The sequence below is a fragment of the Cannabis sativa genome, chromosome 4 (genome assembly GCF_029168945.1).
Source record: "Cannabis sativa cultivar Pink pepper isolate KNU-18-1 chromosome 4, ASM2916894v1, whole genome shotgun sequence".
Classification (NCBI taxonomy): domain Eukaryota; kingdom Viridiplantae; phylum Streptophyta; class Magnoliopsida; order Rosales; family Cannabaceae; genus Cannabis; species Cannabis sativa.
Genome location: NC_083604.1, coordinates 44772229 through 44844317, shown reverse-complemented (window position 1 = coordinate 44844317; position 72089 = coordinate 44772229). Strand labels below are relative to the sequence as shown.

Here is a 72089-nt window from a genome sequence, read left to right as displayed (position 1 = left end):
TCTCACAGCACAGCTACAGTTGCTTTTTCCCACAGCACAGCTGTGCCAAACTGGCCCAAATAGGATACTTCAATTACTTATAATTGTTTCATAAAAAAAAACTTGTAATTGTAAAGTTATTTTGTAATAACTTAATTCAACAAACTTGTTAAATCAAAAAGACTATAAACTACAATTTTAGAGTGTTTGAAAATATTGGAGTTTGACTCAAATTATATATTTATTTATATTTGTAAAGTTGTAATTTCTTTTTAGGTAATTATTAATTGTCTGAAAAAAAAACTCTTGGTGGCCAAGTTTTGAAGAGTCTTCTTAAGAAAGCTTTAGAATGTCTTGGTCCCAAGTTGTCTTGGTGCCCAAGTTTTGTAACTTTATAAATATGTATTTTGTGTGTGAAAGAGGTGTGTGTGGAGAAAAATAGTGACTTATGAAAAGAGTATCTGCGAGTTTGTTGTGCAATGAGAGTGAGGAAGAAGCAAATGGCATATTGGGATTTGGGGTGGAGAGATTGAGATAGAGAGTAAATGTAATTTTGAAGTGAAATATATTTCTCTTTGTGGGTTTGGTAGTTATGCCAAATTGAGTAAATTATTTTGCTTCGTTTCTTCACTATTTACGCATGAAGTTTATTATTTTTCCCTAATTGGTATCAGAACCAAGGTTTAGATCTACACTGAAAATGTCAAAGATGGTGTCTTTCATAAAATTTGAGATCGAGCTTTTTGATGGGAGGAATAATTTCAATTTATGGCAAAGCACAGTGAAAGATGTGTTGATATAGCAAGGGCACTGTAGGGAAATAAGCTTGAGAGTATGACCGATGAGATTGGGAGGACTTGCAAGCGAAAGCAGTAAGCACTATTTGTTAACCTAGAAACTTTCCCTAGTGATGTGGACATCAATGTTTGACAAGTTACAAGAAGGATGATGTCACGAAGTTGAGTAGACCTGAGTCATAGCAATCGACCTGGGAAGGGACCCTAGCCCGGCGCCCAGGTTGACTTTGGGAGCTCAAGGATGAAAGTTCAGACTTCAATAACTTGAATCCAACTCACTATTTTTAGAAAAGATTAAGATTCAACTATTTTCATGGACTAAATAGAACTTCCAAAGGGCCATAATTGGGACCTAGCGCCCAGGTTGACACCTAGATCTGGGCCCAGCGCCCAAGTTGATATATTGTCAACCTGGGCTATTTCCAATCAAGTTTACAAAAAAGTATTCCTGGCATTTTTTCTGTCATCATAAATAATTAAGATTCAAGAAAACTTAGGGTAAAAACTACAAACCCGAGCCCCTGGAAATAGGGCCCAGTGCCCAGGTTGACCTCTTGCTAGGCCCAGCGTCCAGGTTGATAATCAACCTGGTGCGCTACTTTTGATTGCTCAAATACCAAATATAATTCAACGAATGAATCTGAAATGGTTAAAAATAAGGTAGGAGACCTCATCCTTAAGTTCAAGAACCTTGGAAGTATCAAAACAAGATTTCAAGAGCTCGAGAATGAGTACCCAATGCCTAGGTTGACAAATGACTTGGTACGTTAGGTTCTGCTTATTTGATCATTATTCTATTAAACCGTCCATCTAGTTTTTCACGGTAACTAAGATCCATGAAGTCAAATTTATAACTTTGCATTTTTCATTTCCAACTTGGGAAACTCACTCAGAAATGAAGAGTTTTGAGTCTCCCATTTCCGCAGAATAACATCTCTGAGAACTAGTGACCAGCTTTGCCAAACACACATAAATAGACTAAGTGATATAAAAAAATCACTTAGTCATCATAAAGTACATCCTTTGCACGTTTTTACACTTACCCAATGTCTAGGTTGACGTCATATGTCAACTTGGGCGCTGGATGTCAACCTAGGCATTTGGTCATGAACTTCCTTTAGTAAAATTGCCATAACTAACTCAATATTGATCTGATTGATACGATTCAACTTGACTTTTGAAGCTAATGAAATTCTCTATTAGGTCACGTCTCACACTTCAATCTCAATTCTAAAGCTATCGATACCAAATTTAACCCCCAAAAGAGTTACCAAATAAGCTCCAGGTTACCGGCCGTAGCAGGTACTGCGAGCTCTGAAAAATGACTATCACCATTAGAAGCTAGTTTTCACCATTAGATCATCATCTACAGTTGAAAAAATCTAATTTGTATTTTTTTTCTATTTTTGTGGGCCTCCTTCACCTATAAAAGGAGAGCTCCCTTAGCTCATTTTTCACTTTCAGAATAGTACCCACAAGGTCAGAGCTTCTCTCTTTAGAAATTGGAGCCTTTGCCACTTACCCTATTTTTGTAATACCATCTTGTGAGCAATAAAAACTCAAAGTAGACGTAGCTCTATTACTGTCGCGATACAGGGAGTGAACTATTATAAATTTATTGTATCTCTCTTATAATTACTTAACAACTATTTCATTTTCGCCAATCTAGCGAGTCGAGTGGGGTGGCTTAGAAGTCTAGTCCAGATTTCTGAGTCAATGCTATTCATTTAGATAAGACTTCTAAATTAAAGTATAGTGTATTGAATGAAACATGTCCGTCTGAGTTATAGAAAAAGTTAGAAAATCTTTATAAGTCAAAATCCCTAACAAATAGATTATATTTGAAGAAATAATTATATGAGTTGGTGATGATTGAAGGAGATGATGTTAGGGATCATATATATAGATTTAATAAGTGCATAACTCAATTGTTAATTGTAGATGTCAAATTGATGCAAAAGATAAAGCTATTAATTTGTTGGCTTCTTTACCAAAATCTTATGAGATACTAGTGACTACACTTTTTGTTGGAAAAACTACTTTGACTATGGACGAGGTGTCAACTGCTCTTTTGGAGACATATAATATCAAAAAACTAAGTGGTATGTCTCATACTGATCAAGTTCTTGTGAGAAGGCCAAAATCAAGTCGTCGTAGGAGTACATTAGGAGAAAGATATGATGACAAAAGAGACAATCGCGCTCATTCATGCTCTTTGAGGGAAGTGGAGTGCTACCATTTTCATAGAAAGGGACATATTAGGAGGAATTGTGAAGAGTTGACCAAGAATCTTGAAGCAATGAGGAATCAAGAATGTAAAGACACATTAGATTCCACAAAAGTTGCTGGTGAAGGCTTGAAAGTGACACTGATGTTCTCTCTGTCATAACTTATGAAAATTTTTCTGACACTTAGATTTTGGATTCTTGTTGTTTGTGTTAAAATTACTACACAATGAGCATGCTATCATCAACAATAATTAATACAAACTCATGCTCATATCACCAAAATCAAATATTTAATTTTAGAGCATTAACTTTACAATTAGTAAACATACCTTATTTAATATTTGGTATTGAATCTTCAAGAGCTATGAACTATTGTTGATTTCATAAACTTCTTTGATCTACTCACATAGAGCAAAAACAAGAAAGCTTGGGCATAATGAACATTACTCTTCTATTCTCTCACATACCATTATGCACACATATCTCACACCTTATTCACAAAATAAAGAGCACAACCCTTTTATAAGGAATCATGGGCCAATTAGGCTTACATGCCCAATGTGAGAGAATTAGTTTTCTTAGCCCAATGGGATGACCAAAGGCGCTTTGGAGCGTGTCCATGGACCTCAAGCGTGTTATTACTTTATGCCCATCCCATTATTTTTTAATGGTAATTCCATGCATTACCTATTATATAGTTATCATTATATGCTAATACCAACACTGAGTGAGCAACACTTAATTATGTTGGTCCACATAAAATATTCTGACATTCCTCCACTTGGACTACATAATTACACATATATGTGCTCTCACTATGCAATAGTGTCAACAGACAGAAATCTCAAGAAACACTAATGTCTACAAAAACTAATTATGCATCATATTATATCAATAGGATACAAATATAATACATAATGGGATATCTGATATTCATAAAATATGATGATAACTATTGATCTGGATCCACTCGACCATAGCATCGAGACAAATCCATTGGATTTCATCAACAAGTGTGAACACAAAACATCAAAGAGTTATCTAGAATATGCATGTACCATTATCTAGAGTTATCTGTGATAATATTAAAAAATCTACCAAAATAAAATATAGCAATAAATAGGATGACATTGCTAAAACTATATACAACAGTAAGTCAAAATACACATCAGGCACAACCCAAAGCAACCCTTGACAACTTAAGCATACAAGCCGGATAAGTCAATATGTACATTTGTCGGAGAAGACTGCCATCCTATGGCTACTCTAGTTTTCCCTTGTCCTTACCTGCACCACAAAGCACCCGTGAGTCATGAAGACTCAGCAAGAAAAGTGAAAACAAAAATCATATAATTCATCACACAAATATCACCATGTAAACTCACATCATCAAAATCAAACAATTGTACATTACTCATATATTTAAATATGGTCAGTATAGATACTCAAACACAATGAATATCAATATAAAGGTATAGAACTATACACAATTACCAGTCCAATGATAATAACTATAGCTGTTACTTCACAAAGTAATCATTCTCACCATTTTCTTAGGAAAACAACTCTGATTCCAAACCTGGCATACTAATGTCTTTGTCGTTGTTTAATAAAACAACCCTGATACTCAATCCCTGGTATCTAAATGTCATAGTTATTACTGAGCCAGGAAGCATGAATACCCAATCCCTAGTATCAAAATGTTACCGTCATTTTCAAACTAGACAACCCGTATACCACTCCCCAGTATTCATATCACTGCCACTACCTAAATAGGATCGTCGACTTATCACTGTTGTCTCACAAAAATAACCTGAATACCACTCCTCGGTATTCTTATATCCCTTTGCCTAATAAGGCAAGGCTGATGCCCTAACCCGACATCCATATATCTCATTGCCTAATAAGGCAAGTCAATGACCTAACCTGACATCCATATATCTCATTGCCTAACAAGGTAAGTCAACAAGTAAGAAACCTAACAATGGTTTCACTTGACGTCATGACTTTAATCCACTTTGTTATCCTATTTTTTGCACTATGACATCGCAATGACCTAGAAGACACGTGTCTTATATTTTCCTACTTGGGTGGAAGGAAGTACTCCTAGCGACCCTCAAAGGTTGATATAAATGTCTATTGTCAGTATATAGTAGGATGTCTAAGCAGAGTTATCAAGGGACATCCAACCAGAGTACAATCTCGTTATCAACCCACATGCACTGGGAAGGATATGTGAGTTGGAAATTTCAGAGATAAGCCTCATCGCTTCCAAGACACAAAGTTAGTCCCTACATTCGTGAGATTAGGTCAGAGAATAAAGGCAATATGCCTTGGTTTCCTATTATTTGCATTGTAATTATGGAATTATGTCATTTCCTATTTTATTTATTACATATTAAGGGAAACCACTCTTCATGTTTACTCATTGGATCTGGGTACCACCAAGATGTATCAGGATCTGAAGCCCCAATATTGGTGGTACAAAATGAAAAGGGATGTAGTGGATTATGTGACCAGATATTTAACATGCCAGCAAATCAAAGTAGAGCATCAGCGACTGGCATGATTACTTTAGCCATTAACATTTCCAAAATGGAAATGGGAAGACATTGCAATGGACTTTTAGTCGGTTTGCCCAAAACCACAAGAATGTACGACTCAGTTTGGGTCATAGTGGATCGCTTTACAAAGTCAAGACATTTCTTTCCTATAAAAGTAACATATACGGTGGAATAGTATGCTGACTTATATGTGAAAGAAATTGTTCGCCTTCATGGGGTACCAAAATCTATTATTTCAGATAGAGACCCTAAGTTTACATCAAAGTTTTGGATGAGCTTGCAGAGGGCCATGGGTACTAGTTTAAAGTTTAGTACGGTCTTTCATCCTCAAACAGACGGGCAGTCTGAACGAACCATACAAATACTTGAAGATTTGTTACGAGCTTGTGTCATGGACTTTGAAGGTTCGTGGAGCAAGTATTTGCCTCTCATTGAATTCTCCTATAATAATAGTTATGAAAGTACCATAGGAATGGCTCCTTATGAGCTGCTCTATGGCAAAAAATGTCGCTCCCCAATTTATTGGGACAAAATAGGAGAACATAAATACTTGGGCCCTGAGCTGGTCCAGAGGACAAATGAAGCAATGGATAAAATTAAAGCTCGGATGCTTGCTTTGCAGACCAGGGAAAAAAGATATGTAGATCCCAAGCGTCAGGACATTTCATTTCAAACAAGAGATCATGTCTTCCTGCGGGTTTCGCCAATGAAGGGTATTAGACGATTTGGAAAGAAAGGAAAGCTAAGTCCAATGTTTATCAAACCTTTTGAAATACTTGAAAGGATTGGACATATAGCATACCAGTTAGCCTTACCTCTAACATTGTCAGCTATGCACAATGTATTTCATGTCTCAATGTTGAGAAAGTACGTATCTGATCCAGTGCATGTCTTGAGTTATGAAGCATTGGAGTTACAACCAGATCTGTCTTATGATGAGCAGCCAGTGCAAATCTTGGATAGAAAGGAGAAAGTCCTTCGAAACAAAACCATAGCAATGGTTATGGTACTCTGGAGGAATAGCAAAGTGGAAGAAGCCACTTGGGAGTCAGACTCTGATATGAGGACTCAATATCCAAAGTTATTCAAGTTAGATTTCGAGGATGATATCTTTTTAACGGGGGGATAATTGTAAAGACCGCCTAAGTTCAATATACTGGATTATTAAATAATTAGGGTTAATTATGATATTGAATTATTAATTATGATTTACATTTCTGGAGATTTATTTAAATTTAGAATGTATTAATTATGTTATATATGTGAATTCCTTGTTTCTGTATTTGTGTTCGGTAGCAGTGGAATGCGACGTTGTGCCATTAGAGAGTCATACACTCATATGGTTTAAGATTTTTCTAATAACGAGACATTATGGTTAGGTTTTAGAAGTGTCGGGGATAGTCGGGAAATTAGAATAACCAAATTACCCTTGGAAGCCTTTAAATCTTTGAGTTATGCTTAGGGGGCAAAATTGTCTTTTCCTCTTAAATCCTTTGTCCTTTTATGGGATTGTGTTAAGTAAAATCTGATTTTTATTTAAGTAAAAAAAAAAATGCACATGTGTTTTTCATGAAGAACTTAGAAAACTCATTTCCATTCACCAGCTCTTTCTCTTTCTCTCTCGAAGCTTCTAGACCAGCTAGGGGTTGTAGATTTTTTAGTTCAATTCAGTGAATCTTAGCAGGATTTGAGAGCTTCACATCAAGGTATAACCTTTAGTCTCTCTTATCTTGGCTTTCTTAAGATTGAGCAAGGTTTTAATGTGTGATTTTCTAGGTTATGGTTATGTGTTGTGAAGTAATGTTTGAGTTTGTGTTCTAGAGTTAAATTGAGGTTGTTTGAGCTGAGATAGGTTAGGTTGCTTGGTTGTAGTGGTGATTTGGCACTTTGACCTCTAATGGTGAATTGAGGTTCTATGTATAAAACTGAGGTTTATTGCTTGAATTTAATTCATTATAGTATATACATGTATTCTGGAAGTTATTGTGGAGTTTAGAGTTGAATTGAAGTGTTGGGGACACTATTGGTGGTTCTTGCACTTAACTGGTCGACCGGTTCAGGGGAACCTGTAAAAACCATTCGACCGATTGGCCCACAAGAAACCCCATCGAACCGGAATTCTGGTTGGGGAACCAGTCTACAAATTAGGACAATTTTGGAACCCTAGTTTTTCCCATTTTTGTGTTATTTAGGGAATTTCCATGTTATTCATCTATAGGGATATTTCTAGTTTTGATTTTAAATCCCCAAAAATTATTTTAGCGTGTCTCTCAAAGTAATTTTGAATATTGTGGTTTAGGGCCCTGTAAAGCGTCGAGCTGCAGTTCCTCTCAGGTTGACTAGCACACTTGAGCAAGGAAATGAGTTAAGATAGCATAAAGTATATATATGTGAATGTATGTATGTTATTATTTGCTTACACTACTAGCACTGTTAAAGATGTAGTTATAAGGGTGTTAGTACAATGTAGAGTCTTAGGGTAGTTACAGTGTTACCAACACGAGTACCAGGGGGTACAGAGTGCGTATGGTACAACACTCAGTAACTCCCAGAAGTACAATAATGGTCCTACCAACACGAGTACAGAGTCAGTACTCTAGTGTATATGGTAAAGTGGTCATACTTCCGTTGAAAACGTTCTTAACCATTGGGTGAGCTTAGCAATTGGGCTCAGGACGGCTTAAGCTTAAAGTCGCGATAGCATTGCCTATATATATTTTACCAGGATCTAGATTTACTAACAAGTATGTTTCATTAACATCCTAATATGAATTCTAAAACAATGAAATAAACACATATAAAGTTTAGGAAACCTTACAATTGGTGCAGCGAAATATAATGACTCCTTACGTTCAGATATCTAGCCCTTGATTCCAATCTGTAGCAGAGCATTATCAATATCTGAACCTGGATCTCTTTCTCTCCTTCCTTTGATGCTGATTCTCCTTCTTGTTGGATGGTTTTTCACAGTCTTACACACTATGATTGAGATACCACTTGATGTGTGTGGGCACTCACTCATTCACTCAAGGATTTCGAAATTTAGAGAAGAAAAGAGAAGGGAAGAGGTTCGGCCTATAGAGAAAAGATAGAGGCTCAGTTTTCATCTGACAGAAGTTCACAAAAGTTCAAGTGTGAATGAGAGCCATCACTATCTATTTATAGGTAACCACCTAGGTTTAGGTTAGAATTATTTGGCATTAAAATAATGAAAAAATAAATGATAAAACCCATAAAGTGTGGCCGGCCATGGGCCTTGGATAATGGGCCTCACTTATGCAATTTTGTTGTTTTATCATTCCTGCATCTGATTTTCTCAAAAACGCCAATTTTCAAATTCAACCATTTAAATGCCAATTCTAATTATTTAATAACTGAAATTAATTATTAAATAATATTGTCATTTAATATATTTATTAATTAGACATATAAAGTCTCTTAATTAATTAATAAACCTAGAATCTCTTTTCTTTACAATTTCGCCATTGCTTAGTGAAAATTCACAAAGTTGACATAGTCTAACTTTAGAATTATAATTGATTAATCAAAATCAATTAACTGAGTCTTACAAGCAGTATGGTCTCAACTAGTATGGGGACCATGGGTCTATATATCCGAGCTTCCAATAAGTAGATCAAGAATTTATATCTTAAATTTACTGACTTATTAATTCTTCGTTGAATCCACGTATAGAACTTAGAATTGCACTCTCAGTATATAGAACGCTCTATATGTTCCACGATATAGAGACGTCATTAGTTATCCATTGTTATAACCCTAATGTGATCAATGATCCTCTATATAGATGATTTACACTGTAAAGGGATTAAATTACCGTAACACCATACAATGTATTTTATCCTTAAAACACTTAACCCTGTATAAATGATATTTCAGCTAAGTGAAATGAGATCTCCACCATTTATTTTTGTTTGGTTAAGCTCGAAGGAAATCATCCTTTACTTTCTATTTGCCAGATAGAAGCTATAGATTTCTTATTTATGTTAGCGCTCCCACTCAATTGCACTATCGTGTTCCCAAAATGTACGTATCACCCTGACCCAAAAGTAGGCTTAACTAACAAATCAGAGAACACGAATAACACTCTTGAGATTGAACCTAATCATATCAGGATTAAGATCATTTGATCTAGGATCAACAGGTGATATTGAATTGAATAGATATTACGGTAAATTCTAATATATCTAATCAAAGTTCAATATCGGTCCCTTCCGATGTATACTCCATACATTCGATGCTGGTAAACTTTGCCAATGTCCTGGAAATGACATAGCACTTATCCAAGGTGTAAGAATACCTATCGCTGATTATACCATGTCAGTCTAAATCCAGTGTTCTGACAAATCAGGGAATAAACTTTTGAACATATAATTAAGATTATATTCCACTGTGTTGACAACACTATAATCATTAACAAATTGATATATTTTGGACTTAAATAGGATTCATACATTATGTAAATAATCATGAAATAAATCATGTGAACCATGCAACATTAAATATTATTTCTGATCTATATTAATAAGTAAATCTGATTATATTAAAATGAGTTTTATTTAGGGCATAAAACCCAACACTTACTGAGTGGGTCGACTCATCAGTTTGCTACCTTGTGTAGGTAAGAGTAAAGCTAAGCTAGAGGAGCAGTGAGATGGGCTTGGCAAGGATTGTACATATCGCCGCCGTACAACCTGGAGGGTTTTGGTCTTTCAGCATTTTGAGTTATATTTTGTAGTTGCCTCGTAGTTTGTAAAAAAATGTATTACGTAACTTTTTATATAATACTTGTATTTTCAACAATGATTTTAAACTCAGGATCTCGATTTACGAGTTTATATAAATATAATATAATTAGATTATTTTTGAATTATCATGTTTTAAAATACGGGCATTACATTATGTGTGCCAGTTGGTCTTCTTGCTTGGTATACATCTTCCATACTGGAATCTTGAACTTGGGCTAGGGTAAGACATTAATATATGCCGAGAATGGTGATCCCCTTGAATTGTCTAGTTAAAGGTTTGAAGGTTTTGGGCCAGCTATGCCCTTGATCATGTCCCTTATTTTGTCCAATTATGCTTGCACATAAGGATCTATTACTGCAGGGACTTGGCTAATTGGCCTTCTTGAATGGGCTACAACCCTGAATGGGAAAAGGTCTGGTCAGCCACTCCTTGTAAGCTGGACTGACCTTGGTAGGCCAGCCCTATGCTGGGTAGGGTCTTGTCTCTTGTTCTCATCTGATAGGCTGGTGTAGCCTGTGCGTTGACAGAGAGTAGATCACACAAGTTGCTCGAGTTCGAAGGACCTAGATATTTGAAGTGACTAGACTCACTTCTCAAGTAGATTTCTTGGGTGGTTTTACCCATTCTCGGACCTAGCCGACTGAAGATTGGCCTCTTGGTTACTCGCTCCTAGAGGCCCTAGGACTAGAGTTCACCCTACTGGGCTGCCATGGGTATACCACCAAGGGGTGGCCGCTCAAAGGCTGACCAATTGGGGGTGTTGTAGAGCTTGAGATCCCTGGCTACCACCAAACCACTGGTTGTGGAGATCTGGCTGTTCGCGCCACTAGACCTTCGTAGCAAAGCTTGTCCTCCTTCAGGTAGGGGAAGATCTGTCCTAGTTCTTAAGGAACCTAGTTGGATAGTCTGTTGATTGACCCTCCCCAATCTGTCAACTAGTCTCCCTTAGAGAGGATCCACGATGAGATCCTAACCTCTTTCAGTAGTTCTCTCATTAAACTGCCTTATCAAGTCGCTAGCTTCTCTATTACGGCGATCTAGCTCTGCTTGGTGAGATCGAAGGATGTACTCTTGGTCATCCATCCATCTCAAAAATTTGCGTCTCTATTGTGAGAATACATCACAGCCAACAACGCGTGGTTCTTCAGTTTGGCCGACTTGGCACACGACTTCTTTAAGTCTTGCCAACTCGAGATCTTCTCCCAAGTTTACATGGGGCTCGTCGATTCCCGGCCATATCTCTCCAGCATAATATTGGGGACCAGATGCAGTTTTGGTGCTTGGGGGCTGCTCTATGTGGGTCCTTTCTTCACTAGAAGGCATCAGTGGAAGATCCTTTCTAGGAGGCATGGGTCGATTATTCAGACCCACAGGAATGGTTGTGTCGACCTAGCCAATTGTGGTGGCCAGGTTCGTGGTGCTTGTTGAGGTGGCAGGAGTGGCCAAATGTAACGTCCCCGCTTTAAGCCTCCATTGGGCCCTTACACCCTTGGAATGATGGCTTTTGTACACGAGTATGTCACTCTAGCTGCTTCATGGAATGATGACTGACCCTACAAACTAACACGAGTATTTTCAGCGTGCTTTGTCCTCACTGGCACACATCTTGGGAAAACTTACCAGGAGGTCACTCATCCTGAAATTACCCTAGGTCAAGCACGCTTAACCTGGAGTTCTTTCATGATGGGCTACCAAAAAATAAGATGCACCTTGTTGATATAGGTAGTACCAATCAATCCATTTAAGTCAACTTCAACTGTGTAGTCCCATACCTACACAGTCTCAGAATCATAACACTTGAACTTCCCAAAGCAATGTGGGATTGCACAGCTTACCCAGTATTTCCCCTTACGGATTACGACATTACTGACTGTCATAATCACCGCCCCTTACAGAGTCTGACATCCTCGTTGACCACACTTCTGGCTGGGTCAAGGCTCTACTACCATTTTGTAATGTCCCCGCTTCAAGCCTCGGGCCTTCCGCCACTGACTAATGGCTCTTATACACGAGTATGTCACTCTAGCTATTTCATGGAATGATGATTGACCCTACAAACCAACAAAATTATTTCCAGCATACTTTGTCCTTACTCGCACACTTTTTGGGAAAACTTCCTAGGAGGTTACCCATCCTAAAATTACCCCAGGTCAAGCACGCTTAACCGTGGATTTCTTTCGTTATGGGCTACCGAAAAATAAGATGCACCTTGTTGATATAGGTTGTATCAATCAATCCATTTAAGCCATCCTCAATTGTGTAGTCCCATACCTACACAGTCTCAGAATCACCACACTTGAATTTCTCGAAGCGATGTGAGATTGCACAACTTACATGATATATCACCTTACAGATCACAGGACTACAAACTGTCACACCACTTCTGTTGCGTTTGTGGAGATTCTAGTTGTGACTGGAACACGGATATCAGGGTCAACTGCCATAAGATCTTGAGGAAGACCCGAGGAGGCAGATGTCATAGCCGGAGTTCTCCTTGTGTTCACCATGATTTTTATCAGATAAATTAACAACTCGTTCCCAATGATAGCACCAAACTGTTGATCTCAGATTTGGTCAACCGACAGCGAAGTCGTATTTAATGCTAATGCTTGCCACGTGTTACACAATTAAAACAAAAAAGTAAATAGACATGAGATTTTATAGAGGTTAGACCACCTTAGTTAGCAAGTAACGACCTACTCCCATTTTAGTTGTATTGATACCAGAGATAATACCACTTAGATCAATATAGTATTGGGATTTGAAATGGCTCTCTTAAGATTACAGTGTGAGAACCAGAATTGGCAAATCTCAAGTGATAGAGATAGGTTATGCATGAGAGAGAGAGAGAGAGAGAGAGAGAGAGAGAGAGAGAGAGAGAGAGAGAGAGATTAGATGAGTTATCAGACTTAGAGCATAAGACTTAGAGTTTGAGACTTAGAGAGATCATTGTAAGAGCTTTCGAGAGAGAATAAGTCATTCTTATTTATTTTCTCACAAGTCAATACAACAAAATGGGAAGTAGGCTAATACCAACCATAAGGGACCGAATCTCTATAAATTCAGTATTTCCTTTACTTTATTTACTTTACTTTTTGTTTTTTAATTATTCTCAATTGTTTTAATTTGACTCACTGTCGTTGGCTAAAAGCGTGATCAACAGTATACTTTATGCAAATTTTTAGTGTGATTTGGTTAAGAATAAATAGAGAAGATGTAAGAGACGAGGGAGTGAAGAAAGAAGGAGAAGGGAAAGATGATGAACTTATGGCATGTTTGGTTTAGTGTAAAAGGAATTGTAATGGAATCATTATTACCATTACATTGTTTGCTTTGATTTTTAAACCTTTGTAATGACTTTATATTGTAATGGTCATTACACTACGCATTGCAATCCCCATTACATCATAAAACCAATATAATGATAATTACATTATTAGAAAATATCTCTTTTGCCCTTTTTTATTACTTTTTTTTAAAAAAAAAAATTTAAATATTAAAAATAATAAAAATAAAGGTATTTTTGTCACTATACAACTTATTTATTTAATTACAATGTTCATTATAGAGTTGAACCAACAGCATAATACCATTTTTATTACAATTCTTATTCCATTACATTACTCATTCATATTAGAGTATGGAAAAGTATTTTGAGGAGAGAGTGCATACCTATTCTACTAGTAAATTTTAACTCCGGCCTAATTTTTTATTTTTGGCGTAATATATACATAATTAATCAAATTTGCCAATACAATATTATATCATAAAAAACATATATCTATTTACATATTAAAAATATGAAAAAGTATATATAAACTCATTTTTTGATGGTGGTAGACGGTGCACCGTTCAAGGCTTTTTTTTTATTATTATTATTTAGAGTACTTTTGTAATATTTTACTCATATTATTGTTGTTATCTATAGTAGGACCCAATACTATTGAAGAATGGGACACATCATCACATTATTCTCGTCTTGGTCCAAACATTGTGAAATGGGCTGAATCGTGCTGACCGTTAGATTTTTTTTTTTTCTTTCATAAATAAGAAACTCATCGAGATCGGACCTTCATTACTTAGATGAGACCCACCTTTATCTCACTTCTAAAACTAGTAACTAAATCAAGACTGTAAAAGAAGTTGAACTGTGTGAGTCACTGAGTGGAGTCTCCAAGTCCAAGCTCACAATAACCCCATTCCATTAATGGCGGACTACGAAGCCAACCACCACCACCATCACCAACAGTCAATGATCCCCAAGGAGACAGCTCTCCAGGCCTTAAACACTATCATCCAGCTCCATTTCGAGAAGACCCTCGAAAAGAAACGAGCCATAGACCTTCAGAAGAAGGAGCTTCACAAGCTCTTCCTGCTTTTCTTCATCTTCTTGGGTCTCGTCTTCTTGGCCGAATCTCAGTCCCTTCGCCTCCAATGCCGCCATTGCTGGGTTCCCATTATCCTCCTTTCCTTGGCCCACCTTATCTTCTACGTCTCCGTGGCCCAGACCCTCAGATGCATCAATGGGTTCAAGTACCAGAGGCGATGCCACAAGCTCACCCTTGGACTCGCCACCGAAAAGCTCAGGGAGATGAAGATTAGAATTGTTAATGGCGGCGGGGGACCTGGTGGAGAGTTTGATGGAGTTGGGGACGATGAGTTCGAGATTCATTACCAGGAACCACCTGAGAGTTACTTTGGTAAGTTCAAGAGAAATTGGGCTCTGCATTTTGGTTTCTTGATCTTGATCTATGGGTTTATGGTTTCCTCTTCTGTTGTTCTTTTATGCTTTTAGATTATTTTTTTTTCCCTTTATTAATTGCAATTAGAGGTTAAAATTATTAAATGCCAATTGACATTAAAATTGGCATTTGATATTCTTTTTTCGGTTTTGGGTATGAAAGTTTGGGAAGGAACGGAATCCGACTTTGAAATTGAATGAAACAAAACATATTTGTTGGGAGTTATGTGTATTCCTTTTATTTAGAAGAATAATTTTATATATTTATGGATTTTTATTTAATTATAGAGAAAGTGGTAAGATTTTGTATGACAATGTCTTCTTGCTTTTGGATGGAGACTATTTCACACTAAAAAGTTAAGTAGCTTTCTTCTTACTTTTGTTGCAATATGGAACGAAACAGGCCCTTAAAAACGAAACACAGTCCATTTTGGTGACAATTGAAAATGAGAAATAGTTGGAGAAAAACTAAAATATGGAGTAATTTGGTCGGTTTAAATTTTGAAAGTGGTAGGTACATACATAACACAGTTTGGTGGTTTTTTACTTTATCACCCTTTCATTGTACCGGGGTCAAATACTCATGTTTTTAGACTTTCTTAAGTTTGTAGTGATTTAAATATGCACATATCATTATCAAAAAACCAACTTATGTAACAATCTGAGCCGTACATCTGAGTGACATACACACTTAGATTGTGCAGTCACAATCTGAGCCGTCCATCAGAGTGACATACATACACTTTTTTTTGATTGTGCAATCACAACTCACAACCCTATCACACACAGAACACCTGAATAGAGTAGAGAGTGGTTCATAATTGGTCAACGCAATAAAAAAAAAAGTTCATCAATTGAAGAGCTAAATGTGACAGCTGGGACTGAAGCTCAGCAGTGGTCCCCTCCTGCATGATGAGCTGTATGTAGAGTAGTTTAACACACACCCCCTCCCAGAGCAGCATCTACTATCTCCTACCAAATTATTTTCACTAGTTTTTAACCTAACAGAGGACTTTCAGAAGATCTAAAATAGTAATAGCCAAAAAAAAAATTAGATAAGAGGTAAACAAAAGTACTATTCTATAGACTATAGTGTTTAGCTACACGTAGAGAATAAATATTATATAATTTTTTAATTTTTTTAAAAATATGTAAATAATATTATTATATTTATTTATTTAATCTTTATAATAAATAAAGTATATTAAATGAAATCATTTTTAATTGATATAGAAAACATATGAAAAGTTAATGTATGGTATAATGTAAATGTCTGAGGTAAAATAAAAAAAAATAAAATTTTAATAAGGTATTATAAAAGATAGAGTATAGAAGTTAATGTGAGTGCTCTTAATAATTGCTTACATTTTTTTTTTAGGGAAAATTAATATATGATAACCTCACTTTTACCCAAGACACTGAGTCTTTAAAGCAATGAAATAATAATAATAATAATAATAATAATAATAATAAACATATATGAGCAATAAGAACACGAGAAAATTTATGGAGGTTCGTTCCTGTGATTATGGTAATAGTTTACTCTCCTTTGCTGTATTACTTAGAAGATTCTTAGGTCGCAAGGAGCTGGTCAAGTGAGTTACTCAACAATCTTATGAAATCTTACTAGTCTTTGACAACATAAGTGTTTTTTTCGAAAATATGAACTCGGGATCTCCAAAAGTGAAATGGTTCTACTATTTTTAGGGAAGATACAATGAATATTATTTCTTAAAATAATAGGAAAGGAAATAGGAAACTAACATTAATTCTTAAAAACTCTTCTATATGTAAAATAAGTCACATAAATGTACGAATTTAACCATGCTATAAATGAGGATATATTTAAGGACAATATCTTAAAGAATCTAAATTTACCGCATCATTCTTCGTGGAGGATTCTTCTTAGCTCGCTAAAGACATTCTGCTTGGAACATTACGCACAGGTCTAATCTAGTTTCTTGTTGAAGAATTTGACATAGTCAATTTTGAGTGTGGACTCTTCTGAACTCTAGCAATTGAGTCATGTTGAACTCTAGCTTGTTCATTACATAGTTTGTGGTGAAAGCTTTCAAGCAAGGAAATAGTGACTCAAGGTTCATACTCACTTGAGTCCTTTCGTCGATGATAGCCTCGTGTGTCTCTGCCTCATGCATTAGCTCAATCATGTGCAATACATGAATTCTAATAGGGACACCCTTCTTCATTTTACAATTCATGTTGCTACGAGTAGCATCATGCCTTGTTTGATTAGACTACTGCCCAAACACGACCTGTAGAGAATTCATTATTTGAGATGCATTCTCCATTTCTTCACGCATCTTACGCAAAATATTGTCCATGCTAACAGTCATAAAACATTTGGCCTTATTGTTGGATTGAATCTAAGCATCATATCTATCCCAAAAATTTTTTAAGGCATTGGTAGTTGGATCCTCACGACGCTCCTCAGTTAGGAAAAATTTGTTATTTTCACAAACTAGCATCAAATTCATATTAGATTTTCATTTCAAAGAATTTTCACCATTCAGTTTTTCAAGTGATAGTGAAGCAGTAAGAGAATTTCTCATAGTAGACATGACTGAAATAAATAAAGTGACATAGTGATTATACTTTAATAATAAATATCATTTTAGAATTACTTACAAACGTGATGCATGAGCGCATACAAGAAAAATACATAAAATCTTGTTTAAGTTATTCCACGATAAAATTCTTTGATAATTTGATCTCCGTCTAAAGGTCGGTATCGAGTCAATTTTATTGAGCCTATGAGACAATTCTCATCTTCATTGTTTTGAAACTTAAATATCTCATATTTCTTTTTTAAAATATAAGTACCGCTGTTTGGTCAAGTTAACAACTAACCACTATAAAGCTTAGTTGCACTTTGTGAGTGTAACCCATTATTTCAAATTTCATGACTTAACTTAGTAATGCCGCCTTAAGGTCAATATTATAATAAGATACATCTCTTCCTATTATCTTAGTCAAGAGATCAATCTTGAACAACAGTATAGACCAATACCTTTCTTAACTGGACAAAATAACGTCGTCTCGAGGCCAATCTATATTCCTTCGGTGTTGACCAATAATAAAGACTGTAAGTTACATTGACATGTACTCCTTCTCCCACTCACTATTTTAGGTTAATGTGTTTATTTTATTAATTCTCAAAATTAATACATATTAACTACTTTAATGATTATGATTAATTTATTTATAATAAAAACTTTAAATTATAAATAAATTTCCCATCATAATTATTAAATCTGAATTAACTTTTTAATTTATATTTTAAAACTAGTTTAAATGAATAGGTTAATTTTAAATTAATCTTAGCCAATTTGCATGATTTTGGTTTCAAAAACGGTAAATACATAAACACATAGGACAATTCTAATATATCATGTTTTTACTATGAGATGCATGATAATCTAACTATGTGGTATTTCTATATATGACATGTTATTCACTACATGAGTATGTTATTAATCAACTGTTAATGAATATTTATTTATAAGTAATAAATAGACAATGATGATGAATCGAGTAATAATTAGGTATTTTTAATTTTACAACCCTTAAAAAATTAGAAATTGAATTACAAAATTAATCCCCATCACTGCAATAGCATTATTGTAATTTTGTAGGATTGTCGCAAGCCACAAAATTAATTAAAATATTTTTTTAATTAATTAATTTTTTTTTTATGAATCAATAATTTCATTGCACAAACTTCTTTTTACAATCTAAGCACTCCTATGAAAGGATGTAAAATATCTATACAAACAATGTTTACAAACTATCAAACCACATCCTATCTTCTTGTTTGTTTTTCTTTGGTAACACACAAGAAATTCTTGTTTTGATTTGCCATTTAAGCTCCTGAATTTGTAGAGTTTTCAGGTTCGGCTGCCATAAGACTTCATTTCGTTACAGCCAAATAAAGTACACCAAACCAGCAATGACAACCGAGAGGACATGCTGCTGGAACTTGCTTCTTTTGGACCTGCTAATGCTTCGGATCAAAGCAGTCAGGTCAGATGCAGGGGCCTTCCAACCGATCCATTCTTTCACTTGTTGGAGCATGCTGCCTGTTCTGCTTCATTGAAAGAAAAGATGGTCTTTACTCTCTGTTTCATTGCTGCAAAAGCAACAGTCATCTACCTCTGTTATATGCATTCTTTTTAGTCTTTCTCTTGTCTTAAGTTTGTCCAACACAGCCATCTAAAGAATAAAAGTATGCTTAGGATGGTTGAGTCTAGACCAAACTTGATTACACCAGTGAATTCAGTCTTGAGGTTGCTGAAGCTTCTTCTATCCCTTTGAAATTTTATACTCCAAAGCATGAACCTGACTTGAATCCAATTTCTTCTCATCTCATCTTTTATTTCCACAAGCTTCCTCCAATACCAACTACTATACATGGAAGCCTTGTGGTTCCAACAATCTCCATTCTTCAAATAGACACTATGGATCCATTTGACCCATAAATTATCTTTCTTTACAGCTAGTGTCCATATATTCTTCATCAAGGCTGCTGACATTTAAAAATCCCATTCCACCTTCAGCTTTAGAAAGACAAATTTTCTCCCAAGCTACAGCTCCAGCTCCAATCATAGTATTGGAGCCTTTCCATAGAAAGCTCCTACAAATTCTTTCAATCTCAGCAACTACCCTCTTTGGCAATACTAGAATCTGACTCCAGTATGTGTGTATAGTGAGTAATACTGAGTTGATGAGAACAGCCCTACCTGCAAAAGAAATATGTCTAGAGCTCCAAGTTTTGATGCGAGTTGTCATTTTGTCAACTAGGGTATTCCACTCATTCTGTGAGATTCTCTTTGAGCAGATTGGTATCCCCAGGTTTTTAAAAGGAATTGAGCTTCGAGTAAATCTTGAAATCTGTGTCGCTTTTTGGATCTCTGGTTGAGACATTCCTGCACAGTAAATAGCAGATTTGCTATTATTTGGCCAGAGACTTGAAGATCTTGAAAAGAGTTTCAATCCTTGAAGCAACAATCTAATACTTTGCAGATCTCCTTTGCAAAAAAGGAGGACGTTGTAAAGCCCGCTTAGTTAATTTGGAAATTAGCAGTTATTTATGTTAATTATGAAATTATTTATAGCTATTTAAATAATTTATGATACTGTTATTTATGTTATTCAGTAGCTTGCATATTTTGCATTTCCGGTGTCCGGTATTTTGGAACTCGGCGTTTGGCTCAGTAGAAATCACAACTTAGTATGTTAGTAATTTGGGGACGGGTTTTAGACATTGGGAATGTCGGGAATGGCCGGGAATTTAGAATGTCCCAAAAATACCCCTTTAGTATGATTTATGTCATTTTATGGTGGAGGGGCAAAATGGTCTTTTTGCCCCAATGACTTTTTGTCTTTTAGTGACTTTTAAATGGAAATTAAATGTTATTTGGTTATTTTTAGTTGGCTGAAATAAGTTTATGTAAATGGCTTTTATTTCATTTTTCACACACTTAGCAAAAATAGAATTTTCAAAAAGAAACTCTCTCTTTCTTTCCCTTCCATTTTCGGCCAAGCTTTGAGCAGCAAGGAGTGGGTTTTCTCCTTTGATTTTGGCTTGTTGATTCATCATCTCTTAAGGTCCATTGCTAGCTAGGTTGGTTCTTGTCTCTCCTTCTTTAATTTCTTAAAAAAATGGTGAAAATTGATGAAATGCATGCATGATTTTGGTATATGTTGCTGCTGTGATTTTGTTGTTGATATATGTGATTTAAAGCATGTTATTTGATATTAATTGAGCTATGATGAAAGCATGTAGGTTAGATTGTTAAAGCTTTGAGTTTTCTTTGCAAAAATATGATTTTTGGAGGAAATTATAGTGATTCTGTTTCTGTATTGTTGCTGTAGTTTCTAATTGTTTTCAGTGATGATTTTATGCTAGTTTAAGTAGAATTAAGCTAGTGGAATGCATGTTTAGGTGGATTTGCTCAAGCTTGAGTTTGGAACTCAAAGCTTGAGCTCCAACGGTGATTTTTGTATATGTGGTTTCTGGGTGGTTTTGATGCTTTGGAATTGTTCTGGGGATAGTTTAGAACAGGTCTGGAAAGTTTGGGACCAATTGGGGTTGAATTGGTCGAGTTATGAGAATTTTAGTTGGCTGCCTGCGAGGAACCGGAATTCCGGTTGTGCATCCGGAATTCCGGATGAGGGTTCAGTAATTCCCAGAACCAGAATTCGGTTGGGCAACCTGGTCTGTAGGTTGGGGAATTTTTCCGAACCCTAGTTTTCCTCGTTTTTAGGTTTTTAGGGGTATTGCCATGCTTTTTATCGATAGGGAAACTTTTAGTTCTTAGTTTTAGTCCCCGGGAAGTGATTTAGCGTGTCACTTATAGCGTTGTGATTTTTATGGTTTAGGAGCCAGTAATCCGCCGCTCAGCTTCAGTTCCAGTCAGGTTGACCGGCACACCTGAAATCGGAATCCAGGTAAGATTAGTATAACAGTATGCATATGTAGATTACATGTTTAGCGTGCATGTAGGAAGCCTGTTAGATTACATTAGTTATGTATTTAGGCTTCGAACCATCCAACCCTGTCACGTCGGTACAGGCTGGAGTATGACCAGCAGCCGGAGTATGACCGGTTTGACCGATCAGGCTGACATTTGGTTGGTGGTTCAATGCTATTGACCTATCCCGTCGGTACAGGCTGGAGTATGACCAGCAGCCGGAGTATGACCGGTTCGACCGATCAGGAGGATACTTGTCAATAGTACCGTCCCCTGAACGTTCAAAACTCAGTACCATGTTGGACATGGCAGTAGTAGCTCAGTACCATGTTGGACATGGCAGTAGCGGGACTCAGTATCGTGTTGGACACGGCAGTTAGAATTATGTATGATATTATTATGCTTTTCTTACTGAGTCTGTCGACTCACAGTTTATGTTCATGTGTAGGTAAAGGCAAGGCTATAGCTGATGGACCGTGAGCGAGCTTATGAGATTGTACATGTCGGGGCGGTTAGGCCTGGAGCGTACGATCCTCGGGACAGCAAGGCTGAGATTTTTGTAACTGTCGTTAGACGACTTTAATTTTGATGTAATAGTTAAACAGTTAAACTTTTGTAAATATTTTTATAATCGGGATCCCGAGTCTTTTGTAATATGTTTTACAAGTTTAATCAAAAAGCAAAATTTTAATTAATCACGTTTTTCCATAAACCTCGTTGATTAGCAACGAGCTGCACAGTACGTTTAAAAATCACGTAATACGCCTAAGGTAGTTAGGGTGTTACAATTTGGTATCGTAGCCGCTGTGTTGTCTTCCGAAGATCGTCACGACATGTACAATCATCATCAGCAGTTAGCTCGGTTCACGGTTCAGTAAGCCTTTATTGCTTTAGTAGTTTATTTTATTCAGTTATGAAAAAAGAAAAGCCTGTTAGGAAGCATGTTAGTAGCCTGATAGTAGAATAGGCGCATGTTTCATTTCTAATTTCCAAATTAAGCGGCATTAGTAAGCTCGCCTTGAATACGACCTGATATGCCAACTCTTGGTTTCGCAGGCGGTTCTAACTAGATGGACGCCAGGCGGACTACCAGGAGTCAGGGCAACTCCGTAGGGTCGAATCAGGGACAGGGAGCTCAGTTTCCCCCACCTGCCAGGGGCCGAGGTAGAGGTCCCCGAGGCAGGGCTCGTGGCCGGGGTGATGAGAACCCGCCACAGGCTGCCCAGGCTCCCCCAGCCGATCAGGGAGCCCCGAATTGGGAGTTGCGGTTTGCGGAGATGCAAGCCCGGATCGAAGAGCAAGACCTCGAGATTCAGAGGTTGAGACAGCAGGGTGCTCCTGCAGTTCCTGTGCCCATAGTTCCAGTGGCACCTGCCCCTGCTGCCCAGGCCGAGATAGTGGTGGCGGCCCATAGGTTGGAACCATTGTATGAGCGGTTCCGAAAGCAAGCACCTCCGGTATTCCTGGGAGGTCCGGACGTGATGAAAGCCGAACAGTGGCTGACGGTGATCACCAAGATACTGAATTTCATGGGTGTCACCGGTAACGACAGAGTGGTGTGCGCCACGTTTCAGTTCCAGGAGGACGCCCTGGTATGGTGGGACATGGTGTCTCAGATCCATGACGTCACCACCATGACTTGGGAAAGGTTCCAAGAACTCTTCAACGCAAAGTATTACAATGAGGCGGTCAGAAGCGCCAAGAGGAAAGAGTTCGTTCACCTGACCCAGCGGGAGAACATGAGCGTCACTGAGTATACTACTCAGTTTGATCGGTTGGCGAGGTTAGCCTCGGGAATTGTGCCGACCGACTTCAGCAAGAAGGAGAAATATCTGGACGGGTTGAATCCCAAGATCAGGCATGACCTGATGATCACCACAGACGACAGCACCACCTATGCTCAGATGGTGGAGAAGGCACTGCGAGCTGAGGGCGCAGTGGGGTGTATGTTAGAATCAGCCAGTACTCCGGTTAGTGGCGGAGCTCCTACCCCTCCTGCATCAGGCTTTAGCAGGGGGAGTAGTGGTTCGGCCATTGATCAGAGGAAGAGGGCACCCACTGCTTCCGGCGGCTCGAGTCAGAACAAGAGGTTCCGGGGGAACCAGAACAGAGGGAGTCGTCCTGGTGGTACTGAGACCCGATTCTCCTATCCCGAGTGCCCTAGCTGCAAGAGGCACCATCGGGGCGAATGCAAAGGTCAGGGATGCTTTCATTGTGGCATGCCCGGACACTTCAAGAGGGAATGTCCCCAGCTCCGACCAGAGGCACCGCGAGCTCCAGCGATACCCACTCCAGCCAGGGTGTTTGCTATCACGCAGGCTGATGCAGATGCCAGCCCATCAGTAGTCACAGGTCAGCTTTTCATTAACAACTCGCTTTATTCAGTGCTGTTTGATTCTGGGGCTACACATTCTTATGTGGCGGCCAGAGTCTTTAGTAAGTTGGGTAGACCCTTTGATAGATATGAATCAGGGTTTGGAACCCTGTTACCTGGCGGAGAATTGGTTATCTCCAATAGGTGGATTAGGTCTATGCCGATCAGGATAGATGGTAGAGAGTTAAGCGCTGATCTGATAGAGATGAGCTTAGTCGAATTCGATATTATTTTAGGAATGGATTTCCTATCTAAATATTCGGCGAGCATTGACTGTAAGAGGAAGATGGTGGTCTTCCAACCGGAAAGTGAAGAACCGTTTGTATTTGTGGGTTCGGTTCAGGGATCTCGGATCCCGGTGATCTCGGCTATGTCAGCGAGAGAATTATTGCACGGCGGGTGCTTAGGGTTTCTGGCCGTGGTGGTGGACACCACTCGGCCAGACACCATTCGGCCAGAGGACATCAGAGTGGTTCGGGAATTTTTGGACGTCTTTCCCGAAGAACTTCCAGGGTTACCACCTCAGCGGGAGATCGATTTCGTGATTGACTTGGCACCAGGGGTGGATCCGGTTTCCAAAGCCCCGTATAGGATGGCTCCAGCTGAACTTAAGGAACTAAAGATTCAGCTCCAAGGGTTGCTTGACATAGGGTTCATTCGGCCCAGTGTGTCACCCTGGGGAGCCCCGGTTTTGTTCGTCAAGAAGAAGGATGGATCTATGAGGATGTGCATCGACTACAGAGAGTTGAACAAGTTGACGGTGAAGAATAAATATCCATTACCTAGGATCGATGACTTGTTCGATCAGCTTCAGGGGAAGACGGTCTTTTCTAAGATTGATCTCCGTTCGGGTTATCATCAGTTGAGAATCCGAGAGGAGGACATTCCGAAGACGGCTTTCCGCACTAGGTATGGACACTACGAGTTTCTGGTTATGTCATTCGGGCTAACCAATGCTCCTGCAGCATTCATGGACCTGATGAATAGAGTATTCAAGGATTTCCTCGATATCTGTGTGATTGTGTTTATCGACAACATCCTCGTGTACTCTCAGTCAGAAGAGGAGCATGAGTTACATCTTCAGATGGTACTGCAACGACTTCGAGAACATAAGCTCTACGCCAAGTTCAAGAAATGTGAGTTCTGGTTGTCTCAGGTGTCCTTCCTAGGGCACATTGTGAGTAAAGATGGGATCAAGGTGGATCCCGGGAAGATTGAATCCGTCAGGGATTGGCCGAGACCGAAGACAGTGACAGAGATCAGAAGCTTCTTGGGATTAGCTGGGTACTACCGTAGATTCGTGGAGGGGTTCTCCAAAATTTCAATGCCCCTAACCGAGCTTACAAAGAAGAATCAGCGATTTATCTGGTCAGATAAATGCGAAGCTAGTTTTCAGGAGCTGAAACAGAGGTTGATTACTGCTCCGGTACTAGCTTTGCCTTCGGACAAGGAGAAGTTCGTAGTCTACTGTGACGCATCCAAACAGGGTTTGGGGTGTGTATTGATGCAAGCCGATCGGGTCATCGCTTATGCCTCCCGTCAGTTAAAGGATTATGAACAGCGATACCCGACTCATGATCTAGAATTAGCCGCAGTGGTTTTTGCACTGAAGATTTGGCGGCATTACCTGTATGGAGAGAAGTGTGAGATCTATACCGACCATAAGAGTCTCAAGTATTTCTTTACTCAGAAAGATTTGAACATGAGACAAAGGCGTTGGTTGGAATTAGTGAAGGACTACGATTGCGAGATCCTCTATCATCCCGGAAAAGCCAATGTAGTGGCCGATGCCCTGAGCAGAAAGGGTCCCGGGCAAGTAGCTAGCATGGTTCAGATCTCACCTCAGCTAGCAGAGGATATGGTTAGATCCAGCATTGAGTTTGTGGTAGGTCAGCTTCACAACTTGACGCTACAATCTGATCTGTTGGAAAGAATAAAAGTCGCTCAGATGATAGATCCGGAGATAGTGAAAATCCGGGATGAGGTATTGGCTGGTCAAGCCAAAGACTTTTCAGTGTCAGACAGTGGGATGCTTTTGTATAAAGCCAGGGTTTGTGTTCCGAACAGTGCGGAACTTAGAAATGAGATCTTTGAGGAGGCTCATTCTACTCCATATTCTCTGCATCCCGGCACCACCAAGATGTACCAAGATTTGAAACCATACTTCTGGTGGAGCGGTATGAAGAAGAATTTGGTAGAATTCGTATCGAGATGCCTCACTTGTCAGCAGATCAAGGCTGAACATCAGAGACCAGCAGGGTTGTTACAGCCTCTAACCCTACCAGAATGGAAATGGGAGGATATATCGATGGATTTTGTGGTCGGGTTACCTAGGACCACGGGTTTGCATGATTCCATCTGGGTAGTGGTGGACCGATTTACGAAATCTGCTCATTTTCTGCCGGTTAGAACAACGTTCACAGTGGATCAGTTGGCAGAATTGTACGTCAGAGAGATAGTGAGACTTCACGGGGTACCGAAGTCTATAGTTTCGGACAGGGATCCGAAATTCACCTCCAAATTTTGGCAAAGTTTGCAATGGGCAATGGGTACAAAGCTAAAATTCAGTACAGCATTCCATCCTCAGACAGATGGTCAGTCCGAAAGGACGATTCAGATATTGGAGGATATGTTGAGAGCCTGTGTTATGGACTTTGAAGGCTCATGGAGTAAGTATCTACCGTTGATAGAGTTCTCTTACAACAACAGTTATCAGAGTACGATAGGGATGGCACCCTATGAACTGTTGTACGGTAGGAAATGTAGATCCCCTATCCACTGGGATGAGACAGGGGAGAGGAAATACCTAGGTCCAGAGTCAGTTCAGCGGACCAATGAGGCAATAGAAAAGATAAAAGCTAGAATGCTTGCCTCACAGAGCAGACAGAAGAGTTACGCAGATCCGAAACGCAGAGATGTTGAGTTCCAAGTAGGGGAACATGTGTTTTTTACGGGTATCTCCGATGAAGGGGATTAAACGTTTCGGGAAAAGAGGCAAGTTATGCCCTAGATTTACAGGACCTTTCGAGATTCTCGAGAAGATAGGTCAAGTGGCATATCGGTTAGCATTGCCTCCAGCCTTATCGACGTGCACAACGTATTCCATGTCTCAATGTTGAGAAAATACGTTTCAGACCCCTCTCATATACTCAGTTATGAGAGTCTTCAGCTTCAGCCAGACATGTCATATGAGGAACAGCCAGTGCAGATCCTGGATAGAAAGGATAAAGTCCTTCGGAATAAGACCATAGCATTGGTCAAGGTTCTCTGGAGAAACAGCAAGGTGGAGGAAGCCACCTGGGAGCTAGAGTCAGATATGAGAGCTCAATATCCAGAGTTATTCAGGTTAGATTTCGGGGACGAAATCCTTTTAAGGGGGGGATAGTTGTAAAGCCCGCTTAGTTAATTTGGAAATTAGCAGTTATTTATGTTAATTATGAAATTATTTATAGCTATTTAAATAATTTATGATACTGTTATTTATGTTATTCAGTAGCTTGCATATTTTGCATTTCCGGTGTCCGGTATTTTGGAACTCGGCGTTTGGCTCAGTAGAAATCACAACTTAGTATGTTAGTAATTTGGGGACGGGTTTTAGACATTGGGAATGTCGGGAATGGCCGGGAATTTAGAATGTCCCAAAAATACCCCTTTAGTATGATTTATGTCATTTTATGGTGGAGGGGCAAAATGGTCTTTTTGCCCCAATGACTTTTTGTCTTTTAGTGACTTTTAAATGGAAATTAAATGTTATTTGGTTATTTTTAGTTGGCTGAAATAAGTTTATGTAAATGGCTTTTATTTCATTTTTCACACACTTAGCAAAAATAGAATTTTCAAAAAGAAACTCTCTCTTTCTTTCCCTTCCATTTTCGGCCAAGCTTTGAGCAGCAAGGAGTGGGTTTTCTCCTTTGATTTTGGCTTGTTGATTCATCATCTCTTAAGTTCCATTGCTAGCTAGGTTGGTTCTTGTCTCTCCTTCTTTAATTTCTTTAAGAAAATGGTGAAAATTGATGAAATGCATGCATGATTTTGGTATATGTTGCTGTTGTGATTTTGTTGTTGATATATGTGATTTAAAGCATGTTATTTGATATTAATTGAGCTATGATGAAAGCATGTAGGTTAGATTGTTAAAGCTTTGAGTTTTCTTTGCAAAAATATGATTTTTGGAGGAAATTATAGTGATTCTGTTTCTGTATTGTTGCTGTAGTTTCTAACTGTTTTCAGTGATGATTTTATGCTAGTTTAAGTAGAATTAAGCTAGTGGAATGCATGTTTAGGTGGATTTGCTCAAGCTTGAGTTTGGAACTCAAAGCTTGAGCTCCAATGGTGATTTTTGTATATGTGGTTTCTGGGTGGTTTTGATGCTTTGGAATTGTTCTAGGGATAGTTTAGAACAGGTCTGGAAAGTTTGGGACCAATTGGGGTTGAATTGGTCGAGTTATGAGAATTTTAGTTGGCTGCCTGCGAGGAACCGGAATTCCGGTTGTGCATCCGGAATTCCGGATGAGGGTTCAGTAATTCCCAGAACCGGAATTCCGGTTGGGCAACCGGTCTGCTGGTTGGGGAATTTTTCCGAACCCTAGTTTTCCTCGTTTTTAGGTTTTTAGGGGTATTGCCATGCTTTTTATCGATAGGGAAACTTTTAGTTCTTAGTTTTAGTCCCCGGGAAGTGATTTAGCGTGTCACTTATAGCGTTGTGATTTTTATGGTTTAGGAGCCAGTAATCCGCCGCTCAGCTTCGGTTCCAGTCAGGTTGACCGGCACACCTGAAATCGGAATCCAGGTAAGATTAGTATAACAGTATGCATATGTAGATTACATGTTTAGCGTGCATGTAGGAAGCCTGTTAGATTACATTAGTTATGTATTTAGGCTTCGAACCATCCAACCCTGTCACGTCGGTACAGGCTGGAGTATGACCAGCAGCCGGAGTATGACCGGTTTGACCGATCAGGCTGACATTTGGTTGGTGGTTCAGTGCTATTGACCTATCCCGTCGGTACAGGCTGGAGTATGACCAGCAGCCGGAGTATGACCGGTTCGACCGATCAGGAGGATACTTGTCAATAGTACCGTCCCCTGAACGTTCAAAACTCAGTACCATGTTGGACATGGCAGTAGTAGCTCAGTACCATGTTGGACATGGCGATGGCGGGACTCGGTATCGTGTTGGACACGGCAGTTAGAATTATGTATGATATTATTATGCTTTTCTTACTGAGTCTGTCGACTCACAGTTTATGTTCATGTGTAGGTAAAGGCAAGGCTATAGCTGATGGACCGTGAGCGAGCTTATGAGATTGTACATGTCGGGGCGGTTAGGCCTGGAGCGTACGATCCTCGGGACAGCAAGGCTGAGATTTTTGTAACTGTCGTTAGACGACTTTAATTTTGATGTAATAGTTAAACAGTTAAACTTTTGTAAATATTTTTATAATCGGGATCCCGAGTCTTTTGTAATATGTTTTACAAGTTTAATCAAAAAGCAAAATTTTAATTAATCACGTTTTTCCATAAACCTCGTTGATTAGCAACGAGCTGCACAGTACGTTTAAAAATCACGTAATACGCCTAAGGTAGTTAGGGTGTTACAGACGTCATCAACAAAGCAAAGGTGGTTGAGCTTTAATTCTTTGCATCTTTCATGGAAGCCAAAATCTGCTTTATTCCCCACTTTCTTCATGATCCTACTCAGATATTCCATGCCAAGAACAAAGAGAAGGGGAGACATAGGATCTCCTTGCCTCACTCCTCTTTTAGCACCAAAAAAACCATGTAGGACACCATTGAAGTACAATGAGAATCTAGCTGTAAAGACACATTGCATGATCAAAGAGATGACCTTAGGAGGAAACTGAATTTCCTCTAAGAAGTCCCAGTCTAAGGTATCATAAGCTTTTTGAAGATCAAGTTTAATCATGCAATTTGGCTTTACAGATGTCCTTCCATAGTGCATAATAAGGTCCTGACAGATCATAATGTTGTGAGCGATAAATCTCCCTTTTACAAAACCCCCTTGATTTTGAGCAATCAGATCCGGTAGTATAATCTTCAATCTGTTACAGAGAAGTTTGGTAATGACTTTATAAAGAACATTACAACAAGAAATGGACCTGAAGTCACTTACAGTGTTCGGGCATTTAGTCTTTGGGATTAATGTAAGCACCGTTGAGTTCAGCTCTTTTAGTAGATGACCCGTTTGGAGAATTTCTTTAACAGCTAGGCACATATCCTCTTCCATCATTTCCCATTTTCCTGTAAAAAAGAGCTGCTGTATCCATCAAGACCCGAGGCTTTATTCTCCGGAATATTGAAAACAATTTGCTTGATTTCCTCCTTTGTGCAATTTGAATTGAGAATGTCTTCATGTAGTTTAGTGATCACTGCCCCTTGCTCCATCACTTTTTTATTAATTGGCAGTCTTCCCTGCATCTTTGTTCCAAGCAGCCCTTGATAATACTTCAAGAAAGCTTCAGTAATGGCTGTTGGGTTCTCAACGCGATTTCCATCTCTATCTTCTATTGATAGTATCTTGTTTTGTCTTCTTCTTTCTTTAGGCAACTATGGAATAATGCTGAGTTTTGATCTCCTTCTTTTATCCAAGAGATTTTGGCTTTCTGCTGCATAAAAGAAATGTATGCTTTATGAACTACAGCATAATGTTCCCTTGCTTCTTTTTCCTCTTGCTGGAGTGTGCTGTTTAGAGGGTCTGCTTGTAGTTTTTCTTGCCTGGAGTTGAGTTCTTCTCGAGCTTTAATATCATCGGCTTGTATTTCTGAAAAGCCTCTTTTGTTTATTTCTTTGAACACTCCTTTCAGCATTTTTAGTTTGGAGACAATTTGAAACATCTTGGAGCCTTTAACTTCTTGTTGCCACACTTTCTTTACTTCTTGTTTGTATTCCGGATGCATTGCCCACATTTTGAAGTACTTAAAAGGCTTCTTCCCACTTTGAATTTCAGGGTACACTTTGATAATTGTTGGTGTACGATCAAAGAGACCTTCATTCAAGAATAAGGCCTCGGCTTGTTGAAATAAATCCACCCACTTTTCATTTGCAAGAACTCTATCCAGCTTTGCATAGATCTTATCATGACCTTGTTGTTTGTTGCTCCATGTGTATAAGTTTCCACTATACTGAATATCTTCTAGATGACATGTATGAACACAATCTAGAAACTCATTGCAAACATGACTCCTTACTCTGTCTCCTATTCTTTCATCCATTTGTAAAGTTGCATTAAAGTCACCAAACACAACCCATGGTTCTTTTGTGTTTAGTTCTTTTAGCTCAAGCCACAAAGCTTTCCTTCCCAACTCATCATTGAAGCCGTAGACAAATGTTAATTGAAATTGTAAGTTATTTCCAACTGTACAAATTCCTAAATGTATTACTTGACTTGAACATTTCAAGATACTTACTTGGAATTGAAGAGGATTCCAAGCAACAATTATTCTTCCTGCTTTGTGCCATGCAATATTTATTGTGAAGCACCACCCTTGAAACATTTGTTGGTATAAGGCCCCCAATTTGGAAGCTTTAACCCTTGTCTCGAGGAGACCAACTAACCAAACATTATGATGAGCAATAAATTGCTTTACTTCTCTTTGTTTTTGTTGAGAGTTGATCCCTCGGACATTCCAACTTAAAATCCTATCCATTAGGAGTAGGAGGTCCTCCCCCCTCCCCTCCTATGATATTCAGCATCTCTGCTACATTAGTTGTCTCTTCTCCACTTTGTTCTTGAGTCATCAGAACCTGATACTAATTAGTGACTATGGTGGTACTTGCTTGAGTTTTCTCTTTAGTTTTGACCCCCCTCACAACCGGTTGAAAGTCTTCCTCTGCATCAACAGTTTGTTTCGCCTGGTCATTCAGCTTTCTATTGTCTTTTTTTACAATCCACTCGGGTTGTTTGCCTTCTTTCCTTCTACAATCGGATGTTTCATGCCCCATACCTTTACAATGCTTACAAACAATTGGTTTCCATTCATAATCAATGGATACTAAAACAGTAGACCCGAACTCATCCTCAAATTCTATAAGGTTTGGAAATTCCTGATGGATTGAAACCTCTAATAGAACTCTAGGAAAATTCAGTTTGTCTCTTTCCTTTGTAACATCATCAACCATTAATGGATTTCCAACTTGCCGGATTATCTTGTATAACAATTTCTGTCCCCAATACATCAATTCCAGATCTGTGAGGTGAACCCATACAGGAACCGAACGTATATCTTCCTTTTTGAAGTTTATGTTAGGGTCCCAAGGCTTCATAATCACAGGCCTTTTATTGAAAAAGGTATATCCCCCATTCATCACTTCATTCCTTTCCTCAATACTATAAAATCTAATTAAGAAAATTCCATAGGATAACATACCTACTTTGTCAATCTTATCCTTCCAAATGCGTCGAGCAAATCCATCAAGCACAGCCAATGGGGGGTTGGCTCCGAGAACATAGCATACTAAAGATGATTTCCAAAATGAAACCTCATCTTCAATATCCTCATGTGTGATTTTGACCTTGGATTTGCCCTTTGATCCATCGAAAGCAGGTCCTAAGTTCTTAATGATGCCTCCTGTTCGAAGAACAGGTACGTGAGTCGAATTCCCAGCTGCAACTTCCTTCGAACACCTTTGGTTCGCCTCATTGAAAGATGAAAAATCATCACGAATATCCTCTTGCCATAGAATTTCAGACAGTGAGGATTTGGGAGAGAGTGGTGCTTTGAACATATCTTGTAATTGAGGTTCAATTACAGGGCTCGAAACATCCACTTCCGTTTCCTCTTCTGAAACTGCAAGGGGTTCGATACAGAGCTCATTCTCCGGTACCAAGGATCCCTTCGATGCTGAATTAGAACTTTGCTTCTTCTTCCTTACAGGAGCTTTCAGCCTCCCCTGCCCCCTTCCTCGTGTCTTTGCCATGGCTTCAGCTCACAGAGCTGCTCACGAGAGAGAGAGAGAGAGAGAGAGAGAGAGAGAGAGAGAGAGAGAGAGAGAGAGAGAGAGAGAGAGAGAGAGAGAGAAAGAGAGAGAGAGAGGGAGAGAGAGAGAGAGAGAATGAGAGAGAGAGAGAGAGATAGAGAGAGAACCTTGTTAATGAGCCATTTACATCACTTTATTTAATTAATTAATCTTAAACATGCCTTTTATTAAAGACATCTTTTAAACTCATTAAATTGATTAAAATAATTTAAATTAATTTATTCTTAAATAAACATTTTATTTAAGACATCTTTATTATTTTAATTGTGGTTAAGATATCATATTAGTTTTGTGTTAAAATAATAACATTTATTATTTTAATTAGGGTTAAAATAACTTTTGTCTTAATATTTATAGGTTTTGAATTTGAATTTGAAATCTATGACTAAGTTATATTTATTTAATTCAAAATTAAAATATACCATAAAATTATATCATTTTGTCTTAATTATAATAAAAACTTTTATTAAATAATTAAGATAGTTGTTAACTTAAATTTAAATTTCAAACTAGTAACTTTAATATTCATTTTGAATCAAATTAATTTGAAAAATAAATATCCCATCAAAAATAATTAATTATTTTTATTAAATAATAATGTTATACCTAAAATTTGGCTTTATACCAGAGGCTGACACGTGTCCTATAGAAGGAATATGAATCAATTCTGATAATATAATAATGATGTATCATTAAATGCAATTTAAAATAACTCGTCCATATTAAATATAAGTTTGATAGATAATATTCAAACTCGTGGGCTGCTTAGTCTTATGCGAGACAAGAATAATAACTATTAAACTAGTATTGATGAGACACATATTTGCCTCGGGATAAGCTCATTTACATACACAAGAAGAGGATACTCTCCGGTACGAGCAGATTAAATGTAGCAACATAAAATCGCCTCGCGTTACACATAGCGAGAAGATCACCTTGCATTGCTAATACCAATAAAGGAATACAACATTATTTTCCAACACTTAGCGATATTTTCCTATTAAGATGGATAAGAAGAGAACTCATATATGACGAGACACAACTTTCCAAGTCAGCAATAACCGTCTAGAGGATAAAAATAAAGAGAGTTGGGTAGTTATTAAATATTATCCCATGTGTGATTAAATGAAATGTGGAGATTATCCACATTTCATAAACAATTATGAATGAACCAATCCCCAAAAAGAATAACTGCCAACCTATATTCCTATAAATAGGAGCAGAATCCATAGAAAAAAGAGACGACAAATTTGAGAGAGAAAATATTGTTATTTAAATATTGATATTGTATCATGTACTCAAAACATATCCTTAATAATAAGAACTCGTGAAGTATGTAGACTTTAACTACAAAACTAAGTAAAATATCTGGTGTTTATTAATTATATATTTATTTTTGTAGTATATTTATTGCAAAAAGGTTATTTAATTCGGTTAACAAATAATATGATAATTTATAGTTTTTCATAGTGTATATACACTGTATATGTATTATATTATATTCTATATATAATAATATAATATATATATTATATATATACACACATATATAACTATATATATACATATCAGGTAGGGTCAAAATAGGAGAGGACCAACCACCACCATGGAGTCACGGTGGGTGGCGGCTATAATAGTCACTTTGGCTCACGGTGGCCATGGAGGCCACGAGAATGACGTTGCCACAGTAGCAGGGTCGAGAGACCCACTACCTAATCGGGTCTCATGTGCATGGAGGATGGACGACTGAAGTCACATGCATGACATGCATGCTATGTCCAGGCCACAAAACGAGGATCCCGAAGGTCCTTTGGTAGTCTACTAGTGGTCAGACCACCATGCTGGCGAAGATCGATGCTGATCGTAGGGGCCATAGTCCCTTGATGCAATCGGCTTCCATGGCTGGCCAGCGTTGAAGGAGTGGAGGGGCACAAAACCTAAGACCACTCAGGTGGTCTTATATGGTCGGGGTTCCTCCACGAAATCGAGCTCACATACATGTGATTTCAAACGTGCATGGTCATGTTTCAAGATTAAAATCCGAGCTCACATGTAATGTACATTACATGGGTATATAATATAAAATTAAAATTACATAAAAAAATTTTATGCCCCATAACGACTTATATTATTTTCTTAAAAAAATAACAACAAAACTTACACATATTTTTATCATATAATTAATCACCTCTCATACATTCACAATAATATAACTATCCATTCACATACAAATCACATATATATAAATATATAAAACCCACAAAATATTTAATGTATATACATTCATAGAACTGCTCTTGATACTAATTTTTAGTTTTATGGTACTAAATCTGGTACATAGCTGAAGAATTCGTATATCTAATTCTTACTGTACCATAACCCAAGAATATCCATATATATAAACATTAAAATCAAAACATAATTTACATGAAACAAATATATGTAGACCTGTTGATGACTATCATTGTATCATCAAAAAATTTTGTAAGTTAGATCTAATAATTCTCACACCGTCATCTTCCAAATCGATCTACTAAACACAAGGAGTAGTGTGTGCTACTAGGATAAAGTATATATTACTCTTGATAAATTCTCAACACATGAGCAACAATTATTTTAGAGAGAAAAATTGTTTTTCTTTTCTTCCTATATTTCAAAAATTAAAGTGTGAAAAGCTTTTTCTAATTTCTTAAATCAAGCTTCTATTTATAGTAGTTAATTCTCAATTAATTAAATCATATTTAATTATTTAAATAAATATCTATAACCGAATTCGGTTACTGATATTTCTGATGAGGGAATCTTTCAACTATCTTTGAGGAAATATCTCAACCAACTTGAAATATCTTTAACTACTTTTTAAATTTAAATATTTATCAATTCGAATTAATTAAAAAATTAATTAACCCAAAAAGACAAAATAGCGTAATATCTTGAGATTAAAAAATAGATTAGTAACCATAATTAAAATTTATTAAGTATAATGACTAATTACATTATTATATAATGAATTATGTGAAATTATTTGAGAATTTTTATATTTAAACCCCATTTATGGGTTAAGAGCATTTTTGTTATGTTGACCCGAGAAAGGTAAAATTATAATTTTAATATATATTGTGCTAATGGACTATATTATTATATAGCATGTTCATATTATTTTATTTCAGGTGACTTTTGATAAGTTAGCGTGATATAGTCACAATCAAACATTCTGGCTCAAACCGAGTTTGGAATCCAAAATTCATAAACTTTGTGATTAGGGCATAATCTGAATTATATAATATGTGAATATATAAGTGTAGATATGATTGACTAAATTGCCTTTAATTGTTCTTTATATTGACTTTGGCCTACAGGGTATAATGATCATTTGACCAAAAATGAGATAAATGAATTATGTGTTTCATTTGTGAAAAAATGAAAAAGAAAAATCATTTATGGTCTAGACTCTCTCAACCGATCTCCTCTCTCTCTCTCTCCCTAATTCAAGCTGTTCATTTTGAGTTTTGAAGAAAAAATCGAAGGAATTTTATGGCTTTGGTGTTAGAACTTTGAGGTAGTAATTTAACTTTTGTCATGTTTAATTCTATGTTAATTCTCGAATTTGATTTTTTCAAGGTATTTAGTTGTTTGTTGATGGTTTTGTTATGATCTTCTTTTGATTTTGAGAGTGTTCACAAGTTCAAAAGCAAAGAAATTATAGATTATTGTTTATTGTGCTTGAATCTGAGTTTCAGGTCAGATCCTTAGTGTGCTATTGTTGCTTTCTTGGCTGTTTTTGAGAATTTTAGTTTTGAGCTGAGTATTTTGAGCATAAAGTTATCTTGTGTTCAATTTGACTTTAAAAAACATGAATTTTTGTAACTTGAGCTTTGTGTTTTGTGTGTGAGTTCAAGCATGTTAATTGGGGAGTGGGTAATGCTTGAAAAATACTTTATTTGGCATGAAAATCAATTATTGTGTTGTGGTAGGTTTTATTGTGAAGTGGTGTATGTTGAAAATCTGTAAAACTGGTATTTTTTGGGTTTTAAGCCAGTTGTCGTGACTAGATATGGGGTCGTTGCGACGAGGCTCAAACCTAGAACTAGGGTTAGCCCTTGCCTCAACCTGGTCGTTGCGAGCCTAATCTTGTCGCGACAATAATTGATAATTGATTTAAACATTTTAACATTACGTACAAACACCATAGAGCCGGTGAGCTCGTGTGTTGGGATATGAATTGGAAACTCACAGCTTACCATGTCAGAGACGTTGTCGTACTTAATATAAGAATGGATTAAAATGTCTTTCATTTATTCTTTAAATATTTACTTTGATTAATATTATCATTTAATGTATAAGCGGTTCTGAAATTGGTCAGTTATGTAATCCTAAAGGACACTTTTTATATATATGAGTGATCCGAATCAAATAAACTAAGTTGAAATCTTTGCAATAATGGACTAAGCAGACCGAGCTCTGACTAAACCATTACAATTCTCTTATTTTCTCTTTGTTTTATGTTTTTTTCTCTATTTAGTAGTCGATAATTTGAGTACTTGCTATTCTAAGTGAGTACTCGCACATTTTTTACTGGGCATTCTTATTTTCTTTGAATACTCGCGCTAATCTGGTCCTCTCCAAATTCCTCCAACAGTTATAAAATATAAAACAATAATAGCTATTTTCCATCAAATATTAAACTAACTCAATTTTGTAGGTTATTATTATTATTGTAAATAAAATATGAGAATATCCATTTCTAGAAATTATCAAAGTGTCAAATAATTTATATAAACATATATATTTTTATAATAGAAATTTCAGTCAAGATTAATCGCAACAACGGTCTACATGGTCAAGGCAGAGAAAAAATTGCACATCTCAAAATAAGATGATCAAACACACAAAAAACCACATCGACTATAAGACGAACAAAAAGCTTTAGACTCACAATGGATAAACAAGTAAACAAAAATAGCCCAAAGACAACATCACAAAAGGTGTAGGTTGTTATGTAATATCCGCGAACTCAGAAGAGTATTTTTGTAAATTTTTCCTGCTAAGAGTATTTTTGTTATTTTATATATTTATGGGTTTAAATATGCATCGAATTTTCGTGATAATATAATGGTTGATTTTCTTGGCATGGGCATAATGCCTAATAAATATATATCTGAATATTAAATCTCAGTGATTTATTTGATTTTGGTACCTATTACTATTAGTGTGGGAATAATAATAATAATGAAATGTGTTAACTTACAATAATATAATAATATTTGTGATTATTATTTTTTGTATAATAATATTGGTAAATATTATTATAGTATTAAATGATATATTTGACACACTTTTTATATATTATGTATTATATTATATTATTATTGTTATTATTATTATTACTATTTTGTATGAAACGTTTAAACCGAGTGTATATACGTGCGATACTTATAACAGGATGAGCGAGTTTTGTGGAATAAGAATCGTACTTTCGGTTTAAAGTGATCTTTCTGCTTGAGTTTAAACACCTTAGAAAATTAGTTATTGAGTTGAGATTTCATACCAAAACAGAGAGAGAGAGAGAGAGAGAGAGAGAGAGAGAGAGAGAGAGAGAGAGAGAGAGAGAGAGAGAGAGAGAGAGAGAGAGAGAGAGAGAGAGAGAGAGAGAGAGAGAGTATGGTGTATACGATATATCAATTTTTTTGTCAATCTTCGAGTGGATTGCAACCTGGGTGAAAGTGGATGTTTGAGACCACTTATGTACGACATGAGCAAGCCTTTTAACGTTGTATAAGGGTCGGAGGTAACTGTTTTGAGTTTCACCATTGTTGAAGCTTTGAAGGTACAACTTAAAAAGGACACAAATTCGAACGTGTTTAAGCTTGTTCTTGGGTCAAGGGAGGTTAGATATGAGTGTATGGGACCCTAAGGATTGTTTTTGATGTAAGAAAATGAAGCTTGAACGTCCAAAAAGAAGGACCAAGATTTTGACTCCATTAAAGACAATACACCGCCAACGAAGGAGACAACTCCGATCTGCCAACTTGGGCCTCTTTTCTTTGGTTGATCTTGATTATTTTGAGGTCCTAAGCACTGTGGAGAGCTTCCCCAATCAAAAGGATGCGTCAAGAGCAACCAGGACAAAGTTACACCTTGCCGGCGACAAAACTGACGTGAACGCCGACGACCACGTTCTGAGTAGTTCTGAGGATCTTGTTCTTTATAAGGAAACACATTGAGTTACTCAAGGTAGTAAGTGTGGTCTTAGCAACTGAGGTAAGAAGAGTGAGAATCTGTGCACAAGGTGTATGTTTATGCATACAACTCGGTTTGATTTGTTATTTAATTTGATTATGTGTTATGATGATTTCCTTACATAATTAGCATCGTTAGCATGAGAATAGTGTTAGGGTCTTACCGCTTGTGTGAGCATAGCACTTGCAGGTTATAATATTATCATGAGTGAGTACAACTTATGGTAAGTGATTGTCCTGTTGGAAGCCAACTATGAGAATAACACAAGGCAGGGTAGGTGACCTCATGTCTGATCAACATGAGTGTATAATTAACTATCGTATGCGAGTATAATGTGCGGTATGAGACTTGATTTATGCATGTGAGAACAACATGCATTATGAATATATTTCATGGAATGTGAATTATTATTGATTAATATTTAGAGTAACTTATGTCAAGCATCTAGTTAGGAGGGTTATGTCTTACATAGCTCTTCTTATTGGTCGTTAACTCACAGGTACTTTGTGTGCAGGTAAAGGTAAGGCTAAGAAGTGAGATTGAAGAGCTCGAGGCGCGAACTGCATGTTAGGGGGCTGGTGCAGTATTTTACTTTTAATGTTTCTAAATGTTAAACATTGTGGATCCGTTATTTTGATTTAACTAGTTCTTATATAAGTTTACAGTACTAAAAATATTTTTATTTTAAACAGTGAGATCTCATGCTTAGATATTTTTCAATAAAGAAGTATTTTATTGTCTTTATCTTATCAAATTGTTTTATATGGACTATCCTGTGTGATATCTCGGAAAATTGGAGTGTTATAATATGGTATCAGAGCAACACGGTCCTGAAGAATGTGGTTAGCCCTAATATGTAAAGTTCACCGCCATGAGATGAGCTCGACTCACTGTACTGTAAGTGGTTATTACTTATAATTAAGTTTCCTTTAAATTCTACACACGAGAATGTAATATTCTTTTCATGTAAAATTGATGATCAAAATGATCTTTCTTGATGTGTTTTGGTCTGTGTGGTTCAGGAGTTTAGAAATGCCTCCTAGAAGGTCAGTCAAATTGGGTCAAGGTCGAGGTTGAGGTCGAGGTCGGGGCCAAGGCCATGACCGAGATACAGGCCAAGATTATGGAGGGATCAATGAACCACCTCAAGCACCATAAGGATGGGAAGAGCGCCTTCCCACACTAGAAGGAACCATTCGAAGGCAAAATGAAGAACTTTGTCAACTGAGACATCAATTGGAGTTGTCAGTTCAAATAAGGCCGACAGAGCCAGAAAATAGAGACCCACCAGTTGTGGTGGTATATCCTGCTACAGAAGCTAGACATGAGATGTTAGCAGAGAGATTTCGAAAACAACACCCACCTGAGTTTGAGGGACGCATACACCCAGTGGTGGCTGAAGAGTAGATGAGTCGCATAGAAAGCATTTTGCAGATGATGAGGGTCGATGGGAATGACCGAGTGAAGTGTGTATCATACATGCTGAGGAAAGATGCTCGTATCTGGTGAGAGGTGGTGGAGCAAACAAAGGATGTGGATACCATGAAGTAGGATGATTTCAAAAGGGTTTTTATTGAGAAATATTATAACTCAGCAGTTCTAGTAGCAAAGGTCGATGAATTTACTGGATTAGCCTAAGGGAGCCTTACTGTTACAGAGTATGCACCAAAATTTGATAGACTGGCGAAATTCGCTCCAAATCTGGTACCTACTAATAGAGTACGTGCACATCGATTTGTGGAAGGCCTGAAACCAATGATTGCTTGAGATGTGGAAATTTTGTCAAGGGGTCAATTTGGTTATGCTCAAGTTGTCAAAATGGCTCTTACGGCTGAGTGGAGTGAAAATAAAATTTGGAAGGAAAATGCTGCCATGAGAGAATCTAAGAAAGGTGGAGCCAATTCTAATGAACACAAGAAAAGGGGACAAGGTCAGTCCGGGCAGTCAAGTCAAGACAAGAGGTACAAAACTGATAACAACCAACGATCTAATGGCAACAGTGGGTGAAACATTCCAGAATTCCCTAAATGTACCACACGTCATCTCGGCGAGTGTCGCGCAAAAGCATGCTACAAATGTGGAAAGGAAGGACACATCAAACGCAATTTCCCAATGTGGGGACAGACTGGGAACAAAGCAGAACCCAAGAAAGATGACAAGTATTTTCCAGCCAGAGTTTTCGCCATCACTCAAGCAGAAGCTGAGGCCAGTCCTTCGGTTGTATCAGGTCAGATTCCTATGGCCAACACTTTTTGTAAAGTTTTGTTTGATTCTGGTGCAACTCATTCTTTTATTGCTTGCACATTTGTTAATCATATAAATGCACCAAGTGAATTATTTATTGTGGGGTTTGGGACCATGTTACCATCTAGGGAGATTCTAATCTCTAGAAACTGGCTTAGGGGTATACCTGTTAGGATAGATGGTAGGAAATTATTTGTAGACCTGATTGTATTAGATTTATTTGATTTTGATGTAATCTTAGGCATGGCCTTTCTTACCAAGTATGGAGCATCAATTAACTGTAAGCAAAAAAAGTTATTTTCACACTAGATGATGGAGAGACATTCAAGTTTAGGGGGTAAGAAAGAAACTCTGAAATGCGAGAACAATATCCAAAATTATTTGAGTAAAATTTCGGGACGAAATTTTCTTTTAAAGGGGGATAATTGTAATATCCGCGAACTCAAAAGGGTATTTTTGTAAATTTTTCTAACTGAGTATTTTTGTTATTTTTACATATTTATGGGTTTAAAAATATATGGAATTTTCGTGATGATATAATGGTTGATTTTCTTGGCATGTGCATAATGCCTAATAAATATATATATATCTGAATATTAAATTTCGGTGATTTGTTTGATTTTGGTACCTATTATTATTAGTGTGGGAATAATAATAATAATAATAATAATAATAATAATAATAATAATAATAATAATAATAATAATAATAATAATAATAAAATGTGTTAACTTATAATAATATAATAATATTTGTGATTATTATTTGTAGTATAATAATATTGGTAAATATTATTATTATAGTGTTAAATGATATATTTGACACATTTCTTATATATTATATATTATATATTATTATTAGTACGAAACGTTTAAACCGAGTGTATATACGTGCGATACCTATAACAGGAGGACCGATTTTTGTGGAATCAGAATCGTTCCACTTTCGGTTCAAAGCAATCTTTTTGCTTGGGTTTAAACACCTTAAAAAATTAGTTATTCAATTGATTTCGTACGCCAAAACAGAGAACGAGAGAGAGAGAGAGAGAGAGAGAGAGAGAGAGAGAGAGAGAGAGAGAGAGAGAGAGGGGGAGGGAGGGAGAGAGAGAGAGAGAGAGAGTACGGTGTATACGATATATCAAAAAAAATTTCGTTCTCCGAGTGGATTGCAACCTGGGTGAAAGTGGATGTTTGAGACCACTTATGTGCGACCTACGGAAGCCTTTTAACGTTATATAAGGGTCAGAGGTCACTGTTTTGAGTTTCACCATTGTTGAAGCTTCGAAGGTACGACTTGAAACGGACGCAAATTCAAACGTGTTTAAGCTTGTTCTTGGGTCAAGGGAGGTTAGATATGAGTGTAAGGGACCGTAAGGATTGTTTTTGACATAAGAAAACGAAGCTTTAACGTCCAAAACAAAGGACAAAGATTTTGACTGCATTAAAGACGGTGTACCGTCAACGAAGGAGACAACTCCGATCTACCAACTTGGGCCTCTTTTCTTTGGTTGATCTTGATCGTTTTGAGGTCCTGAGCACTGTGGAGAGCTTCCCCAATCGAAATGACGCGTCAAGAGCAATCAGTGACAAAGTTACACCTTGTGTGCGACGAAACCGATGTGAACGCTGGTGACCACGTTCTGAGCTGTTCTAAGGATCTTGTTCTCAACAAGGAAACAAATTGAGGTGCTCGAGGTATCAAGTGTGGTCTTAGCAACTGAGGTAAGTAGAGTGGAGATCTGTGCGCAGGGTGTATGTTTATGCATACAACTCGGTTTGGTTTGTTATTTAATTTGATTATGAGTTGTGATGATTTCCTTACATAATTAGCATCGTTAGCATGAGAATAGTGTTAGGGTCTTACTGCTTGTGTGAGCATAGCACTTGTAGGTTATAACTTTATCATGAGTGAGTACAACTTATGGTAAGTGATTACCCTATTGGATGCCAACTGTGAGAATAACACAAGGCAGGGCAGGTTACCTCATGCCTGATCAACATGTGTGTAGTTGATTATCGTATGTGAGTATAATGTGCGGTAGAAGACTTGATTTATGGATGTGAGAACAACATGCATTGTGAATATATTTTATGGAATGTGAATTATTGTTGATTAATATTAAGAGTAACTTATGTCAAGTATCTGGTTAGGAGGGTTATGTCATACATAGCTCTTCTTACTGGGAGTTAGCTTATGGGTACTCTGTGTGCAGGAAAGGGTAAGGCTAAGCAGTGAGACTAAAGAGCTCGAGGCGTGGACTGCATGTTAAGGGGCTGGCACAGTATTTCTTTTAAAGTTTTTAAATGTTAAACATTGTGGATCCGTTATTTTGATTTAACTAGTTCTTATTTAAGTTTACAGTACTAAAAATATTTTTGTTTTAAACAGTGAGATCTCATGCTTAGATATTTTTCAATAAAGAAGTATTTTATTATCTTTATCTTATTAAATTGTTTTATACGGACTATCCTGTATGATATCTCGGGAAATCAGGGTGTTACATGTTAAACACCATTATTACAAGGAAACTAAATAGAGAAAGCAAAAAAAACATGCCCCTAAACTCAAACAAAGAAAAGAATGAACCTCAATCTGTCAAGCATGGATAAAGGAACATGGACACAGACTTTTGAAAATACTAGTCCATCCTCGAACTCCCACATGGATTCAAAATAGTAAAGGAGACAGGAAAAAGGTTGAACATTCCTTGGGATAAACCCATATTCTCCCTTCAACATCTACGCTCCTTGGCTTTAAAGTCGAGACACAATAAAAGAAACACCAAGATCTAGAAAAGGAAGAGTAGCACATCCAAAACCCAAATGCCAACTAGCTACAACCACCACCAAAGCTCCACAATTCACCATCAAAGGAGGAAAAGACCAACTGGTAACCACCACCACTGCTGCAAAGCAGACTAAGGGCAAAAGACCACCGACGACCACCATCCACTACCACTAAACAACCAATTCAAGACCCATAACCACCACGACCATGGTCCCAACACCTAAAAACCTCAACCACAAACCGCACCCATGGAACAAAGGAATACAAAACTCGCCGTTGCATCCATGTGGATGGACCAACGATGGTTGAAGCTCCACTCGATCATAGACCCACCAGAAACTACAAACTAAAGATCTCGAGGCACCACCAATCAAGAAACTAGCCACAAGTACCGAAAGAAAAGAAAACTCTAGAGGGTTACTTAAGATAACGAGAAAGCAAGAGAATGAATATTTAATGTTAAGAATACAACAAACGATTGACTGCTAAAATTGGTGAAGAATCCAATGTCCATTTAAAATAGATCAAACTCACTAAAACATTATATATCACGCACTACTTTATTTTATTCGAACTTCACCCCATAAGCATTATAATTTTCTATCATTCCTCATTAGCAATAGCAAATACATTCAAAAGGTGAAGAACCTCATAAATGTCTAAGGAAAAAGTCAGTCGCATGTTTAGTTGAATTAGGAATTCGTAAGATGCACATCCCCAAAGTGCATGAAAGGTCACTTCAATCTTAGTAGAAGACATAGGGCACAAAACATTTTAGCTAAATTTCCAAGAATAAGTAATTAGTTAAGCGTGACTTTCTAATTGAACATCTTAACTAGGGGTGGGCATCCGATCCAATCCAATTTTTTTCTCCTCATCCAATCTAATCTAATTAGTAATTGGATTCAAAAAATCATCATCCAATCCAATCCAATTAGACCTCAAAATCCAATCCAATACTACCCAATTACTAATTGGATTGGATCGGTTTTTTAATTGGATATCCAATTACACACCTAAATTTTAATATTAACTTAAACATATGAAGAAAAATACGTAAAAAATAAATATCATCCTTTATTTAAGTTTAGACTCCATAAACTTACCATCATTACAATGTAATGTAACTAAAAGTTTTAAATAATTAAAACAAGAACATTTCTAAATAATAAAATAGAACAAAACATCATGAAAATAAATACACAAAATGACCAACTGTTACAAATTTAACACAAAAAAAATCCAATGAAAATATAATTAATGTATATTATATTTTGTTATTATATGGGGTTAGAACTCGGCCCACAACTACATGGTACCCTATTTGAGTGCCCCATGATACACTAAGAAAGCCATGCAAGCACTGCAATGCTTGCACTCTATGATTCTGAACCTAAGGTTTCATGAATCCGAAGTAGGGTTGGAGCAAAAACCCTAATCCAATGAGAAATTCAATGAAAACTTGACTCATTGAGATACAAGAAAATCAAGACTTGAACAATGAGTCAGAATTGTATAAAAACACCCTCTCAAAGGTGTTAGGGGAGCAATGCCATCTTTTTCACCAAAACGATGACATTGTTCCCCAAGAAGAATGACAAAGGGAAAATTGGCCAATTGTATTTTTCTAACATCAATGAGTATAAAACCAATGAGAAGCACCAACAAATGGTGATGGACTACTTTGGGTGAGCAGTGCCATCTTTTTGGCAAAAAAATATGCCACTGCTCCCATAAAGAGAAAGAGAAGGAGGAAGTTAGTTATGTGTTTTTCTAACATCAAAAACACATGAAACAAATGTAAAATCCTACCAAATGGTGGTGGAATGCTCTAGGCAAGCATTGTAATATTTTTGGCTAAAAAGATGGCATTGCTCCCATATTAGGGTCCCACAAGTTTTTGAGCCCCAAAACCAAGAGAACACGAATCACCATCAAAAAAATCATCCAAAACACACCCCAAGGTGTTAAAAAACAAGTATAAGCAAGTAGTGTCATCTTTTATGCCAAAAAGATGGCATTGCTCGCAAGGAGCAAGAATTCTAGGACTCTGCTTGCAACCCTTTATTAAAATAACCATAACTTGCTTAATTCTTATTCAATTCAAGTTGCATTAAAAATCTCTTTTAAAGAAGAATTTAAGTTTGTATGATGATCATATCACAATTTTGACGTTTTTCAGCCCTAAAATTGAGTTACAAGACATATTGCCTTATATTACTCACGAAATGAAGGGTTTCACCAAAATTTTGCAAGAAGGGAGCCTCATAGAGTTGATACACAAGCTATGCTATTTTCCTAGTGCCAAGGCTCCCGTAAATACACACTTCCATAATCCTTTGCTCACACAAATTATTATCCTCCAAAAAGGAGAACGCCACCAAAACGTGTTGGACTTATTTTGAAGAATTCAGTAAATACTCTGAAAGAGCTAGCGAAATGGTTCTTCAGCCCGCCAGCCCCCCATGAATACTTGCCTAAGTAGATTTCAGTTCTCTTTACGTTTGGGAAGAATTATGGAACATTAAACACAAAATTTGTTATGACAAATGCATTATATTCATTCCAAGGTATGGGATCATAAGCACGGTTATCTCGATAATCATTCTACTATCTTGAGTCGTGACACTTTTGGCGAGTTTTCTACGGAGGTTTGTGCAAAAGAGCGTGACCGCCCTTCCAAGCAAGTTCCCATTGGAGATGTGGTGGCTTTTGCTAATGGATTCTTTCCAAATGGAGGGACTAGTGCATAGGAGTGTACAGAAAGTCATTAAATCCAATTACAACCGACCGATCCAATAGAATCAGATATCTAATCATAGTTGGATGAGATGTAAATTTTAAAAATCCAATCAGATTAGATCGATTATTAGATGGGAGATCTGATCCAATGGATAACCAAACCGAACTAATCCAATTATCATCCAATCATATTTATATATTTTTTAAATACATTTATAATTTTATATATTTAATATATGTTATTTCAAAAATATATTAATATATATTTAACACATGAGATAAAAAAAAATCTAAATCTAAAATATTATTTTTCATCTACCTAAATACTAATAAAATTATCAATCATATTGAATAAGTTTTATTTTTCGGCAATTTTATTATGAAAATTAATTTAGACTAAACCAAGTTATTATGTATGTTAGATTATTGAAGTTAAAAAAATGTATGTTAAATTATTAGGTTTTAAATTATATTTCTTACATATATATTTTTCTTTTTAATGAAATAACTTAAATGGTAGTTAAAATAAATTAGATCTATCCAATCTAATCCAATAGAAAACCGGTTAATGCATCCAATTGTTGGAACAGATCCAATCTAATACCTTTATTGGATTGGATTGGATCGAATGACTCAATTCGATTTGATTGGATCAAATAACAAAATCTAATATTCAATAACAATTAGATTGAATTAGTTGAGTCCATTGAATGTGATCTAATGAACACCTTAAATAGTGCAGATACAGTTTTCCTTTCACCAAGTCAGGAAAGGATACTCCCAGCTAAATCTTTCTCCGCCTCTATAGCTTTTAAGGCAAACTGGAGTGTTGCCAAGATATTGAAGTTTGCATACTTTTACAAAATTTAACCGAAATTGATGCAAGTACGTAGAATATCTACAAGATGAAATGAAGTTTACTTTCCAAATAGATACACTTTATTTGTGTAATTCTTTACAATCATATGAGGGAAAAGCTCTAATGAGAGAGTGAATGATGTGGTAGGTATAAACTTGAACAGTTTAGCTTGCAGTAAAGATTTCAGCGGATAACACTTTCCTTCTCTATAAAAACTAAACTAAACTATCCGACGAAATTTCGACCGTCTGATGAATAATTCATTATTTATTGTAAAAAGAATGAAGATTTGTTAAGACCACATATAAAATTAGTTGCACCAGCCTTCTTTGTTAGAAGTCCATCCATTACCTTGTTAGAAGTCCATCCATTACCTTGTTAGAAGTCCATCCATTACTAAGCTCAAAACTACAGCTGCTTCAAGCTGGGGATAGCACCTTGCACAAAGATTTGTATGCGTCAGCGCAATGCTTGAATTTCTCTTCAGCCATTGCCTGCAAAACATGCATTGCGAAGGAAAGTATAACATGAGACTAACTCTTAATTATGGAGTCAAGTGAGTGATCATCATAAGTGATTTTGGGTTTCACAAATACAAGGTAATTCTCTACTTTATTCTTGAACTCTGCATTATCTGAGAGAAGTTGAGTTCGATCGAATTTACTTGGTTCTAATGCCAAGTAAGTTTACCATGTGTTGGTAGCTTCAATATCAAGATGATCATAATGAATAATCAATGAAGATAGAGTTGAATCAAACCTGTGAAGGGCCTTGATGCTTATCCGGATGCCATTTTAAAGCAGATAAACGGAAACTGTCAGGACAAGGTCAATGCAGAGGACAAAAACCATGTAAGAATGCGGAAATTAGATGTAGAACATTGATCTCGTATGTGATTTCTTATTGTAAACAAAGAGATCTAAATCACTTACGCCTTTTTAACATCTTCTAATTTCAAAGGGCCAGTTAGGGGCAGACCGAGAACTCTTCTATCAGAAGACGATCCTACAGTAAAGGATTCTTCATCAGACTCAGAGTCACTACTGCCCCCAAATGTTTTACTTCTATAGTTCCCGTTTGACCGTTCTTGCCACTCAAATTCAGATGCTGAATCTCTGAAGAAAGACTCATTTCTTAAATTAAAAGACCAAGTATACCATCTGTTTCCAAAAGTTGCCCGAAAAACTGTCTCGTGCTCATTGAAATTCTCATGGAAACCCTCTCCTCTAAATTTACCTGAAGATTCAAAAACCAGCCAGAAAACTTATTAGGATACAAGTGATGTGTAAAACAAGTGATCCATAAAAAATAAAAAAATAATTAAAAAAAATTGATTGTAGTTTCTAAACCTAAAATCTGTTACATCTTTACATTTCACAATAATAAAGTAACAAGTGCATTCTTTAGTATCCTTTCACAAATCCCAGATCAGACATTATCTTTAATCGTCAAAGTCCTCTACTCCCCCCCTATTCTTTTAGGCACTTTCCGTAAAACACAAGCTAATCACGAATCTATTGTGTTTTTTTATTTTCATTTGCGAAAATGATTTTTCTGAGATCTTTGTTACGAGTCACAAAATTTGTTACTGCTTGCCGTAAAGATGGGTAATAATACTTCGAATGAATCTTTTATTGGTTAAAAATGTTTTGATAGGGTATCCCTGCAACAAACAGCAAGGAGATGGAATTCTGGGAAAAATTCTCATTACTATTGATAAACCGTAGATTCAGATACCTGGCCTCTCCTTACAAGAAAAAAGCAAACACAACTTGGACAAATGTGATAAGCCACCAGATTAAACTAGACTTTAGTCTTAGTTGTTAACTCTCTTTGTTTTAATTAAAAGCTGATTTGTATTAGTGGCTGAGTTGTATTAGTTTTAGGGGCTGATGTGGCAATTATTTTTGGGCAATGTAAAGTATATAAGGGGAGGGGTCTCTTAGAAAGGTATGGAAAAAATTGGCAAGAGTTGACTCATTGTGGAAAGCCCAATCCTCTCAAACAGATTGAAATAGGAGAGAACAAGCCTCTCGAAAGCTTCTGATTTCTAATTTTGTCCATCAATTCAATAAAGTTTCTGCAAGAATTTCAGCTATCCTATTGTGTAATTACAAAGGTTTTAATTTTATCCAAGAAAGAACTTATCAAAATGTTCCGCTAATTCCAACAAACTATTATATTAACTAAGGTGCATTATACCAGGCTTCCAGCTGCACTCTCCCCCAACCCCTATCCCTAATACAACTCAAATAACTAACCTGCCACATCTCTGCCCTTAGTTGAACCCCCTCCCTTGGCTCTCCATGAGTAAACAAACTGAGAGGTGGCCTATTATTACCCCCAGCAAAAGACGCACCTTGTCCTCAAGGTGGAAATGAGGAAGTACTCATGAAAGGTCCTGAAGTCCTCCCAAGTCGCTTAAAATTCAGGCAGGCTACACCACTAAATTAACGCTTGTCGCTGCACTTTCTGCGTGCCAGGGTGTATAATGAGCAGCTTCTTTGGTTCAAACTCAAGCTCTGCTGATAAATCCTTTCGTAAGGCAGTGGCCACCTGCTGAGGTCCCAAAGCTGGTCTTAAGACCAACACATGAAAAACTAGGTGTATCAGGTAGGACAGTGGAAAATGGAAATGACCCAAAGAAACACGAACCTAACTTCTCATTTTTACACTTAGCCACTGAGCATTGGCGATAGGTTTGTAGCAGCACACAAACCAAATCACCTACCTCAAAATGTACATCCCTTCTCTTTCATCAGCCTGAACCTTCATCTTTTGTTGGGCCCTTTGAAGATTCACTTAGTTCCACAGCTAAAACAATGGTGCTTTGTGGTTCAAAACGAACTAATGGAGGATCGTGATGATAAAGAGCCTTGAATGGTGTCATCCAAACCAAAGAGTGATGGGAGGTATTATACCAATATTCAGCCCAAGGAAGCCACTTTGCTGATAGGAACAACCTATCAAGATTAGTCAATAGCAGAAAATAGAGAGAGGGCAGTAGTGTTTGGATAAAAATGCTAGAATGCCTTTCATTGATTCCCAGGATTTCGAGAGCCTGGTTCTCTCCCAAATCAGTTACAAAATAAACTCAAATTCTTCACACCTTTTCCTTCACCATTCAATCTTAATTACAATTACACTTATGCCCTTTTTATTTAATGTCCTAAGGCCTACCATTTGCCCACTGAGTTGGTTTGACACTTACAAAACAGCGGAGATATGTCTCAAGAGTATTCACCACTTCCGTTTGGCCAGCGGATTGAGGATGATAAGAGGTGCTTCGCTGAAGCAATGTTCTTTGCAAACGAAAAACCCTTCTTCCCAAAAGAAACTAAGAAAGATTTTGTCACGGTCTGATACAATAGAGCAAGGGAAACCATGTAACTTATCCACCTTCCTAACGAAAGCCGCTGCCACTGTAGTTGCTGAATAAGGGTGAGAAAGATTAACAAAATAGCAATACTTAGTCAAACGATCCACCACCACCACCACAAATATAGAGCCAAAACCATTGGATTTAGGGAGTTCTTCAATGAAACCCATAGAAATGTCTTCCCAAACTCAGTTTGGAATCAGAAGTGTCTGCAAAAGGCCAGCAAGAGATTGAGCCGTGTACTTACTTTGCTCACAAATCGCACAACCAGCCAAAAATTTTTGAATATCCTTTCTCATACCTTTCCAATACAAATCCCCAACCAGCCATTGGAACGTTTGAAACACTCCCGAGTCTCCCCCGACATTAATGCAATGATATTCTTGGAGAAATAAGGGAATAATCGGAGAAGAAAATGGAAGGACAAACTGGCCTCAAAACTTTAGGCACCCTTGATTGTAGGTGTACCCCGAGCTCAACTGACCTATTTGAAGCTCCCTTACGATCTCAAAGAGGTACAGATCAGCAGCCACATGATTTCGTAAATCTGGAATCCAAATGATAGTAGGCACCGAAAAAGCACTAAATGAAGCTTCATGGTAAACACGTGACAAAGCATCAACTGCCTTGTTCTCCAATCCCGGAGAATATTGGATGCTAAAATCATACCCTAACAGCTTAGCAATTTTTGATGATCCAAATCAACCAGCTGCTGCTCTAATAAGAACTTCAAACACCGCAGATCGAAACACAATGATAATCTACATCCAAGTAAGTAAGATGCCATTTTTGAATTGCACGCACAATGGCCATAAGTTCTCGCCCATAAACAGACTTGGTATGTGACCAAGGGGACAAGACTGGGCTGAAATATGCAATTGGGCATTGTTGCTGCATCAACACAGCCCCCAAACTAGTGCCTTAAGTATCAGCCTCCAACAGGAAAGGCTGTGAAAAATCTGGGAGGGCCAACACAGGTACCGAACACATCGCTTGTTCTAGTTGCTCAAAGGTTTCTTGTGCTTCTAATGTCCACCCAAAGGCATATTTGCGTAACTGATCCGTCAATGGTCGTGCCATCTACACATAGCCTTTGATGAACTTGTTGTGGTAATACCCCGTAAGACCCAAAAATCCTCGGAGCTCCCTCAATGATCATGGTGGTAAAGGCCACTCGGCCATGGCAGGGTCGGCAGATACCCCTTCAGCAAAAATGATATGGCCCAAATGTTCGACATTCACTTGAGCTAATAAGCACTTTTTTCTATTAGCATAAAGCTCATGCTGCTGTAGGCAATCAAATACTGCTGTCAAATGTTCTCGATGCAATTCCATGGTGGAACTATAAATCAAGACATCGTCAAAGCAGACTAACATGCACTTGGCGCCTGTTTGGAACTCAGGATTAGACTAGATTGGATAGAATTATGCTAAAAGTAATTCTTTGTTTGATTTAAGAATAAACCGGACTATTTAAAAAATAAATAAACGAGTCAAATTAAAATATATTTTAATGATAAATGAATAAAAATTTAAATCTAAATAATTAAAACAATTGAATCATAAAATATAATAATAAACCTTTAAAAAAAGTAATAAATTCCAGTTGATTGTTTGATGTAATGACCAGTGGGTCTAGTGAACTCTTGCATGGATCTCTTGGTTTTTACCTTTAATTTAATATATAGCGCTTTTCCTCAAAATAATAATAATAATATATTTTTTTTAAAAAAAAAAAAAGAGAATAAATCATAATATAGTTAAATATGTATGTAAGGAACATTTTTGTATTATCCCTAAAATAATTTATCATGGTTTCATATAATAAAAATGTTTAAATAATAAAAAATTAATTGTGTTAAATAACAATTAAAATTAATCATTTAATTTATCACAAATATTATTTTTGTAAAACTTAGATATAAATATTTTTGATAATTTAAAGAGAATATAAAATTGTAGTATTATATTTTTAATAATTTAAGGAGAATATATAATTTTATAGTATTATATTGTTTCTCCTATAATCAATTGAGTGTATTGTTTAATAAATAAGTTTTTTATTAAACAAAAGCTAAAAAAAAATTGTAAATTATTTCATTTAAATTCCTTTTAAATTTAAAATATATTTAAAAAATTAAAAATTAAAGAAATGATTAAAAAAATCACATGCATGGGATTATTTCTCACACTGCTCGATGGGATAAATAATCCTAGACAAGGGGGATTAACTAGATAAGTTATCCAGATCTCCAGCCTGACCAAATATAAGACTGGACAAATTATACAGTCTAATCCAATCGAATCATGCGTGCCAAATGGGCCTTTACGTAAAAAAAATCTCAAAATACCTCATCCATAAGTGCTTGAAATGTAGCTAGCGCATTAGTAAGACCAAGGCAAAGAGCATTAGTAGGAAGTCGTAATGACTCATAAGTTCGAAAAGCTACTTTCTCCACATCTTGGGCAGCGACTTAAATCTGATGGTAACCTAATTTCAAGTCCAGCTTTATAAATACCATAGCACCATGCAATTCTCCCAACAACTAATTCATAACTTGAAGGGGAAACTAGTTCGCCATTGATTCCTTATCCAAAGCTTAATAGTCCACACGAAATTGCCTAACTACCATTTTTTTTCACCAAACGAACCAGTCTAGAGAAAGGACTTGTACTTTGGCAAATAATGCCACCTGCAACATCTCTATGACCAACCTTTCGATCTTATCTTTCTAAATCTGAGCATAGCAGTAAGATCGAACTAAAAGAGTTACAAACCCTTCTCTAAGGATAAGAATGTGCTCACGGGTTTGTGATGGCGGTGAACCAAGGGGCATTTCAAGCATAGAGTCACAATGGAGCAATAAATTCAAAATCTCCTCGCATGGATGACTGTCAAAAGCTTGTCGTTGCAACAATAAGGCATTCAGCTCCACCCAATACCCATACCCTTCTTGCTCCACTGTTCGAAGCATAGATTGCAGCGATGTTGTAAGTTACAAAGACTCCAATCCCCCTGCAAAAAAGTTTCCAATCATCTAATACCGAAAACCAAACCAACACCACACAACTCCAGAGGAAGAAAATCAGTAAGACCTTGAACCACCCTTATGTCAAATTCCACTTGAGCGCATATACCTTTCGTACATACTTTAACTCAGTACCAAATAAAATTTCACAATAAGAAGTGGCAGTATTTTGCAACTTGGCAGCATTAACAAGTTCCATAGAATAGAAATGAAATTATGAGTAGCTCCACTATCCATCAACACCATTACCACCTGATCACCAATCTTACCAACAAGTTTCATGGTGTTAGCCAAATTCAGCCCAACCATTGAATTCAAAAACAGAGTAGCCAATGTTTCCTCAATACCCACTTCAATTGAAGAATCTAGAGAAGTTGGTGGAGTACCTATATGAATCAAGCCCTCATCATCCATCACAAGTATTACCTACAAAGTTTTTTACTCACAAACATGGCCCCTGTGATATTTCTTATCACCCTTAAAACAAACACCCCTTGCTCGTTTACCTTGGTATTCTTCCTTGACATTCACTTCGTCATTGGTGTAGTAGTGGCTAGAACTGGTTTGCCACTATTAGGAGAAGGTCGTGTGGAAGATGAAGAAACTATGGTGAACAAGTATGGTGTCAAGCTTATTGTTGAGAACGAGGTGAAAGAATTCTTAGGAATAGAATTGGGCTTGGGACAGTTTATGGTTTGGTGATTTAGGAAATGGGTCATGGCCAATAATTGATGACTTTCCTCCACCCTTTGGGTGGGGTTCATCATTTGGGGCAAGCCCGCTGGTTGGAGGATATGCAAAGCACTCCTAATCTCTTCTTTGAGGCCTTTAACTAAACTTCCCTCTAGTATGTGCTCTGGTACCCATACAACATGAGAAGCCAGAGATTCCCACTTGATTCTATAGTTCTTCACTATGGTGTCTTAAGTCACTGAGAGCAACTCCTCCATTATGGACCAACTGGAATGGCTCATAATCGCAATAGCAACAAATGCTTCTAAGCAACCCATGACGTGATCGATCTCCGTTGATTCTCCCATTGAAACTATGTCAATGCATCCCCATCCAGCCCAATGACAACAGCCTCAAACATATGAGCTTTCAGTGAGGCGACTCAACAAAAAATACCTAATCCTCTGGATTATCACCCGTGAAGAATGGCAGCTCCATTCTCGAAGGACTGTGGTTGCGATTGAAAATCGATTCTGGGTATTGCTACAAGTCTCCAATCTGCATTTGGCAGTGCAAAGCAGATCATGAGTCTGACGCAATTGGAGGAGGTGTCCACGACGCCTCCACCTCCAATGTTGACTGTGTGGAAGCTTGCAAGAGCAACGCCAACTGCCCCGACATCAGTTCCATGCACTTAGCCAAATCGAATCGCATCTCTCCCATCTCAGTTCATATGTTACCCAACTCCTAGGAAAACAGATTGGAATCCATCAATATGATCATCGATAGCTTCGATAACTTCTTTCTTTGGGCCCATGAAGGAATCGATGTCTCTAATACCAATTGATAGGGTATTCCTACAACAATTAGTAAGGCGAGATGAAGAAGAGATTCTTGAGCTTGGCCTCTCCTTACAAGAAAAATAGCAAAAACTTAGACAAATGATCCCCTAATTCCAACACACACTAACTACATTAACTAAGGTGCACTATAGTCCTATACTACATGCACTCTTCCCCACACCCTAATAGAGCTCAAATAACTAACATGCCACATCACTACCCTTAGTTGAACGCCCTCCCTTGGCTCGCCTTGAGTAAACAAATGTGAGAGGTGGGGCCTATCATGTTTCTAGGATTGTACGATTCTGTGAAAATGCTATTTTCCAAACCCCAAAATGAGAATAACATCACTTTGATCGTAGAAAACGAAACTCTCAATCTATTGAAATGTTATATATCAATAAAGTTTTGGTAATACATAATCATGTTTTTGATGCACAAACCATGGTGGTACTAATACATACTTGGAGACTTTGACTCCACAACACACACACTTCCTCATCCAATTAGTTGTGAGCTAGCCCCAAGTCAAAATGTACACATTTACATGATAGACATCCATTAGATTTCATAAAAAGCACATCTAAACATCTTAATCTTCCAAGAGTATCATATTGACATATACTTGGTTTCCATACTTTCCAACAAATGAAAAAAGACATTATCATAAGTTCTATTAGGTAATTTTAATATGGTACAGTATGCTTCTTTCTTTTTCATTTGAACCCTTCCCCTATACATTCATATACCCAGCTGCTCACCACTTGAGCTAGCCCCAAATGGCTACTGTATGCTGTTATCTGTTTAAATCAATGCATTAGAGTGGGACAATTGAGCAACTTCAGTTACATTTTGTTTACACATAGTAAGCAAACATTAGAGCAAGAAAAAAATACGAACAGCCATTTACTTCCCGCTGGGGAATGATTTTTTTTTCATTTTTGTACAATGGCACCCAGCCAACATGAACCATGAATTATATAAAGTTGATCCACACTAAAATTCTCTATTACATTAATTCATCTATAGCAATGTTCATAAAGAATATTTAAAATTAGAAGTCTGCCATAATATGTGGTGTAATATACAGAATAAGAAACTGATTACACAGAACAGTTTTGCAGTAATCACAACATGCACAAGCAAGTTTTTCAAGTTTTCCACTGAGATACTTTTGGTGTGATAGTGATATAATGGTTTTCTTCACCCTTAATTCGAGTTACATTTAAATAAATAAGGAAATAAAGGATTATATTATTATTTATATAATGCTTCAATAAAATTATAAAAAATCACCTTTAGTTTTCTTCTGTTGAGCTTTATAAGAATGCTTAGCTGAATACTTTGGCTTATGTTTCTTTCGAGAGTTATCTGATTTATCTACTTGTGCACCAGGTCTCCACATTGGGTCATCATCCTAGGTAAGAGTGGAAACAAGCACTTATCAATACTCATGAGGGGACTTATATTTGCATCCCAAAAATGTACAAGTACACCCCATTTATCTCCTAAAATATTAGATTTTATAGATACGCCCACCTTTATCTATTCACAAAAGTGGGTCATCATTGAAATGAAAGTACACTCCAAGTATATTCAACATATATTGGACTAATCTTCTATTTTCTTCTCGATCTCATATAATGTATCAGTGAGTTATAGACTAATTTTTAGGACTTAAAGATGCTTAATTCAAGTGGGTGTATTTACTAAACTTAAAGTTTATAAATAGAATTAATATTTAAAATTGTGTATTTTATTCTTTTTGCATAAGGATAAATATGTCATTAAGTTTTCTAAAAAAAGGGGTGTATTTATAATTTTTTTGCTGTGTAAATAAGAATCCCCCACTCAAAAACGTGAAAATTAATAATGCAAAAATAAATTGCAGAAACAGCAAACTTCATAATAAAAGTTTACATATGACATGTAATGGAATGGAGTTTAGTAACGGAAAAAACTGCAAATAGTTCACCTGAAATGAAAATTTAGAGGCCCCGCTTTTGTTCAGAAGATCTTTCAATGCTTTCTTAGCATCAGCTCGCTTTTGACGTGTTGCATATCTGATATAATTCTGAATTCAATATTTCCGTAGTGAGAAATACAACAATATAAAAGGGAAGCCAAACTAAAATCATGCAGATACATGGTATAAACTGTTAAGGTGTCAAGCTACACATATGTATGCAACCAAATACTTATGGCATAGTGTCTTTTTCCATTCCACTACAGAATGGTAATTACGGTAAATAATCAGCCAAACATTCTAATTCAACCATGAACCAAATAAAGGCAATATTTATCACCTGATCTCACTTACTAGGATCCCCGCCTAACCCTACAATATTTGAGAACCAAGAAACAATAGCAACTGCTAAGTAGGTACCCAGATTAAAGTCGAACCTCAGACCTTGGGGGGGAAACTCAATGCCTGACCATACCCCTTTGGATACATGACCTCACTTATTTGAAGAGCGAAAATACGAGGAGCCAATTCTAAGTCTAGTTACAAACCCATTTTATATCAGATAAGTATGAACTTTGAAGTCGCAATACAAAAATCAATTCAGTAGTAAGGTTTCTCTTTCCAGTTTTTCAACAACCCCAATTACGTAGAAGACGAGAAAAAGAACTTTATAATAGAAACTCCAAATACCACATTTTAAAGGGGACAGCAGCCTTTCAGTGATTTATTAGTTTACATTGTCACGTATTTACCACACAACAAACTGTAAATGGAATAGAAAAGCTCTTCAATACCTTTGATGGTTGTTGACCTCCTTCTACATCATGCTGCAAACGAAGAAAAACAGATTAAGAATTGACAGAAGGAACCATATAACTAATGAATATGGAAAAGAAAATTCCCTTAATAGTGAATATAGCTGAAAGACGGTTATAACACAAAGCACCAATGCAATGACTATGCACAAAACATGTCCTACTAGATTATTTCTTAACTAAATACAGAAAATACCAAATGCAAAACTTTAACCAAAAGTAAACAGTGCTGTCCTAAAATTCAAATAAGCATTTACAGATAATGTAACCATCAGGAGAACAGAATGTCAAAAACGGAACATAATCTGTACAGGTACAGCAATAAAACAACGAACTGGTCATAAAATACATCTGATTGCTAAAACTTAAGATCAAATTGTAGGAAGAGGGAAGGGAAAACAACTTACGGAATTCCATTTGTTCTTCCATTTTTCACATGAAACTGGAGTAGAATGGAACGAGGCCCGATAGGTTATCGTAGATGACGGTGATGATGATGAAATCAATGAATTCTTCAAAAGCAAGACGTTGCGCCATCTGGGCATCGCCATATTGAGCAAAATTTTGAAAGAAGTAACAGTGTGATATATATATATACCTTTTATAATATTCTTCTAAAAATACTCCATGAAATTAGGGGACTTCAGCGGAAAGGATTAGGGGAATAGAGAGAGAGAGTGTGGGCGTTCTAAGACCACAGATGCGACCGTGAGAAAGGAAAGGCGCCGAAGGTAGGATGACACTTGGGCCTAAATCTGGGCAAGCAGGCAGCCAGAACGAGAATAGCCTTAAATTTTGACATGATTCAAACAAATGTCCTTATTTCAAAAAATTTAACAAAAGGAACAAATTTAAAAAACCTTACCTTTAACCCCGTACACCCTCACGTTTTTCACTTTGTTTCAGCCCTCACTCACAGTACAACTCTCTTCAGAGTTACCGGCCACCGTCAACGCCGATCTCTGACTTGAAGCTAAACCCTCTCACCGTCATCGTCGAACACCTCCGACGAGAACCACCGCCGTCATCATTAAATCCCGTAATTTATATCATTCTCCCTAGAGCTCTCTAATTAGATGATTAATTGTTTTTTCTAAAATTTATTTTATTAATTATTTTAAATTTTAATAATTATTTTTGTACTATATATTAATATTATATATTTAAAATAAATAAAATATATTAAAATCACAAAAAAATAATGAGATATTAATAATGTATTTAAGAAAATTGATATATGGTGTAATATAAAAATACATTGTAAAATATTAAAAGTAAAATTTTTGTAATGTATTTTTTTGTTGAGAGAAAAACAATTTTTGTAATGTATTTTAAAAATAGAAATTAATGCACTCCATATCAAAACTCTATTTTTTATTAAGGGAATTACTACATATACTATTTTTTTAACTTTATTTTTTAAATTTACAGTTTGAGTTTCTAAAGTGGTTGCAGCGCTAGTTGAAATAAGGGTTTCTATACGATTTTTTGTTCCAATTTAGGTTGCAGCGCTAGTTGCAATAGGAGAATCTATGTAGAATTTCGTAAAAATACATAAAAAAAAAAACTATTTTGAAATGTAAAAATAAAAAAATATTATTATTTAACAATTTTTTAATGAAAAATTAAACTTTATTTAATTATCAATCTCTTTTACCAAACAATCTTTATTTAACCATCAATCTCATAATACTAATAGCAACTTTAGTAAATTTATGATTCAATATATTAGCTAATCGTTTAAAACAATAAATAGAAATATTTCTCAAACTAGCAAGCAAACTTTTACAATAAATGACAAAACCAAACAAAAAAATTCATATTAATAGAGTTTCGTAATGCATACACCAAGCCAAGACAATCAGTCTCCACTATTACACATTGCCATTCTTGTTCCTTAATCCAACTAAGGGTCTCCTCAACGTCCATTGCCTCGGCAAGTTCTGGGTCAACGGTACCAAATGAAAAAAATGTGCAACCTTCTATATGAAAAGCCACTTGAATTACGGGCAACTATACCCAACCCATAACTTTGACCACCATTAAATAATATTGCATCTACATCGACCCTGATACTATTTTGTTGTGGCAGAGTTCAATGCTCACTTCCATCACCCGCCTGAAAATCAGACTGTGATGAATCTATTTCAGATTTCTGAGCATTCTTCCATCGAAGGTAACATTTTGCAAAGACAAAATACTTTTAGCCCTCGCTAATTTACAATTCCAAACCAAGTCATTTCGTACACCCCACATAGCCCAACATACAGTTGTCAAAAGATACTTTCTCTTCTTATCTATTCATTGAAATGCAACAATACACCACTAAAAAAAGTTTCAGAAGGTGATGCAGCGGTACCTATTCCAACCCTGCTCCAGCATGTTTTTACTGCCTCACACATGACTAGGTAGTGTAAAATTATTTTCTCATAATCACGAGAGACCGATCATAAAGGACTAACCTCCATATGTTTGGATCGCAATTGTACCATGGTTGGAAGACATCCTGACGCTGCACACCATAACATATTTTTTATTTTTGGTGGGAGCTTCAAACTCCACATCTTATGCAAGGAGGAAGCCTCATTCTCCTCAAACCACCTGCCTTGCAGCTGCTGTTGTAAATTGTAGGCGCTATTAACAACATAAGTACCTGAAGCTTCCTTTGACCACACTAAATGATCAACCACTTGAGCAACATGCAAATGAATGCTAGTAATCAAACTTTGATCTCTCACCTAAAAAAGATCTGAAATGAGGTCTATGTCCAACCTAGAACCATCCATATGTTAGAGTTTATGTCCTAAAAGCAAGTATTTAATGGATAATATATTAGAGAATATATGAAATACAAGTATAAAATAAATAAATATGTTAATTATAGAAATATAATTAATAAATATATGAAAATTCCATATTTATATAGAGTGGGAAGTACAAGAGAATAAAGATGATACAATATAAATTAAACAAATTGATAGTGTATTAAAGTATGGAATCTTTAATATGGAATTACCAAGTATGATTTACTAAGCGATATACTTTAGTGCGTGTAATTTTAATTCGGATCACATATGTGGATAGATATTTAGTAAAAGTATTCTGTATAATTTAATTATGTATGATTGGAGATATGAACTAATATCTTTTATCAATGTGTCGTTTATCATAAAAGAGTTATTCATTAAGTTCTTTGATTCACTCGTTAAAGTTTCTCAAAAAAGATAATTCTTACAACTTCTATTTTGAGAACTTAATAACATAAGTGACTGGGAACATACTAATACAATAATGGAATCCAAGCTTTCCGAAAGGATCGAATATTAGTTCTCTTATAGTGTCAATTCTGAGAGTGCTAACAGTTGAATCCAATTCTATAATGAGATTATAGATTAACTGTTCACATTAAACTAATGGTACATAAGGAATTCAAGAGATAATTAGAAGGGTAAAAACGGTAATTTTGACTAGCTATAATTATGAACTAATAATTAGAGAACAAACTACAAGTAAGAATTCTATCAATATAATTTTATATTGTCAACGAGTGCCATTAATAGTGGAGTAATAATAGAATTAATAAGATTAATTATTTTATTGAAGAGTTCAGTAATAATTAAGTGTTTATTGGAGTTTCAAAATATAGGTTTATGGCCCCCAAATCACCTCAATGCAACATTGTACAAGAAAAAGTTTGATTTGAAGAATGAATTGAGAAAGAATTAATTTCTATGAGAAATAATTCTTGAGGACAAAATAGTAATTGTGTATAAATTATTATTTTGTAGAATTATATCAATTATGAATTAAGTAATTAAAACAAAATTTCACTATTTAGTTTTATTTGATAAAATTGTATTGATTAGTTAAATATAATATTATTATTGAATAATATTATGATAGAAATGTATTATTTTAGTCTAAAATAATATTTAATTAATCTTAGTAAAAAAGATTAATGAGAATTAATCAATTATTATTTATTGTAAAATAAATAATAAATTTTAGTTAAGACAAAATTGAGAAATTAATTTTGAGTTTTAAAACATGGCCTACACGTGTAGTGCTATAACCCACATGTGTAGGTTGACATATAAAAGCCCATGAATTTATTTAAGTTATTTTATTATTTAATAAAATAAATTAAAATAAATAATAATTATCTTTTTAATTATTTAATTAGATATTTTATTGGATAAGATATTTAAAATTTAAAAAAGTTATTAAAATAAAGATATAATTGAAATCAGTTATAGATATTATTATATTTGAATTTAAATTTCAAATAAAGAATAATAATAGTAGAGGTGTACGTCGGTTGGTTTGATCGGTTTATGCTACACTTTATTCAACCCAATTTAAAGATTAGATTACAAAATCTAAGTGCAATCCATTTAATTAAGTAAAATAAAATAGTAACCCGCCCAATGAAATTGATTGGATTGGTTGAGTTAACTCGTCCAAATCGACCATTAATATATTTTTTTATAATTTTTTATTTTTACATTCAATTATTATATTTTAGTTGATTGTAATAATGAGACAAATATATATAGATTGAATCCCAAGTTCAAATCAATCACCATAAAAAAAACATATTAGTTTAAACTTTATATTTTTTAAATAGTCATATAAATTATATGATATATAAATATATATAATAAAAATATATATTTATATATAAAACCTCTTAATCGGGTTGGTTGGATTAGTTCGGGTTGATTGGGTGTATTGGCATTATTTTTAACCTGCCTAATATAAAGATTGAGCTGTTTATATTTTTGTTAGATTTTTTTATTTGCATTTTTCGTCGACTTATCTCGGTTTAGTTTGGGCAGAATATTCGGGTTGGATGGTTTACAAAAGTTTATGTACAACCCTAAATAATATATATTTATTTTATTAGATTAATTTAAAGACTTATGTATACATGATATATACATAATATAATACGAATAAACAACTTTTTTAGGGTCATTATATATGATATAACTTAGAAAGAAAATTAAACGAAAGAACTTTCCTAAAACCCTAAAAAGAGTCGCACGAACATTATCTTTCGCTCTATTTCTACCTCACGCATCTCTCTCTCTCTAGAGATTGGTGTTATCTCTCATCTCAAGTCACATTGTCTCATGAGTTAAATACACACTATAACAGAAAATTCAATCATCATATTAATCTTATAAGCCCAATCTTATCCTAAGTGTTGAGGTTGATTTGGAAGATCTTAGTATGAAGTCTTCATCAAGTTCATATGGCTTTTGGATTGGATGCTTGATAATATATACGAAAAGAATTGAGAATACCCTGTTAGGCATCAAAAGGTAGAATTGTTTTTCTCATAGTTTAGATTTAATTTATGTAATCATGTTGAAATCTTAGGGATTATGGTTCATATTAGATTCATCTAAAATATTTTTATAACCACCGCTTCTACATTCTACTTTGATATGGACCATAATAACCAATAAATGGTATCAAAACCATCTCCATAATTATATAAATTAAATACAATGTTGGGTGACTATGCATTTATATATATATATGTTGATATATTATGAATGGATGGATGTTTTATGCAAGATGTGAATCGTTAATTGATGAGTGCACATTTCTTCACTCATCCTTAGTCAATTATTAGATGGATTAGTATTTATTTTTGTATAGATTTGATGTGTTTTTTCCAAGTATGTAGGTCTGTGCTAAAAAGACAATTTTATGATAGATTGAGATCTTTGAACCTATTTTTGACAATGATTTCATCCTTTTCTTGAAGAGCTTATGAAATCCAAAATGATAGAAATTGTTTCCAGCTTTCCAAAACATGTTAAATCATCTGATTTGGAGTCCGAACGCGAAAGTTATGCATGATTTATTGAGCAATGTCGAAGCAGTAAAATAGCAATGAAAAATGGCATGTGGCGCTATAGCGCCCAAAATGCTACGCTATAGCACCGATTCTGAAAAAAAAAATTGCTAAAACAAAGCCTCGAGAAGTACCACATGGCGCTACAGCCCCGGGTCTTCTGCGCTATAGCGCAACACTTATCTTTTTTATGAAAAAAAATCTTAATTCTAATGGAATTCATCTATCTTTTCTAGGCCTATATAAAGAAGGAGGTAAATCAAATTTAGGGACGACTGGAGAGATAAAAACAAGCAACTTTGAGATTAGAAAACACATTGAAAAGCAAGAGAGAAGAGATTCAAATCGATCATCATCAACTTTCATCATTAGAGTTCTTTTCTTCTTCTTCTTCTTTATTCTTTTGATTATTTATTTAATTATGAACATGATTATCGTGGTTATTATGTTTGTGATTATGAACTAAACACTCATTCTAGAGCATTGATAGAACTATTTTAGATTATGAATTTAAGTTTTTAGATTATTTCTATATTTGTTCTTGCTATTTGTTTATGCAATTCTGTGTTAATTATCATCTTCTTAATGCTTGATCACCATTAATTAGTGTAGAGATTTTAGATTTTACACTTGAGGGAGGTAATCTAAAATTGAACTTAGAAAGGCATGACATAGGAAAAGTGTGAGATTGAGAGATTCTACTAATTCTGTGAGTTTCATTTGAAGAGAATCATATTGCTTTATGAGTGCTTAATTGATTAACATTGAATAGAGACATCTTGTTAATTAATTTAAGTTAAATCTATCATCACTTGAGAGAGGTTAATAAATTACATTAGGATTCTTGAAACTACAAATTATAGGATAAATTGGGATAATCGGCAAATTGTGATTCATAGTTTGAAATAGGGTAATCAATGCTCTAGGTTTTTTATTTTTAGTTAAAAATAGTTGTTTGTCTGTTTCTTTTTCCATTTATTTTATTATTTGATTCTTAATTATAATTTACTTTGGGTTATCTAATTAAAGTATAAAATTAACAAGTATAATAATTAGTAAAATTTAATAATCAATCACTGTGGGTTCAACAACTTTTTTAGTATTAAAATTTTACTAAAACAACGTTGTACGCTTACAGCAAAAATTGTGTATCAAGTTTTTGGCGTTGTTTTCGGGGATTGAAAATTCTTAAATTATTGCTAATATTATTACTAAAAGTTTTTGCTTTAAATTAGATTTTATTTTATTTCTTATTATGTTTGTTGCTTTGTTGTTCAGTTCATGCGAAGAAATCGAAGTGCCACACCACTTACATTGTTGAATCCTGAGATTGAAAGAACTCTGAAGCAATCGAAAGCGAAGAAAAAGTTAGATTTCACCATGGCAGCCATTAACAATAATAACAGCAATGGTCTTAATAACAACCAATCAGCACCTGCTGCAGCTGATGCACAACCAAGGGCTGTTCGTGATTATTGCTTACCTGTGGTGAATAAAAATCTGACTGGTATTGCTAATCCAGTCATTGCTCCTAATAATTTTGAATTGAAGCCTGCTTTAATCAATATGGTACAACAGAATCAGTTTGGTGGGTTGGCTACTAAAGATCCCAATATCCATCTAGCCATATTTCTAGAAGTATGTGCTACTATGAAGATGAATGGTCTTATTGATGACGCTATAAAACTACGTCTCTTTCCTTTCTCTTTAAGGGATAAAGCAAAAAGTTGGTTGCAATCTTTGCAACTAGATTTTATAACTACATGGGATGAAATTGCCAGAAAGTTCATGGTAAAATTTTGGCCATATATTTAAAAATTTATTTATATAGCACTAACATAATATTAATCTAGCCCAATTCAAGAGTCCAGATAAAAAAAAAATATATATATATATATAATTAGCGGTCTATATAAGAATATTTTATATGTGGAAATAAAGTTTCTATATAAGGAAATGATTTTCTATTTAAGGAAATAAAATAAATAATTAATTTTCTGATAAATGAATATTTTATATTCATTGAATCTGGACAAAATTAATTATGTAATATTCTATATATGGTTAGATTTCTATATTCATTACCCGATTTGATTTCCTGAATTAATTGTCAAAATATTCTGACAATTAATGTGGCGCAGTGTCAAACTGCTCATCCATAACTTTGATAAAATCTCTAACCTTCTCATGTGGCTCCACCGATCCACGCATTCCCAAAGGAATCCTGGACATAATGAACATGATACAAAGACGATTAGATTGCTCCCACTTTTCACGCAGTGCAATCTCAGCAGCAGTGCTAGTATCAGTGATACCAGCTGGTTCGTTTTTCCTTTTTGCAAAACGATGTGTCGTTTTTCAGGATTGTGGCTGCTGTCGTTTTTTCCCCCATGGAAAACGACATGTCGTTTTTCATTTTTGAGATCAGCCATTTAGTTTGTAAAACGACTTGTCGTTTTGCGTTTTGCAAAAAACGACATGTCGTTTGTACAGTGCATTTTTCAAAAAAAAAGAGGGGAAAAATTCCGAATTTTTTATAATTTTTATTTATTTGGAATATTAATTATTTTCCTATTTTTGTGTTAATTTAATTAATAAATTGCATTTAGTTAATTTTCCATTTTTGTTTAATACATAAATTTAGTATAAATTGAAAATAGAAATTTGTTTGATTTAGTAATTTATTACATGATTTATTTAGGCATGTAATATTTGTGCTAATTTGTATAATTGTGCATTTAATTATATATTACCAAATTTATGCAATTTATTGTCTAAATTAATTTAATTAATTATCATACATTAATTGTATTAATTTGTATTTATTTGACAAATTTGTGTTTAATGCAATTAATTTAGATTTGTATGATTTAAATGTTATACATAAATTTCTTTTATAGTGCTAGATATATTTAGAAATATTCAAACATTAAGATAGGTTGAATATTTTATTTAGCACATTAAGTTTCATAAAACTTCATAAAATTATTTATAAAATATTCATAAAACTTTATAAACTGAATAAAATATGAATAAAACGTAAGTAATTTTGTGGTTTGAAATAAGAAAACATGAATCTGGGACAAATGCTCATATCTAGAACGATTTTTAATGATCTTCGGACGACCACACTAGGAGCACTAATCTCAGTGATTGTCTATTATGTTAATAACGAAATTACTTTTAGGTAGAGCCCAATACCTAATGTCTAAGTGAAAATATAATTTTAAATAATTAGGGAGTAGCCACAACATCTTTAATTATATAAAATTATATATTAATTGAAATTCACCTTAATGGACAAAACTTGTAATTAATTATTTGGATATAATAATTTTACCCCATATAGATTTTAGTATATTTTTATAATTAATTAGGATAATATATTAAGTTAAATTCTCTTAATTTACCCCACTGGGAGTTATGAGGATTTGATTTAATAGTGTTATCACAAATTTTAATTGAAGATATATTTCATTCCTCTATTTTTTCTAAATTAAGTACTTCATTAAATCTATCATAAAGTTCATATAATTTTATTAGATTTAAAATTTAGCACACAGGCAATTTTAGATTTAATAATATTTTCATCTTCATCATGTTTCTACATTGGTAAAACATGAATTCATTAAAGCCTCAATTTTCTTTTAACATCTAAATTTGTAATCCTATTCTTGCAGCTATTTCATCCACCTCTAAATACGCTGAAATCACTAGTGAAATTCCTGAGCTTAGGAGTGACAACTTCAAAATCTGGAAGGAACGAGTTCTTCTCCACCTAGCTTGCACTGACATGGACTATGCAATAAGGAATGAGGAACCAGCTGCTATCACTGATACTAGCACTGCTGCTGAGATTGCACTGCGTGAAAAGTGGGAGCAATCCAATCGTCTTTGCATCATGTTCATTATGTCCAGAATTCCTTTGGGAATGCATGGATCGGTGGAGCCACCTGAGAAGGTTAAAGATTTTATCAAAGTTATGGATGAGCAGTTTGACACTTCAGATAAATCTTTATTCAACAACCTCATTCAAGAGGTTCTCGTCCACAAAACTCACCGGTGTTAAAAGAGTTCGAGAACACATTTCAAAAATGAGGGACATCACTGCTCATTTGAAGAAACTCGACGTTATCATTCCTGATACCTTCTTGGTTCTCTACATCCTTCACAATCTTCCTCCACAGTATGGGCCTTTCAAAATTTCCTACAACACACATAAGGAAAAATGGAGCATCAATGAATTGATGACCATGTGTGCTCAAGAGGAAGCCAGGCTCCTACAGGAGCAAGGAGAAAGTGTTCACCTGACCACTCAACCTAAGAAACGCAAACCATTCAAGAAGAACAAAGGGAAAAAGCCCATGGCTCCCAAGGATGCCATAAAGAAAGATTCCATCAAATGTTTCTTTTGTAAACAAAAGGGACATGCGAAAAAGGAGTGCAACCAGTTCGAGAAATGGATGGATGACAAAGGTAATCCAATTTCCTTAGTATGTTATGAATCTAATATGGCTAATGTTAACATTAACACATGGTGGATTGATTCCGGTTCAACAATTCACATAACAAATTCTTTGCAGGATATTCAAAATCTAAGGAAGCCAGTGGCAAGTGATCAAAGCATTTTATCTGGAAACAAGATGGGCTCACAAGTGGAAGCTATTGGAACATGCAATTTAGTTTTAAGCAGTGGTTTTATTTTAAAGTTGGAAAAGACTTTTTATGTACCAAGTTTCTCTAGAAACTTGATTTCAGTTTCAAGACTTATACCCTTTGGTTTTTCCTTTACATTTTTAGACAAATATTTCAATTTATATTATAAATCTGAATGTGTTGGAAATGGTATTTTGTTGATGGTCTATACTGCCTTAATTTATAAAATAATACCACTAATAATGTTATGCATGTTCACGCTGGCACTAAAAGGATGTGTTATGAAAGAGGATTCCTGTACATTGTGGCACCGGAGATTGGGACATATCTCCATTGATAGAATTAAAAGGTTGGTAAAAGATGGGGTACTCAATACCTTAGATTTTACTGACTTTGATACTTGTGTGGATTGCATTAAGGGAAAGCGAACCTCCAAGTCTGTCAAAGCTGGTGTCCATAGGAATTCTAAAATATTAGAAATCATATATACTGATATATGTAGTCCAAACATGGACTCACATGGTCAGAAATACTTCATCTCATTCATAGATGATTACTCACGCTACATGTATATCTACTTACTTCATAATAAAAGTGAAGCATTAGATGTCTTTAAGATTTTAAAGCTAAAGTAGAGAAACTATGCAACAAGCAAATTAAGATAGTGAGATCAGATAGAGGAGGTGAGTATTATGGTAGATACACTGAAATGGACAAGCACCTGGTCCATTTGAGAAGTTTCTTGAAGAAAATGGGATTGTTGCCCATTACACCTTGCCCGGTACACCCGAGCAAAATGGTGTTGCAGAAAGAAGAAACCGAACATTAATGGACATGGTGCGGAGTATGCTTAGTAGAAACTCTAACCTTCCTAAATCCTTGTGGACTGAAGCTTTAAAGACATCCGTGTACATATTAAACCGAAATCCAACAAAGGCAGTCTCAAAAACTCCTTTTGAATTATGGAAAGGTTGGAAACCAAGTTTAAATCATGTACGCAATTGGGGATGTCCATCTGAAGTCAGAATATATAATCCACAAGAGAAGAAATTGGACCCAAGGACCATAAGCGGATTCTTTATAGGGTATGCTGAAAAGTCTAAAGGTTACAAGTTTTATTGTCCATCTCATAGCACAAAAATTGTGGAATCAAGGAATGCAAAATTTCTTGAGAATGCCTTGATCAGTGGGAGTGATCAATCAAATGATTTAGGTCCTGAGAAAGATCCTTCAAAACCTTCCACTTCAAAAGCAAGATTGATAATGGTTAACACTCTTGTAGATCAAGTAGATCCACAAGTTGGTAATGATAATCCAGTAGATCAAGATGTTCAAGAGTTGCCTGCAACTGTTGAACAACCTACTGAACCTGTTGAACCAGCTGCTGCTCCCCAAGAGCCTGTTGGTGAAGTCTTAAGAAGATTTACTAGACCTGTCAAACCAAAGATTTACAAAGACTATGTTGTGTATTTATTAGAATCTGATATTGGAATTGGAATTGATCCAGAAACGTTTTTACAAGCTATGAACAGTAGAGAATCAAAATTGTGGTACAATGCTATGGATGATGAAATGAATTCTATGAGGTGCAACAAAGTCTGGGAACTTGTAAAGCTGCCTAATGGGGCGAGAGCCATTGGTTGTAAATGGGTCTATAAAACTAAGAAAGACTCATTAGGCAACACTGAGAGATACAAAGCGAGACTTGTTGCTAAAGGATTCACTCAAGAAGAAGGAATTGACTATACTGAGACTTTTTCTCCTGTATCAAAGAAAGATTCCCTCAGAGTCATCTTGGCATTAGTTGCCCATTTTGATTTAGAGCTAGAGCAAATGGATGTAAAAACTGCTTTTCTGAATGGTGATATAGAGGAGGAGGTATACATGAAACAACCAGAAGGATTCTCCTCTAGTGAAGGCCAGGATTTGGTATGCAAGCTTAAGAAGTCCATCTATGGATTAAAACAAGCATCTCGCCAATGGTATTTAAATTTGATGATGTCATCTCTTCCTTTGGATTTGAAGAGAATGTCATGGATCAATGCATATACTTGAAGGAAAGTGGGAGTAAGATCTATTTTCTTGTTTTATATGTGGACGATATTCTTCTTGCATCCAATGATAAAGGGTTGCTACGTGAAGTGAAACAATTTCTTTTAAAGAACTTTGAGATGAAAGACATGGGTGAAGCATCCTATCTCATAGGCATTAAGATTCATAGAGATAGATACCGAGGTATCTTAGGTTTATCTCAAGAAGCCTACATCAACAGAGTTTTAGAAAGATTTCATATGAAAGATTGTTCACCGAGCGTTGCTCCAATTGTGAAGGGTGATAAATTAAATTTGAGCCAGTGTCCAAAGAATGATTTTGAAAGAGAAGAAATGAAGAACATTCCTTATGCTTCTGTTGTTGGAAGCCTAATGTATGCTCAGGTGTGCACAAGACCCGACATTGCTTATTCTGTCGGAATGTTAAGGAAGATTTCAGAGTGACCCGAGGATAGACCACTGGAAAGCTGCAAAGAAAGTAATGAGGTATCTTCAGGGTACTAAGGATTACAAACTGATGTTCAAACGAACTGACAATCTAGAAGTAGTTGGCTACTCAGACTCAGATTTCGCTGGTTGTACTGATTCACGTAAATCTACGTCTGGTTACGTGTTTATGTTTGCTGGTGGAGCTGTGTCCTGGAGGAGTAACAAACAAACTTTGACTGCTACTTCTACTATGGAGGCTGAGTTCGTTTCTTGTTTTGAGGCTACATCACATGGTGTATGGTTAAAGAGTTTCATTTCAGGCCTTAGAGTGGTTGATTCCATTGCAAGGTCGCTAAAGATGTTCTGTGACAATTCAGCTGCTGTTTTCATGGCTAAGAAAAACAAAAGTGGAAGTCGAAGCAAGCACATCGACATTAAGTACTTAGCTATTAGAGAACGTGTTAAAGAAAATAAAGTGGTCATTCAACACATTAGCACTAAATTGATGATTGCCGATCCTATGACAAAAGACTTGCCACCTCATAAATTCAAGGATCATGTAGAGAACATG

At 35.9% G+C, this 72089-nt stretch overlaps 2 protein-coding genes and 1 long non-coding RNA gene across 4 annotated transcripts; 2 read left to right on the top strand and 1 right to left on the bottom strand.

Annotated features, from left to right (window-relative positions):
- Positions 1-14226: 14226 nt before the first annotated feature.
- Positions 14227-15385, top strand: LOC115715335 (uncharacterized). The gene has a single exon (XM_030644194.2). The coding sequence runs from the start codon at positions 14543-14545 to the stop codon at positions 15128-15130; it is 588 nt and encodes a 195-aa protein (XP_030500054.1). The 5' UTR covers positions 14227-14542; the 3' UTR covers positions 15131-15385.
- Positions 15386-36334: 20949 nt separating this feature from the next.
- On the top strand, positions 36335-43860 carry LOC115712614 (uncharacterized). The gene is made up of 4 exons (XR_004010899.2): positions 36335-36497; positions 39693-40075; positions 40201-41405; positions 43635-43860. It is a non-coding gene; the product is annotated as an uncharacterized LOC115712614 (long non-coding RNA).
- A 4007-nt stretch (positions 43861-47867) lies between these two features.
- Positions 47868-59606, bottom strand: LOC115714758 (uncharacterized). Of its 2 annotated transcripts, none has more exons than XM_030643514.2 (8): positions 59379-59606; positions 58921-59268; positions 58493-58525; positions 57708-57806; positions 57029-57149; positions 48743-49046; positions 48570-48624; positions 47868-48304 (listed from the first exon to the last, which is right to left on the bottom strand). In XM_030643514.2, exons 2-8 carry the CDS (start codon positions 59062-59064, stop codon positions 48230-48232), a joined length of 831 nt encoding a protein of 276 aa, XP_030499374.2. In that variant the 5' UTR covers positions 59065-59268; positions 59379-59606; the 3' UTR covers positions 47868-48229. The 2 variants fall into 2 exon arrangements, with proteins under 2 accessions (XP_030499374.2, XP_060970114.1); XM_061114131.1 differs by having other exon boundaries at positions 58921-59300; positions 59379-59605.
- Positions 59607-72089: the final 12483 nt, after the last annotated feature.

What these genes read in the sequence shown, in the direction of transcription:
- LOC115714758 (XM_030643514.2), bottom strand. Translation starts at nt 59,064, where the DNA reads ATGGCGATGCCCAGATGGCGCAACGTCTTGCTTTTGAAGAATTCATTG. An exon ending in GGAAGAACAAATGGAATTCC is followed by an intron (nt 58,526 to 58,920) that starts GTAAGTTGTTTT and finishes CTTCGTTTGCAG; the next exon opens with CATGATGTAGAAGGAGGTCA. An exon ending in CCTCTAAATTTTCATTTCAG is followed by an intron (nt 57,150 to 57,707) that starts GTGAACTATTTG and finishes ACTCTTACCTAG; the next exon opens with GATGATGACCCAATGTGGAG.
- LOC115715335 (XM_030644194.2), top strand. Translation starts at nt 14,543, where the DNA reads ATGGCGGACTACGAAGCCAACCACCACCACCATCACCAACAGTCAATG.